Source organism: Dermochelys coriacea, chromosome 10 (genome assembly GCF_009764565.3).
Source record: "Dermochelys coriacea isolate rDerCor1 chromosome 10, rDerCor1.pri.v4, whole genome shotgun sequence".
NCBI lineage: Eukaryota > Metazoa > Chordata > Testudines > Dermochelyidae > Dermochelys > Dermochelys coriacea.
The window spans coordinates 35,939,600-36,000,180 of record NC_050077.1 but is presented as its reverse complement, the minus strand read 5'-3'; the positions used below and the strand labels follow the sequence as shown (position 1 = coordinate 36,000,180).

Here is a 60,581-nt window from a genome sequence, read left to right as displayed (position 1 = left end):
AAAGAGATGAGCTTTCAAGAGCAGAAGTTGGTCACATTAAAGATATTGCTTCAACCACCTTGTCTATCTAATCTTTGGTACTTACACAAGCCCCCATTTCCATAGTATCTGAGCTTCATTCTCTGGTCACCTATCTACTTACATTGCTATGCCAATGACTAGAGACTGTAGTTGCAGGAGCATTTCCATGTCAATTCCCTGTTTTCAGTCACTCGTAACTTTCACCTGTTAGGCTGAAATTCTCCATGCTTGACCTTTGTCTAAAGGTGGATTTTGGGAGGGGAACTCTGAGCAAAAATGGTTTCACCATTTTTGAATAGGAGGGGAGTGAAACAATATATATGCTTTTGCTTTCTAAAGTACAGCAAAAAAAAATCTTCGGGTGTTTCTCTGACAGTTCTGTAGCACAAATGGCTGGGGTTATAAAGGTGAAATATGGCACTTCCAAACTATGATGGCAAAGCTGTGAGTGGGAGCCATTCTCTGTGTGTAGTAGCAGTACAAGTTTTGGTTGCTATTGTGTCCTTTTTAGTCCTCTGAAGCTGTCTGGTTTCCTATAAGGCAGGACCAGGCTGATGGCTGGAATAGTTATGCTAGCTGACTTCTTGCTTGCTGTGTGCCTTACTGTGAGGCTAGCATAAGGGGGTGTTGTTTCAAAGGAGAAATTGAAGGGATGTTGAACCCTAATAGCACTGGCTATATTACTCCTGGGCACTGCATTCTCTCTCCCTGTTTCCCTATAGCAGTTTTACCTAGCTGTAAGGAAGTGCTATGCTTTGATTTTGAGTGGCAATTTGGTTTGTCTTTTATATGTTTCCTATGCCCTTTGATTAACTGGTCAATAACATTTGTACGATCATAATATCTGGGTCTTTTTTTCTGAGACACGTTGTGACTGGTCCCTTCCCCCCCCTCCCCGGTGCCACCTGGAACTGGGGTACCACTGATTCCCCCGACCCACCAGTCTGAGCTCCCTCTCACACTGTGGTGCTGTAACAAGTTGCTAAGCTCTCCAAGCTTGCTCTTTCACCAGCATACACACAGGTAGGGACACACCCAGCTGCAGCACTACACACAGAGTTGCTGAGATCAGCTTTGCATGGGAAGACAGCTAAGGCACCTCCCAGTTCCTAAGGCATGCACCCCGCTTTGGAGGGTAAACCCAAAATTGTACCGTCTTGCCCTGCACAGAGAACTGTACAGTGTAAGCTCATGAAATCCGCCCCCTCCTTCAATGTGGAGAGAGATATGCAACAGCTTTCTGCCCCAAGTTATAATTTCCACACACACTGGGTTTAGACAAAGCAAAAACAAGTTTATTAACCACAAAAGATAGATTTTAAGTGATTATAAGTGATAGCAAACAGATCAAAGCAGATTACCATAGTAAATAAAAAAACTGCAAACTGATCTTAACACAATAGATAGGTAGGATATGAATTAGAAAATTTTCACACTGAGTGATAAACAGGCTCGCAGATTCTTAAGGCACAAGCTGTGTTGGCTTTCCCAGGTTTTCATACATAGGCTAAAAATCCCTCTAACCTGGGACCATCACTTTCCACAGTTCAGTCTTTGTTCCTCAGGTATTTCCAGGTGTGTTGTTGTAAGGAGAGTGAGGTACCATCGTGATGTCATTGTCTCCTTTTTATATCTGCTTCCCACTTGCTGGAAAGCTCTTTTGTTGTGACCTGGATCAAAGAGTTCCCATTGTGTAGTGCTATCTTGGAAAGGTTTCTGTTGTACACAGTCCCTGGGGTAATCCTTGTGCTTGTGTGCATTTCCTCAATAAGCCATTAACTTTGTTTGCCCTTTTTACTGTTGTACCTGAAAGGCTGCTTGTGGATGTTTTCAACCTCACAACATGTTTCAGTAACACATATGTAGCCAAACTTCATAACTTACATACGACGATAGCACATACAATCCAACAAGATATTAATGTCTAGCAGATCAAGACTTCTAGAATGATACCTCACAAGGCACATGTTTTTTACAAAACATATCCTAATTACATGATAGTGGTGAATATTGGGGTGTCAGGGTGTCACACATGTAATGGATCAAATGCTCCATAGAGTGGCTTTAAATTTAGGCACTTAACTTTGAACACCTAAATTTTGTGGCAGCCCAAAGCTTGGGCACTAAAATGTTGGATACTCAAAATATGTGACAGGTTTCAGAGTAGCAGCCGTGTTAGTCTGTATTCGCAAAAAGAAAAGGAGTACTTGTGGCACCTTAGAGACTAACAAATTTATTAAAGCATCCGATGAAGTGAGCTGTAGCTCACGAAAGCTTATGCTCTAATAAATTTGTTAGTCTCTAAGGTTCCACAAGTACTCCTTCAAAATATGTGGACACCCAAAATTGAGAGCTGAATAGAGCTCTGCTTGTGACATTGCAATGTTGTGTTGTCTTGTCTCAGTGCAGCCACTAATGTGACATCCAAATATCACACTGTCATGTCAAGATGTCATCCTGCTGAGAGGTGATACTCCAGCATGATCAAAGTGACTGTGGTCCAGTGAGCATGCTGCAAACAGGAACATTCCAACAGCAACCTAGAAAATCTGAGATGAATAGTAGGTACTACTCAGGATGGGATTGAGTGGGAGGAGCCCATGATACAACCCAGGAGATGAAGTCATGGTGAATTGAGACTCCAAAGGAAGAGGCCCTGGTCTGTCATCATGGAATGTGCAATGGTACCTTGAGCCCCCAGGTCATTTAGCCCTTCATGACACTGCTCCTCTGGAGCAGGGTTTCTCAACATGTGGGATGGGACCCAAAATTGGAACACCAGAATGTTTCAAAGGGTCATATGGCAGCTCCTGTTGCTCCTGTCTCATGCGGCTGGCTGGGATCACTCCCTGCTCCAGGCACTGCAACCTCTGGGGTCCCAGCACCACTCAGGTCTGGCCCAGCCATCATGACGACGGGAGTCCAGGTAGGCCAAATCTGAGTAAGTGGTGCTGCAACCCCATGAGCCAGGTCACAACTCCACTCACACAACTTTGGTCCAGTTAGGGGGGCATGGCCAAATCTGAGTGGTGCTGCAGCCCCAGAGGTTGCAGCACTCAGAGCAGAGAGCCAAGTCCAGCCAGCCCCACAGCACAGGAGCTACTACTGTGGGGTGAGTATTGGGCAGGACCCAAACCCCTGGGGGCAGGATCTGACCAAAAGTGCCCCAGGACCTCCATCCCCAGACTACTTACTGGGTTGCAGCAGGTCATAAACATTTACAACTGGATCCTGAGCCCCAAAAAGTTGAGAACCACTGCTCTGGAAGACTGCAGACTTCTGCATGCCATTGGCCTATACACAGCCTGTGCCGATGGCCCATCATCCCTTCTTTGCCTCCTTTGGCAGAGAGATTTCTACACCAGCCAGCAAGTTCTTTCCCCGGAGAAGAGAGTCAGAACCCAGTCCTGAAAGAGTGTTGAATTTTTTTTTTTTACAGAGGAGAGAGAAGAGAAAATGAGTGATGGTAAATGCATGAGAACGGGCCCTGGGAAACGTTCCCGCCAGGGGCCCTAGAGTTTAGTCATGTAGGAAAGAAGATCAAAGGAATAGAAGTTCCCTGGCAGCTTTCATCATGGCAAAGTTGTTCTTGCTGGACTCAAAGAGCTTTTTCCTCTGCCTAATGCTGTGCCTGGGTGAGACATTGCCTCTTTGGGGATTCTGTGTCTTCTCCCCAGTTACTGAACTGGAGAGAGCACGTGAATCCTTTGATTCCAAAGCGGGAGAGCATTTCAAGGGGTGCTGGAAGCTAAGGCACAGAGCTTGGAGTCGGGGGATATGCATTTTCTTCCTGGTTCTACCATAGATTTCCTGAGGCCAGGTCATATCCTGGCTTCACCTGTGGAGGTGCACAAGGGGGGCACAAGGAGCCCTTCCCTGATGGGCACAGTCTATGTTTGTGTTCCTTTGACACTCCTGGAAAATGCCCATCTGGGATCCTTCTTCCCCAACTGATGGTCCCTCCCAATCTGTCCCAAAGCTCTCAGCTGCCCGGTCCTCTGGGAAATTGCCCCAACATGGCTCCCATCTCCCCACTGCTGGTCCCTCTCCCTCTCTCCCTGATGTGTTCTCTCACCCACCTCTTTTTGCAATGCCACCCATCCCCTCACCAATGTCCTCCACTCCTTGGACAGCAGTTCCTATGTGATCCACCTCACTGCTGTCTCCTTGGGTTGCGAACAGATAGCATGAGGTGGGCAGTGCAAGGAGCTAAGAGCATCACCAATGCCAAATATTCTAAATTCAAGAGACTGTCTTAAAAATGGTGAGATTATTAAAACAATATATATCTTTGGGGTTCTTTTCCTCAGCTGTTGGGTTTCTGCATCCTTTTAATCGCACTCAGGCCACGGTTTCCAGCTTTTCTCCATAATCAGGAGGTCTAGAAATGTTTTTATTGGAAATAAAAGTTGAGATTCTTACATAGTCACCTGGCTACAGGAACTAGGGCTGTAAGTAAAACCCAAACCTCACAAGACTCGTGATAAGATCACGAGAGTTGGCAATGCTGAGCTAATGTCATAGGAATGGGAGGTTTTCCAGCAGCGGGTGGGCAGGCTGGGGCAGGCTTGTCTCCACACAGAAGAATCTTCCTGTATTGCTGCTCAGCTCCTTTGCTCGTGGGCAGACTAGAGCCCCCAGCCAAGCCATCTCCTCAGCCTGTGTAACAGCCAGTTTCAGTGTCATCCACTTGAATGGTGGCCAGCGATCAAAGGGTTAACTCTCCGTTGCTTTTCACTTCCTCTGAGGCTTTTACTTTTTATCATTTCTGACTTTGGCCATTTGGCATATGTCGCCTTTTTCCCATAGTGTTACTGGTGGAGCAAAAACTATTGTGGTTCTTGTCTATCTAACTCAGTGGGGAGTGTGTATTATACAGCTTGTGCCCCCTGCCCTCAGGCTGACCCAGTGAGGATATGAGTTGTTATGGTCCATCATTACAGAGGAGTGGCTCTTTGGCTCAAGCTGATGCAGCTCATGCTTTTAGCTCCAAAGGTTTCTGTTCAGTCCCTGATGTGTCAACCAAGATGGCGCCCATCACATAAGACATGGCTGAAAGTACTTCAATTCTCTGTGGGTTGGCACAGAGGGGGGTTTGTAATACTTCTGCTACTCTGTGATTACCAGCCTTCCTGGCAACACTGGGACAGTGCTGGTTGAAGGCCAGGATGGGGAGCACACAGTTTGATTTATGGTGGGCCCTAACAAAATAGAGGCAAATGTATTTTGATCTGCCAGCAACAAAGTACAGGTTTTTAAATTTATGTCTGGCTGGCTAGTTTGCATACAGAGGGGGGTTTGCTTCTGGTTTCTAGCTACTGGAAAGTGTTGAAGGTGATTTTTTGGCTTAACCTGACAGTGCCCTTTGAAATCTTGATTTCACTTCTCCCAGAGAAGGAGGATATTTCACCAGCTATTTTCCACATCAGACTCGCTGGCCTTTCATCCACAAACAGTGGAGGAAACAAGGGGAGTTTCTCCACTCCTACGCTTTCTGACTTGATCACTGGCTGAGGATTGCATGTCAAAGGCCTATGGCTCCATTAAGGCAGAGGGAGAAAAGAGGTCTATATGAGAGTCACAGGGACGTATTTTGCTCTCATATTGTGTGTTCATTATGATCCAGTCTTCAATGACATGACCACAGGCTAATTTTCTCCCAGGACCCCTGCCTCATTCATGAAATATCCCTGATTTGGCAGTGTCTGCTGTTGACCTAGCTGGGTCTACACCAGGGCTCCCAGCTTGTCTCTGCACATGCCCTGGAGACAACTCTTAATCTCTATTTCATGTCACATCTCTTCTTCCTCTGGAATGGTTACTTAGAACATAAGAACATAAGAATGGCCATACTGGATCAGACCAAAGGTCCATCCAGCCCAGTATTCTGTCTACCGACAGTAGCCAATGCCAGGTGCCCAGAGGGAGTGAACCTAACAGGTAAGGATCAAGTGATCTCTCTCCTGCCATTCACTTAACACATATTCATGCCCCTCAAGGCATTTCACTCCATGGCTTGCTTCTCTCTTCCTCTCTCTCCAGAAAGCCTCACAAATACACCTTTCTATGCCTCTCCAGCTCCTAGAGTGGTTCAGTGGTTGGCAGCCCAGAGAACAATTAAAACGGTGTGGGGACTGAAAAGGAGACGGCCTCCCTCCTCTGTGCTGGAGAGTCACAAACTGCCTTTGGAAGCCACAGTCAGATCAGGAGCCTCATTGACTGACAGGGCAACTAATTGCAGGCCTCAGAGACCCTGCACATGGGTGGGACCAACCTGATGTGAGCTGAGCCTGGAGAGATGGCATATGCCTGGAAGGAGGACAAATAACAGCAAATATCTAGATGGGACAGTAGATGGGGAGGGCTCTGAGTTACCTGGGAAAGAATTCTATGTAGTATCTGCTTGGTGGGTCTTGCTCACGTACTCAGAGTCTAAATGATTGCAATATTTGGGGTTGAGATGGAATTTCCCCCCAGGGCAGATTGGCAGAGACCCTGGGTTTTTTTCACCTGCCTTTGCAGCATGGGGCCTGGGTCACTTGCAGGTTTATACTAGTGTAAATGGGGGATTCTCTGTAACTTGAAGTCTTTAAACCATGATTTGAGGCCTTCATTAACTTACCCGGAGGTTAGGGTCTATTATAGAATTGGGTAGGTAAGGTTTTGTGGCCTGCGATGGGCAGGAGGTCAGACTAGATGATCATGATGGTCCCATCTGACCTTAAGGTCTATAAGTACACAGAATGGACACACAAAGGGGCAGAAAGAAAAGGAGTACTTGTGGCACCTTAGAGATTAACAAATTTATTTGAGCATAAGCTTTCGTGAGCTACAGCTCACTTCATCGGATGCATTTGGTGGAAAATACATTGGGGAGATTTATATATACACACAGAGAACATGAAACAATGGGTTTTATCATACACACTGTAAGGACAGTGATCACTTAAGATGAGCTATAACCAGCAGGAGTGGGGTGGGGGAAGAAGGAAAACCTTTTATGGTGATAATCAAGGTGGGCCATTTCCAGCAGTTAACAAGAACGTCTGAGGAACAGTGGGGCGTGGGGTGGGAGGGAGAAATAACATGGGGAAATAGTTTTACTTTGTGTAATGACCCATCCACTCCCAGTCTCTATTGAAGCCTAAGTTAAAGCAAAGGGGCAGAGTTAAGGTTGTGGATAAATCTCACATTTCCTACTTTTTTGGTGCCCAATTTTGCAAACTACACAACATTCTTGTAAGGTAGTGTTATTTGGTGTGTAATATGCGCTAGCTGCATACATGCACATATATATATAGATACTGCTTTTTAGTTGCATCTCATGTAACTCCGGTGGGGGAAGGGGATTTTGGAGTTGTGGACACATGAGAAAAAAGCACAAGGAAAGAGGATGTTGGGGTGGATTTGGGGGCTTTCCTATTCCCGGGTTAGTTCCACACACACATATGGCCACACAGCTGAATAAAAATGGATCATGTAAGGTACCGACAAACCCGCCTATAGGAAGGCAGTATGACCTAGTGGATAGAGCAGTGTACTGGGACTCAGGAGGCCGGGATTTTAGTCCTGAATCAGCTGCTGAGTGATCTTGAGCAAATCAGGTTGCTGCCATGTGCCTCAGTTTCCCTGTATGTAAAATGGGGCTAATGACGCTGACCTCCTTTGTAAAGTGCCTTGAGGGCTACTGTTGGAAAATATTCTGTAAAATGTAGGGTTTATCAGTGTTTATGCTCCTCCCACCATACATCCAGGCTAAAAAAGAAATACTTCTGATCAGCAGGCTTATTAAGTTTGAATCCAAGCCCCCTCCAATCCTTACAAGGGGCCAAGAAATACAGTGTTAAAAATACTAGTGTCCCTGTGGAATGGAAGGCGTTTTGCCCTCCTTCGGTTAGAAAGCCATAAAACCCGTGAAGCGTTGCTGAACATGGGCTCCCAGCTTTGGGCAAAGCATTCAGGCACCTAGTCTCTACTATGACCCTGTGTTACCTCCAACACTTGGGGCAGGTTCCTCTAGGATGGAACTCTGTGACCTCTGTGGGCTTACGCTGGGGGGGGAATTTGGCCCCATTTGCTCTGCCCTCTATGTGGGCTTTGGGGATTCTCAGTCATTCTGCTTGGCAGCGGTGTGGGAAAATGAAAATGGAGGACCCAGCGCTTCAGCCACCCGTGACCAACCTAGATACCTATCAGGCAGGCTGGCCATAAAAGAGGAGTAATGGCCGGCTATCAGATGCCTTTAGGTTGACCAAATAGCCGTGTAATGTGGCCTGCACTGGAGCAAGCCGGGAATCCTGGGGGTCAGATTACAGCTGGGATAAGTCTTCCAAGCAGTTCAACTCCCATCCAATTATTTAAACACAAAGGTAAACACTTTCACCTTTTGAACTGGAACATTGGCAGCTCTGCAGGAGCTGACCTGCTCCTTCCCCTTGGTTTTGATTGCCTCGGGGCGATGGTATTATTCCCAGTTGTTCGGGTGCTTAGAGCAACGCGCGGGGTAGGACCCCGAGGGCTCTGTTCTGGATCCTGCCTGTGACCTTGGGCTAGTTGCTTCACCTCTGCATGCCTCGGTCCTGAGCTGACAGCGTGAATGTCCCACCCTTGTGCGGAGCTGTGAGATCCTTGGGTGGAAAGGACGGGAGAAGGGCAAAGATTCTGATTCTAAAGCACTTCCCTGTTCATGGGGTTTATTATCCTCTGTGGTTCTACCAGCACCAGCTCATGCTGCTGAGCTGCTTGTATGACTGGTGTCACTTGTGTGCACAGCTCTGGGTGCGAGATTCCAAGGGGGAGCTGCTGAATATGCTTCCTTCTCTGGTAATTGTTCTCTATCTATCCATGATGTACCCAGGTGTAAGAGACAGGAACTGGGTGGTTTCTCTTTAAATTGTTTGAGAGCTCTCTAGTGGCACTCACTGGATGCATCTACATTGCAGCTGGAGGGTAATTTCCAGATCAAGCAGACATACATGCATTAGCTTCGATCGAGCTAGCATGCCAAAAATAGCAGTGTAGCCATGATGGCCTTGGAAAATGGCTCACACTAGCCACCCAAGTGCAATCCTGCCCAACCTCCTAGGTATGTCCTCGGGGAGGCTAACTTGTCCCTCCAGCTGTGCCACTGCAGTGACAGTGCTATTTTTAGCATGCAAGCTCGATGAAAGCTAGCTCATGTATGTCTAGCCACACTGGAAGTTACACCTCTAGTTGCAGTGTGGACAGAGCCGCTGTCTTTATGTTTAAGAACCCATCAGATGCCTAACCAGAGCAGCTGTGTGTATCTGTAGCAAGGCCTTGCATGTTGTGTATATTCAATAAATACCATTTTGGACCCCCTGTGCCTGTGTGAAGCTTCATAATACATTTGTTGTATAAAGAGCAAAAGACATCACAGGATTTGGAGGAATTGTGGTGGGTGGTCTTGGAAGGAGGAGGAGTCTCCAAAACCCACAGGCTGGGGAATGTAGGACGTCACCATGGGATGTTTGTCTCCTTTGGGAAGAAGCTGGTGGGACATGATGGCCTGACATTTACATTTACAACATGTGTTGGCCCACAACAGTGTGATGTCGCCATGATGCATCAAAACATCACAACACAATGGGGTTTTACTGGGGTTTAAGGGTATTGATGTTCTGTAGGGTGGGCTTGCAAGACACAACAAAATCAGGGGGACCCCACAGTAAACAGGATAGATGGTAAAAGTGCCTGGGAATGCAGAGGTGCTGCTGATCAGAACTGAAGAGGATGGACGGGGGTAGCTTGCAAAACTCCTGCCTGTTCTTTTCCTGTGTCTCTAGAGAGTGCAATCAACCCTTGTTTTCTCTGCCAGCCTTCCTCACCATGAATAGTAACTTGCTTCCTACTTGTGGCATAAGGCAGGGGTTCTCAACCTTTTTCTTTCTGAGCCATCCCCCGACTATAAAAACTCCACAGCCTACCTGTGTCACAACTGTTTTTCTGGTTTCAGAGTAGCAGCCGTGTTAGTCTGTATTCGCAAAAAGAAAAGGAGTACCCGTGGCACCTTAGAGACTAACAAATTTATTAGAGCATAAGCTTTCGTGAGCTACAGCTCACTTCATCGTATAAAAGCCAGGGCTGGCATTAGGGACTAGCAAGCAGGGCAATTGCCCAAGGCTGCATGCCACAGGGCCGCCCCGCGAAGCTACATTTCTTAGACTTCAGCCCCAAGTGGTGGGGCTCAGAGCCCTGGGCTTCAGCCCCCTGCAGTGGGGCTTTGGCTTTCTGCCCTGGGCCCCAGCGAGTCTAATAATGGCCCTACTTGGCCGACCCCCTGAAATCTGCTTGTGGCCCCCCAGGGGGCCCTGGATCCCTGGTTGAGAACCACTGGCACAAGGTACTATTCAATATGACTAAGACTGGTACAATCTGACAGTCTGTGGCTGAAACAGAAATGAACAGAAGAAGGGAGAACAGCATGACAGGACCTGGATGTATTGTCCAGGGCAAAGAGAGAGAATGACTGGCAATGGCATGCAATCTCTAGCGTGGAGATTATGCTGCCCTGGCATGCAGGGTTAGAGTGGAAGAGGAGTTGAGCAGAAAACAGACAAAACAGAATGAAACTAACCGAAATTGGGTAATTGTTAAGGCTGGTCAAAAATTTTCTATCCCAATTTTTTTCCCGTGGAAAACTGGGTTTTCAATTCAACCAAAATTTTCCTGGAAAAAGCATCTGTCTCTCTAAAAATAATTTTCAGTTTTTCATCAGAAAACCAAAACTCCAATATTTTTGGCCAAAAATTGAATTTGTTACAATTTTCAGAGATTTTTGTTTTGTCTGAAAATGTTTGGGTTTTCAATGAAAAGTCAAAACTTTCTGTGGAAACCTCCCTCCCTGCACATTTTCCAACCAGCTCTAGTAATTGCATTGTGTCTTCAGTGCCTAAAATCCCTCTGCAGCTTCACTAAGATACAGGATTCATCTTCACTTCGTGTCCTAAACTGTGTTATAGCATTATGGTGCACTGTTAAACAGCCGCCGTGCTCAATCTCAGAGATGATTGCATTTCAGTGGTGGGCGAAATGATTTCTATATATATGTATACAATAGTTTGTGAATTAGTTTACAGAGAATTTGGGATGTTTGGATGAAAGTTATTATACAAATAGCACTCATTTTATAGAGATATATATGACATGACCTTGGGCAAGTCACAGCCCTGCCCTGTACCTCAGTTTCCACATCTGTAAAATAGGGATGAAACTGACCTCCTTGTAAAATGCTTTGAGAGCTACATGATAGGGAATTAGGAATTAGTATTGCTATGTATAATCCACTTGTTGTGATCTATCTTTTTGTTATAATAATAAATGGGTCAGTCTCCAGCATCAGGCGTTTCACTCAATTCATTGTGTGCCACCTTTATACACAGTAGCATGTGACATGGAGGAAACGCTTGGCTGGTAAATGTTAGTCACAGCTCGTGGAGTCAATCCAGGCAATGAGCACTTGCAAGGCACATTATCTGCCAGAAGCAGGTAGTGGGGCAAGCCATTGCTGTGGGTGCAAGTGCATTCTCAAATAGACATGCCCAGATCCCTCGGCATGGGAGGCAACTTAATTTCACAGGCAACATTTGACTTTAAAATGGGGGTCTGTCCTGGCACATCATTGTGAACAGGGCAGTGTGTCTCATATTTGTGGCTCTGCGACTCCAGATTAAGTCTGCTCCATTTCCAAGGCAAACAGAGGTTTTTAACTGCTAGTCCTGTGAACTCGCTCTGGGAGTCAAGCTGGACTCTTTCCTTCTCATACATCAACTCCAGTAATAAAACCTCTGCAGGCCCAATCAGGCCTTCCATGACACACATGGAACTCCACTGCCTTCAGAGTTAGCCCTCTGTGAGACCGGTACTGAGGGCAATGGGGCTCTGCAGCTGCCACTGGAGATAGACTCTGAAGATAATGGTATGGGAAAGTGTCACAATGTGAACTCACTGCTGCTGGTGCCTCTTGCTGGTGGCTCTGGGGAGTAGCTCCAGCCAGGAGCTGCACCCTCCCCTGACAGTGTCTCTCACATCATCCTCTTACCCTGCAGATCCTTCTCTCTCGAGGAACTGCAGCATCCTCTTCATGACTCAGCCCTCCTGCTAGGTCACCATACATGTTCCCCCCTTCCAGGGTATCAAAGTCTTTCAGGACAAATCATCTCAGGCAGTCCACTATCCTTTGTCTGGTCTGTGCCACGTAGGGTTGCCAACTTTCTATTTGCAGAAAACCAAACACCCTTGCCCCGCCCCATGCCCTCTCTGAGGTCCACCCTTGCCCCGCCCCTTCTCTGAGGCCCCGCCCCTGCTCACTCCATCCCCCCTCCCTCCATCGCTTGCTCTCCCCCACCCTCACTCACTCACTCATTTTCACCAGGTTGGGGCAGGGGGTTGGGGTGTAAGAGGGGGTGAGGGCTGGGGATGTGGGCTCTGGGGTGGGTCCAGACAGAGCTGTCCTTAGGCATACACAGAATATGCAGCTGCGTAGGGCACCATGAAATTTGGGCACCAAATTGCCCCAAATCTCATGGTGCCCTATGCAGCTGCATGCTTCGTATGCGGCAGCGCCGGCGGCCAAACCCATCCCCCAGCTGGCCCCCCTGTGCAGTGCACCCACTGCAAGGACAGGGACATTCCTAGGAGGGTGCGGGGGCCGGGACAACTCCCTCCGCCCCTGTCCCGCCTCTTCCTGCGTCCACCCGGCCCCCATTTCCACCCCTTCTCCCAAGCCCCCTCCCCCAGCGACAGACGTGGCCCAGGGGATTAGTGAGGGGGACCTGGCGCTGGCAGCAGGGGTCAGGCCTACCCCCGCACTCACTGGCAGTGGCGGGAAGCAGAGCAACCCAGCCCCAGCCCGCTCCACTTCACTGGCTCCCCACTGTGTTGCTCCGCTTCCCGCTGCCAGTGAGTGGGGGGAGGGGAAGACCCTTTTCCCCTAACCCTCTCCCCCAGGGGACATGGCTGGGGCAGGGTCATTCTGTTTCCTGCTGCTGGCAGCAGGCCCCCTGCTAATCCCCTGGGCTGCTCTGGGCCTGTGGAGCCCCCCAAAGCGGCCCCCAACAGCTCCTGTCTCCACGGCCCCGCAGGCCTTGAGCGCAGCCCAGACCCTCCGGGGGTGAGGGGGGGAGGGGAGGAAGAGCAGGTGCTCGGGCTGTGTAGGGCACCATAATTGGTAGGGACGGGGCTGGTGCCAGAGATGAGGGGTTTGGGATGAAGGAGGGGGGTCTGGGCTGGGGTCAAGAGGTTCAGAGTGCAGGAGGGGGCTCAGAGCTGGGGCAGAGGGTTGGAGTATGGAAGGGGTGTGGGGTTCAGACACCAGGAGGGAGTTTGGGTGCAAGAGGGGGCTCAGGGCAGGTGGTTCGGGTGTGGGAGGGGGTGCAGGCTCTGAGCTGGGGGTGTGGGCTCAGGGGGGCAGAGATGAGGAGTTTGGAGTGTAGGAGGGGGCTCTGGGCTGGGGCCAAGGGGTTCAGAGTGTGGGAGGAGGGCTCCAGGCTGGTGCAGGGGGTTGGAGCATGGGAAGGGGTATGGGCTTGGGGGTGTGAGCCAGGGGTGAGGGGTTTGGGGTGCAGGAGGAGGCTCCGGGCTGGGGCAGGGGGTTGGGGTGCAGGAGGTGGTGAGGGGTGCGGGTGGCGCTTACCTCAGGAGCCTCCCAGGAAGCTGCTGGCATGTCTCTCTATCACTTAGGTGGAGGCATGGCCAGGTGGCTCTGCGCACTGCCTGTGCCTGCAGGTGCTGCCCCGCAGCTCCCATTGGCTGTGGTTCCCAGCCAATGGGAGCTGCAGAGCCAGCGCTGGGGTTTGGGGAGTAGCGCGTGGAGTCCCTGTGGCCACCCCTAAGCCTAGGAGCCAGAGGAAGATGCTGGCAGCTTTCTGGGAGCCGCACAGAGCCGGGCAGGCACCCTGCCTGCCCCACTGCAAGCGGCCAACCGGACTTTTAACGGCCTGGTCGGTGGTGCTGACCAGAGCTGTCAGGGTTCCTTTTTGACTGGGTATTCCAGTCGAAAAGCAGACACCTGGCAACCCTACTGCCACGTCCCCCAGTGGCTGTCAGGGGAACCAAGACCCACTTTCTACTCTGGGTTCCAGCTCAGGGGCCCTCAGGTTAACAGTCAAGGCCCATATTACTATTTCTTGCTGCTATTCCCCGGAGCCTTCTCCTACCTTCCTGGCTTCCCTACTCTCTGGGTTTGCCGGCCTCCCAACTCCCTCCTCCCAGGCAGTAACTATGGCCTTCCCTCTGTAGTCCTTAGCACACCTCTGCCCTCTCAGGGAGTGACGGGAGCCTGCCTCCCTGCAGCCCCTTCTGTTCCCAGCACCCTGGCTTATACAGGCTCCACCTATCCCTGCCCCACTGAGCCTTGTGTCTAAATCCCTGCTTGTCTCCTCCTCCAACTGCAGCCTGGCAGTGAATTGTGCCCAATTGACCTCTCAGGGTCAGTGTCGGGAGGACTCCACATCACACACGCTCTCCCTCAAGTCTGTAACCCTTGGGGGAAGGGATGCCTCCTGCCCTGCATCTGCCGAAGCTGGGCTCGCAGGTCATCCCCCTCCTGTTCCACTTCTCCCACCCAGAGACGCAGATTACCCTGGTCCTCCATGGCATCCCTAAACTTTTCCCTCTGGAACTCCAGGTCCTTTTCAACCATTCGCAGGGCCTACTCTGTGACTGCTAGCTTCCCCAGAGCTACCTCAGTTGCTCCCCAGACTTCTCCAATACCCTTTCCTCACAGAAGCCAGCTGCACCTCTGTGACTGTTCCTATGTCCACCTGGGCCCTCTCTGTCCCAATCATTTTCTCTTGTAACTCCCTTTGTCCAGTCTCACTGGGATCCGTGTTTTCCCCCTCTGAAGGGCGCAATGCCTTTTTGTATGGTCAACCTCATAGCAGCTAAAGCAAACTTTTTGCCTTGCATTGGCAGTAGGCCTCCCAATGACCTTCTCTTGTCCAGCCCCTTCCCATGGGCTAGCCTTCACCTCATATCTCACACCTCATTCTGTGGGTTCTCCTGCTGACCACAGGCAAAACATGCCCCTCCCTTTCCTGTATTCCCCACAAGTTGGACTCTTTTGGGCTTTCTTATTTTCCTGCCTTCTGGGTGAAGCTTTTCCTTCCTGTACAGGTAGGGGCAGTGTTCTTGTAGGTGTCCCCTTCATCTTCAGGCATAGCACTGCTTTAGCCAGGCCTCTGGCCTCCTGGCCCTGGTACCTCCCTTTCTATCTCACTCCCTACAGCCTCTACCAATTTCTTTCCACAGGAGCTTAAATAAACATGGTTGCTGTTCAGCCAGCTCTATTAAATAGTTACGCAGGTAGTTATGCAGTTATGCAGGTAGACCTGGGCCTCCCTGTCTCTGCCTCCCCATCTCTGCTGGGTTTCCAGCATCTGCCTCAGTGGGGCCTGGATCCGTCTCTGCTGTTTGTCACTTCCCTTCTGCAGGGATGGTGACTCTGGAGTCCAGTCTGGGCGGCCGTAAGTGCCCTCTGCAGAAAGGAGAAATTCCACTGGCACAGAGGTCCCCAAACTGTGGGGCATGCACCCTAAGGGGATGCAGTGGGCTGGGCTAGCCCCCATGGGGGGTGGGAATGGAGCACCACCCAGCCCCCAGCTCTGCTCCTGCTCTCAGCCTTGGCTCCTGGCCACAGCTCCATCCATAAGTGCTGGAACTAGGAGTGCTGCCGGATCCCCTGGCTTGAAGTGGTTTCCATCACATACAGGGTTTACAGTTTGGTTCAATGGCTCTCAGCACCCCCACTATAAAAATTGTTCCAGCACCCCTGGCTCAATCCCCAGTTGTGGACCCTGCCTTGGCCCCTTTACCACAGACAGGGGGTAGGGGGCATGACCCTCAAAAGTTTGGGGACCACTGCAATAGCAACTAGCAATGGTAAGTTGTTGATCTGTTGGTCTGTAACAAACCAGTCACTAGGGGAGGGATATTCATTACATATGTACTAAGTAGTATTGCTGTTATAAAACTGCAGCCACAGGAGTGGGAGGGCGGCAAGAATGCATTTCCCATAGCAGCTTGCTCTTGAGACGCTAACAAAAGGACTGAGGAATTCCTTAATTTTTAAGGTCATTTTTAATACTTTTACATTCTTAAAACTGTGAACAATAAATAACATGTAACTAGTCTCCACCCCCCACCCGGTGCGTATGCCAGCTACTCCTCCATCAGCACCTGTCTTCTATAGAAATAAATAACCTACCATATACAGATTGCTCCATCGGGCGTGACTGTCAGTAGCCGACACACAGTCCAACAGTGCCTAAGGAGAGCCCTGGGGCATTCCCGTGGCGGTTGCATTCCAGTAGGGGCTGGGGGTGAGGAGCTGGGTGGCGAGGAGTTATTCATATTCAAGCAATATGTCAGCTACAGGAGAGAAGCTACAAAAGGCAGCATGGTCCAGTGGTCTGAACATGAGCCCTCCTGAGTTCTGATCCCAGCTCTGTCGCTGACTTGATGCTTGGGCAAGGCCTGAGTGGCCCTGCTCCTGCCTCCTTGAAATCGACAGGAGCAGATCCTCTGAAAAAGATTCCCATTTAGGAACCTACAGAAGCTCCAGGACCATCCCTTTTCTCTGACTTCTTCCCTGTAGCCTAGTTCAGCCATGTCCCAGCCAGGGTTCATGTAACTCTGGGAGTGCTGAAGTTGCCCAGAAGTAGAAGGGGGCTAGCATTAGCCTGGGGAGGGGATGACCTCATTGGAACGTGGTAGCCTTGCCGGTAGGGAACTCAGCTGGCATGTGTCAAAGTGCCTCCCACTGCAGTAGCGGGGCAGAAGACTGAGAGGCAAGTTTGTGAAGGACATTACAACATGCAAAAGTTGTGTTGTGGCATGGAAACAAACTAATCTGTGTAGGAGCCCTCACCTGGCTCCTGTGTCAAGTCTGAGGGCTTTGTGCTGCTATCATGACTTGGGCTGTGAGCATGTGCCAGCATAGTGTTAGGTCAAGCTACTTGCAACTGCCCTCTTAATATGGAGGGGCATTACCCACTGCCAGCTTAGCATGGTCTTAGAGGTGCTAGCCTTTAGCATCTGGACGTGCTTCATCTGCTGACCTACATGCTAGGGCGTGCTGCTGGAGATGCTGCCCTTTCTGGCTGGGGGATGCTTCATTTACTGACACCCCATCAGGACAGGTGCCTTCCAATGAGCAAAGTCTGACAACTCTGTAGACAATGAGAGTCCCTGTGGGCTCTAAACATCCTTAGGGCCTGGCATTTGCCTGCATCCTCCGAATAAAGTCCTTGTCCCTCCCCTTGTGTCATGGCCACTAGCCAGGCAGGACTGCATAGAAATGCACATTTTAGATCAAGTCGATGCTCTACATCCATGCACTAAGCAGACAGCCCTTGCCATAGGCTCAGTGTTATGCAACACTCCCAGCTGACAGTCCACCATGGCTCCTCAGATGCTCAGAAACTATATGGGGGCTTTACATCTCATCTAAAGGTCTTCCCTCTTCACCCAGGGGCAGCAAAGCTCTCCACATTCACTTCCCCTTTGCAGAGTACAAGTATTGTCTAAAGCAAGGGTTGCTCTGTTCTGCGGCTGCGGCCCCTTCTTGTGGGGTGGTTCTACTCTTTGATCTGTTTCCCCCATCTTCTGCCCCGCAAGTCAAAAGATCCAGCCACCAGCTAGACTTAGTTATGGTTCTCTGGTCTAGACTGCTGGAACCGCTGCCTCTTTAGTGGATGGGATGATTGTAAAGATGGGAGAGGTAGAGTGGGACCCTATCTTTGGACATCGTTATGTGGGCAGCCAGGACTGAAAGTAACTTAAAGGACTTAACGGTACACCAGAGTTTTGAGCAGGGGGGTGGGGCCTCAACCAGAAGGGGATGGAGCCTCAACCGGAAGAGGCAGGATCTTTAAATCCCCAGGCCCTTTAAATCGAGATTTAATGGGCCCGGGGCTCCAGCTGTGGTACCGGCAGCTGGGAGACCCAGGCCCTTTAAATCACCACTGGAGCCCCATGGTAACGGTAGCTGCAGTGGCAGCTGGGAGCCCCAGGGCTCGGATGGCAATTTAAAGAGCCTGGGGCTCCTGGCCGCTACTGCTACCCCCGGACTCCAGCAGTGGGGCTATGGTGGTGATTTAAAGGGCCTGGGGCTCCGCCCGCTGCGGGGAGCCCTGGGCCCTTTAAATCGCTGGCCTGGGGAAGCTGCCCTCTGCTGATACGGTTGGCTCTTGCCGGTATGCCTTACCAGACTGGACCGACTTACTTTCACCTCTGTGGGCAGCACTGGTTTCAGGGGATGGACACTACTCTTCAGGAGGCCAGGGGACCTCTGAGAAGCTGTTTTTTTTCTGTCAAAAGCATGGGAGACATGGGGGCGGATATCCATGCTCCTGTACTGGAATGGATTTCTGCAATGGGGTGATTTGAAGTCTCTATGCCAAATCCATTCTCCCTTCATTACCACTGATGAATGGGTAGTGGCAGAAGCAGACCGGGAAGCAGGAGACTCCAGCAATGAGCAGCTCTGGAATCCTACCATCCAATGAGGAAGAGACACAGGGAGAAGGTGAAGTTCCAGAGAGGTGGAGGTCTTACCCAGTATTGAAAGTCACAGGGGTTCTGCTGGCTGGTTGGGCAGGCTGCTGTTGCTCAGCTGCCTCAGCACTTCTGGAGAAGCCTCTTCCATGCGAGCAACTGACTGGAGATGAGAGAGCCTCCCAGAGGATCAGCTCGGGGCAGTAGGGACCAGTCGGCCAGCTGGAATCTCTAGGAGGCCTTGAAAGCTGAAGTCTCTTTCAAATCATTATAGCAAAGGAGCCGCCTAACTGATAGCAGCGCCTCAGACTGCTCTGCTGCCCCCGCCCCGCTGTTTACATCAGCGGGGTTTTCGGCCCTCTTATTATCTGGATTCATGACCTTATAGATAGGGGTAATTTTTTAATGAACAAAAAGGAGCTCTGGGGAATGGCTCCTTCTCCAGGAGATAGCATGCCAGGGACTGGATCTGGGGCTTTGCCTCTGAAATGACTTCATATCAAGGTACAGTGCAGGGGAGGGTATTTAAACGTGAGACAAAGGAAAGGGCCAGGCCCTCTAAGAGTGGCCAAGCTCCTGGACAAGACCATGTCCCCACTGCTCACCAGATGTCTGAGTACAATACAGCCCTCTAGCGCTGTGGAGCAAGTTTCAAAGGGGAGAGGATGCCCCAACATTAAAGTCTCTCCTTCAGGATCAGTCTTATAGCTACAGCCACAGCTGCTCTCGGATTTATTATATGGAGCAAGTGGAACCATCCAGCATGCAGTGAGGTTAATCCGGGTGTCTGCTCCCTGTGGCTACACAGCAGCTGTAAGCTCCCTGCCTCAGCTTTCTCAGATGAGATGGTCATTTCAGTTCATTTCAGTCTCAGCTCTTTGTTCTGTAGGGCTCAGCAGGCACTAGGCCTGTCTCAGATCATCTGTCTCGGTCTTTGCTGATTCACCAATGCTGGTTTTTGGGGGTCCCCCAAGTCTCTACAATCAGCCACAAGAAGACACCCCATCTGGGTGGCTGCGGTGGGAAGATGGCTGAGCCTCAGTTACACAGAAGCCCCTGCCCTTCCTCGCCAACTGCCTTGCATTCGAGTGGAAGGAGCTGCAGGCTCAGGATGTAGGCAGCAGGATGTGTAAAGCCATGAGCGCTGTGCATAGCAGCTGGAAGGGGGATGAAGAAGGGATTGGTTTTTATACCTTATGGAACCTGTCATGGGTAGTTAGAGAGCAAAGCGCTATGTGGCCTCGCAGCCAGGCAGCCGCTAAGCCTTTGTCTGGTGGGAACGGGCTCGGGAGGTTGAGAGTGAGAAGAGGTTATCAGCGAATGCACAGAGCTCTGGGCAGGAGCCCAGCGGGATCATGGGTCTGCGTTTAAAGGGCTGTGGATACACCCAGTGTCTGTCTCACTGGGGAGGCCACAGGACAGGGAGTGCTGCATGGCCCGGCAGTTCAGCGGCCTTTCCTCGGTTCCTGGGATCTGAGAGCCTTGGGTGGCACTGGCTCTCCCGTCTGTGCAGAGCAGCACACTGGAGTCTGCTTCGCACTTGGTGGTGCGGCTGTAGTAGGGCTCCATGACGTGACGGAGCTCCAGGGGCATGCTGAGTGGCAGCAGCTCGGCTTTGATCACGGCACCCAGGTGGGCCTCGGAGGATGATGCCCGGAGGTTCTCTGACCGGCTCATCTTGATCAGCAGGTCGATGGTTTTGTTCTCAGCATCCAGAATGCAATTTGGCATCCCATCCCCATCCCTGGCTTCGCTGGCTGCCAAGCATCTGCTTATGGCACCTTGCTCTTTGCACTGGAGCCTCTCATCTTCTAGTTTGGCCTTGCAGGGTTCTTCCTTGGCCTGGTGGCCCTTCTCAGGGCTCTCTGGGGACCTTTTCACTGAGAGGTCCAGAGGGCCTTCATGGGGCTTAGTGGCTTTCTCCAGCGCCTGATGGATGTGATAGAGCTCCCTTCGGATTTTGACCAGCTGTTCCCTCAACTGCTTCTGCCCAGGGCTGTCTTCCTTTGCCAAGTCAGAGAGTTTCTTCTCCACCTCCTGGTACTCCTCCAAGGTTTTTGACAGGTCCCCAATGAGCACAGTTGTGGCCTCTGGGTCTGTTGTGCTGGTGAAAGTCCCGTGTACTTTGTTCTGCTTACACAGGGGGTGATCAGAGGCCATAATCACAGGGGACAGGACATCAGAGCCACTGGCCGTCTCCTGGTCTTCAAGCATGCAGGCATGAAATTCCATGTGCCAGTGGTCCAGGGACTTTGGGAGCTGGGTGGGGGTGGCTCTCAAACCACTGGAGAGAAAAGGAAAGGAGACAAAATCAGAAATAATAATTGGACAGGAGAGCCGATTTAAGTGATTTACTACCTGAAAGGGGGTTTCAAAGAGGATGGCTCTAGACTGTTCTCAATGGTAGCAGATGACAGAACGAGGAGTAATGGTCTCAAGTTGCAATGGGGGAGGTTTAGATTGGATATTAGGAAAAACTTTTTCACTAAGAGGGTGGTGAAACACTGGAATGCGTTACCTAGGGAGGTGGTAGAATCTCCTTCCTTAGAGGTTTTTAAGGTCAGGCTTGACAAAGCCCTGGCTGGGATGATTTAACTGGGACTTGGTCCTGCTTTGAGCAGGGGGTTGGACTAGATGACCTTCTGGGGTCCCTTCCAACCCTGATATTCTATGATTCTATGATTCTATGATGCTAAATCTACCACTGACTTGCTGCTTGGCCTTGGGCACATCACTTAGGCCAGCATTTCCAAAAGCGCCAGCTAATTTTGTGTGCTTCCATCTTCCGGTGCCCAATCTCAGACACCTGGGGCCTGATTTTGAGTGGTGCTGAGCAGCCACAACTCTAGTTGGAGCCAGTGAAAGCTTCACATGACTTCACTTTAGTGGGACATCAACCATTCTATGAACTAAATGTCCATAGCAGCTAATGGGTGGTGTCTAAGGCCTCTCAGATATTGGAAGGGACAGCTCCAGCAGACTAATTTCTGCAGCTGTGCTGCCAGACTTTAGGATGGAACTCTGCTAAGCTGGACACCTTGCCCCGGGGCCAGCCAGAGGCAGCCTCATCCCACGTATACTTGGGTCAGATGGATGTGTGCCAATTAAAATGGCCCATCCTATGATGTAGACCTCTAGTAATTTCATGACCCTGTCACAGATCAGCATATGCCCTCTGCATACAGGTGGACTTGGGAGAAGACTGAGCAGGGAATGGGGAGAAAGACAAGAGGGCTAGAGAATAATCTGTCCACAAGACATGGATAATAACCAATCCACAACACACGGAGAATATCCTATCCATAAGGTGTGCCCTCAAGGGGCAAGATAGGGGACTTCTAACATTAACTGACTGGTATTTCAGAAAACATCAGTGATTGTAGAGGCCTCAGGCATGGGTGCACCCTAGTCTCTCCTGTTCTCTGCCTGTGGTTTAGTCTCCTGAGGGCTGGAATACTTTGCTCTAATTCTGGTTGTTGGGTTTGGTGGTGTTTGGTGGTCTATCATATACAGGGGGATAGACTAGATGATCTGATGTTCCCTTCTGGCCTTAAACTCTATGACTGCTCCCAGGTGCCCTAGGAAACTGAGATTTCTTCCTCCTCACCAGCCTGGGTTGCCTGAATGGGCACAGAAGATGCTTGTCAGGATTGGGCACTGCTGCCTGCAGTGCAAAGGGACAAATGGAAACATGGATCACATTTCCCACTTGCTCCTGCTCATTGTTTTCCTCAGAATACTTACCAAACCTGTCTCGCCCTCATTACCATCTACCTGAGCATTCCCCAATACTTGGTGAGTTATCCTCATAACACCCAGGGAGGCAGGGCAGGACTGTCATCCCCACTGTATAGATGGGAAACGGAGGCACAGAGATACTAAGGCCCAGACACTCAAAGGTATTTAAGCTCCTAACTTCCACCTAAATACCTTTGAGGATCTAGGCCTTAGTGAGTTGGCCAAGGTCAGCTTTGGGTCATCTTCCTCTTGGGGAGCCATTCGTAATTAAAAGGATGCCGCCAGCAGGATGGAGGAAGCAAGGGGTGTGACCTAGCCTATGGAAATCCTTGTCATCCAGGGTTGGAGAGGCTGGTGCTCTAAATCCCCCTGTATTTCTGATAGGCTTAAAACATGACCATGAGTTCACTGTTAGCCTGGCTTTGTTGACTGATCTGTAGTCTGATTCATGTCAGTGACTGGCTGGCATTGGCTGTGGGGCAGAGGTCTTTGTGAGGTGGTGTTTTAGTGAGAAAAATGGGGATTTTGTTTGGTAGGAGAACACATACTATTACAGTAAAATCTGTTTTATCCAGCATGTTGGGGGAAAGAGGGGTGCCAATAAGTGAAAAATGCTGGTTAACTAAGAGGGAGGGAGTTTGGGTGTGGGAGGATGTGCAGGGTGTGGGCTCTGGGAGGGGGTGTGGATGAGGGAGGGAGCTCAGGGCAGCGGGTTCAGATGTGGGAGTAGGTGTGGAGTGCTGGATCTGGGGGACGCTCACCTCGGGCAACCCATCAGGGCTGTGCCTAGGTGGACCCCCGCAGCTCCCATTGGCCGCAGTTCCAAGGCAATGGGAGCTGCGGAGCTAGATCTCAGGGCGGGGCAGGGGCAGCGCGCTGAGCTGCCTGCCGCGCATCCGCCTAGGAGCAGCCAGGACAAGTTGCCGCTTATGGAGAGCTGCCCAAGGTGAGCGGCCCCTGGATCCGGCACCCAGGATCCTCTCCCATGCCCCAACCCACTACCCTGAGCCCCCTCCCACACCTAAACTCCCTCCCACAGCCCGCGCCCCGCACTCCCTCTGTCGCCCCAACCCTCTGCCGGCCCCACGCCAAACAGACTATAAACTGGAATTTCAATGAAGATCAGAAATGCTGGTATATAGAGATTTCCGGTTGGTGAAGTGCCGGATAAAACAGCTTTTACTGTGTTTAGCACTTATCTATTTAGCACCTTCCATGTTGCCAACTCTCATGATTCTATAGTGAGTTTTGCAATAGTTCTGCTACCCTGAAACCATCCAGCTCCTGGAGCCACATGATTAGATGAGGATTTCAGCTTTCACTATAAAAAGAAAGTAAGTTTCTAGTTCTCTGGTAAAAGCTTGAAAATGGGACCCCTAAAGGCTCCAAAACCAGAAGGCAGGTGAAAAAAGCACAAATTGATTCTCTTTTAAAATTGTAGGGTTTTTAAAGCCAATCTCATGATATTGTTGGGCCTGACTTTTGAATGCTTGGGGTCAGTAATGCTGCATTGTACAAATACTAGTCATTAGTTCCATTTTACAGATGGGGAAAGTGAGGCACCCAGAGGGCAAAGTGACTTGTCCAAAGCTACACACCAAGGGCCTGATTTTCTGCAGTGCATCCACAGCACCACTTGCTGGGATGGGAGCCCAGGTTTTCTTAGCACTTAGCTGAGTGGCCAGTCCACTACCCTATGTGGCTGTCTTTGTCATAACAAAATGAGCCCCTGTTTTAATAAATCTGGAGCCAAAGGCTGAAGCCTTCATTTAGTGTTGACTCAGGTACTCAGGCAAAGTCCACAGGAATTTGCCTACATCAGGACTGAATAACAACTAAAGCCTTAGGATTTGGCCCACTGTTAGGTTCTGCAGAAAGAGGAAGAACTACTTGAGTTGCTAATATCCTAATGGCCGCTGAAGACTTCAGGTTCCAACAAGGACAAAGGGATATAAGAGTTGGAGAAAACCCACTGATGCCGCAGAAAGACTCCACTGGCAGGTAAGACTGCCATGTCCTGATGCTGATCTGCCTTTTTCGTGCAGGACTCAGTTTTAAGAGGCAAGTGATTAAAAAAATGATTGGGAAAGGTCAGGGAGGGGATGACAGCAACCCTGCATAAGCCTTCCTTGATCGTTTATGGAAAGTCTGGTGGAATATTAAATAAGGAGACTGATTGTATCCTACCTGGTTTGGTGGCCTAATTTTCCAGGCATCAGCGTTTCATATCCCATGGGCTCGAGTCCTCTCCCAATGAACTTCCTCTTCAAGGAGCTGGCTGAGCAGCCAGTGTTCTCCAAGCAGGCGACTACTGGTAACTCCGCCTTCCTGATGCCGTTGGGGAGAACGGCCCCATCTTTTATCCCCACGGGGTTCCGGTAGATGTCGGAAACTGGCTTTTTGCGGAGGCTGTTGATGCCCAAGGCTGAGTTGCTTTCCTTTTCTTGTGCCAGCCATTTCTCCTCTTCCTCCTCGACCAGCATGGCTTTATGGCTGAGGTCAGGAGATGGCTCCTCCCTGGCACCTTTCGCCCAAGGAAGACTAGCCTTCAGCACCGGCACCTTCAGCAGCTCTGCCTTTGGTGGCTCATTCGTGGTTTTGGCTTGGATAGGAGTGGGCATGGCAGACCCTGCCGGGGCCTGGGCCTCTGCTTTGCCTGCCGCCGTCTTGCTTTCTGCTGAGCCAAAGGTGTGTTCAAAGAGCAGGGGGTAGTAGAATCGTGGGAGGAAGGCCGATCGCTCAGGGGTCTGGAGGGGCTGGAAGTGCACAGCGTGCGGGTGCATCAGCTGGGCAGTGGAGGCCAGGAAGGGCAGCTGGGTCAGCTGTGGGTGTGGCGTGGTGCTATTGGCCATGCTGGGACCGAGATAGGAGAAGAGGCCAGGGTTCAGCGGATAGTTGATACCCAGCAATGAGAGGTTGAGGCCCTGAGGTTCATGGTAGTCGCTGTAGGCTGGAGGGGGATAGCAGGGGATGATGTTGCCTTCAGTACATGGTGAGGAGACTTCAGTGTTGCCCCTTCTTTGTCCATTGGCAATCAGCTTCCACTGCTCCATGAGGACCCCGCCACTCCCCAGGCATTGTTTTGGCCCCTGGCAATGCTTTGGCTTGGCTTCTAACTCTGGAGGAGCCATTTCCTTGCCCTTCGTCACATGGTTCTTCAGGGAGAAAACATCCGTGATGATGAAGTCGGGCTCAGCCTCTTTGCAAGGCTTGTCCCTCTTGTTCTTGAACCTGAAGAGCAGGGAGTCTGGCTCAGCTGGGTCACCAGAGCAACCCATCTCCTTCACTTTCTCCTTCTTCTCTCCTGCATCCATCTCCCTCAGCATCCCAGCAACATCTTCCTCCTCCTCTTCTTGGAACTGGCTGGCATCTGTGGTCATCCCTTCTGAAGACAGGGCTTCAGCCGCTGCCGCCACCTTGTTGCCTTCACCGTCCCCATCTGTGGCCTGCTTGGGATTAGCCATGCCTCTCACCACAGCTGGGGATTCACAGGCCTCGTGCTCGTGTCTCCTCCCGTGGAGCCGGGAAGCCTCCGTGGCCTGCAGGAGACGGAGCTCAGGGTGCAGCAAGTTCCCCTTCTTGTAGGGCCAGTCGGACTCGATGAGCAGAGAAAGCGAGTTCTTGCACAGGCTGTACTTCATGTGGTTATACAGGTGGGACTTCTCCATGCACGTGAAAGGGCATTGGAAGCACTTGTAGTTGTACGGCTTCCCCCATGGCCTTGGGATGTAATGGGGCTTCTTAGGCTTTCGTTCCTTGTGCTTGTAGACCGATGTCAGCTTACAGCTCACTTCGTCCTTCGACATAGCTGCGTGGGTGGACTTGGTGTGGGAAGCACCCAGCAGGGTTGGTTCTGGATGTTAAAGGTCACGGCCCAGAACCGTTGCACATTCTGCAAGAGGACAACACAGCAAAAGTCAGAGGAAGGATAAAAGTGGGGGGAAGGATAGCTCAGTGGTTTGAGCATTGGCCTGCTAAACCCAGGGTTGTGAATTCAATCCTTGAGGGGGGCATTTAGGGATCTGGGGCAAAAATTGGGGATTGGTCCTGCTTTGAGCAAGGGTTGGACTAGATGACCTCCTGAGGTCCCTTCCAACCCTGATATTCTATGGTTCTAATTTACAGCTGTGGTCTGTCCAGATGAGACAATTCTGCTCTGGAGAGCTTGGGGTTATGTACAGCGTGTGTCAAGCTATTTCCATTCCCAGCCTCTGAGCTGCATTGAAGCAGGGACCAGTATGATGGACTCCGGCGTGATTAAGGGACCAAATAAAGCTGCCATATTGCCACGCTAGGCCTGCAAAAGATGCTGGCTCAAACTCATTTCTGGGGCAGCTCCACTGAAGTCAACGGAGGATGGATTTGGCCTAGTTACCTTAATGCTGCTTGCATGGACTCAGAGTAAAATCGACATGAAAACTGTTTTGTTGAGCTGAATATAGATTAGCAACACTTTGCTCCTTGCTATAACACAATACACATTTGTGTGACAACACAATGGGACTTGTCAAGTTTCCGAATGGCACTGTACATATATATACACTGTAGTCGTGAGTGCCTGAAGCCCTTGAAATTTTGGTTCAAAAATGTAAAGTGATCTCTCAAACAGTATCCGCAAATAGCACATGTACCACTTGCATGTACAAAAACATATCTACACACACATCATAACATAAGATCGGCCATACTGGACCATCTAGTGGCCAGTGCCAGATGCTTCAGAGGGAATGAGCAGAACATGACAATTTTGAGTGATCCATCCCCTGTCATCCAGTCCCAACATTTGGCAGTTGGAGGTTTAAGGACACCCAGAGTATGGGGTTGCATCCCTGATCATCTTGGCTAATAGCTACTGATGGATCTATTCTCCATGAATTTATCTACAGTAATTCTTTTTTTAACCCAGTTATACTTTTGGCCTTCACGACATCCCATGCTAATGAGTTCCACAGGTTGACTATGCGTTGTAAGAAGTGTTTCCTTTTGTTTGCTTTAAACCTGCAGTTTTAATCTCATCGGGTGACACCTAGTTCTTGTGTTACATGAAGGGGTCAGTAATACTTCCCTATTCACTTTCTCCACACCACTCATGATTTTATACACCTCTGTCAAGTCAGGGATTAGATGGACAGTTACCTGACTGGCATGCACAATGCAGTTTGACAGGCACAGAGGCAATATTGCAGGGGCAAGTGTACAGGCCACTTCTGAAAATGGTGCCCTTTAAAGTCCAATTTACTGATTTCAATTTCAGACTTTATTGAAACCCCAGTGAAGAGTCACATTCCTCTCTGCATTCCCCTGTCCCTGATTACCGTGGTATCTTTGTGCAAACCCCAGCTAGCTCTCCTGGTGGCTGTACTCTTGAGATCAAGCTTCAACTGACTTACAGACAAACCTATAGTCACCCTGTCTTCCTCCTCAGTGAAGTTCAAGGCCAGTGCATTTGACATCTTATCAGCTCAGAAGCTGGGAGCATATGAGAAATAAAAGCATATAAAAAATACAGTTTAGTGAAAGTCCTATTCCCTCCTATTCCAACGGGGCTCTGCAAACTCCAGTGCTAGTGTGGTCTCACTGTCAGCCTCTGAGCTGTCCGGCCTTCCCTATTGTTGGGGTTTTGTGCAGTATGCTTTTCTTCCATGCATACCAGAAAATAAAATCCTCAGAGCAACTCTGGGAAAAATGCCCAGATCTATCTATCTTAGATACCTACCTGGTCTGACCTCAGCACCTCCCAATCAATTACATAGCTATCCTCACAACACGCCTTGTGACTGCTAGCCCCTTTTACAGACGGGTAACTAAGACACAGAGCAGCTGAGTGATGTGGTCTGCCTTCACTAATAGGGTTGCCAGCTTTGGTTGGATGAATTCCTGGAGATTTCATCACATGACATAATCTTTAATTACAGATTAATCTTTAATTTCTGGAGACTCCAGGACAATCCTGGAGGTTTTGCAGCCCTAAGAGCTGGATTGAAGGCATCACCTCATCAGAGGACACCAGTCATCAGCTGGTGATAGCTTCCACTCCCTACTGACTCGGCCTGGATGCCACATTGGAACCATGGCCTAATTTTGCAAGAGTGACTAGAGATTTTGTTCCTTAATGAGGGCTGACTTTCGGAATGCTGAGCACCCGCCCTCTGATGCCCAAAATGGTGGCCCTCCAAATCAGTAGTCACTTATGGAACCATAGGCCACAGAAGCCATAGTCTCCCTATCATAGAATCACAGAATATCAGGATTGGAAGGGACCTCAGGAGATCATCTAATCCAACCCCCTGCTCAAAGCAGGACCAATCCCCAACTAAATGTTTCATTACCAGCCCCGGAGCCATCCCGTCCCCTCTGGGAGTCAATGCAATATTTTGTCTTCCGTTAACAAAAGAAAACCCTTGCAGTGATTCTGGCGAAAGGGACCATTCTTCTGCAATGTGAAGACAGAAAACAAGGACTCCACATGAAACCAATCCACTTAATTTCTAGGCGTCCAATCCTGTCCTGGGACTCACACAAGAGGCTCCTACTGACATGAATGGGAGCTGTCCATGCAGATCCAAGGGCAGATTTTCCCCCACGGTTGTGCAGAGGGAGGCAGAGCCCACCCAGCAGGAGCAGCTGCCTTCCTACCCGCAGCCACAGCCTGTGGGATCTGACATGTTCTTGGAGTCTGTTTGGCATTAACTCTGGGACACCTGCGTGCATGCTGCCAGCTCTGCAAATGGGAGCAAACAGCCCTGGGAAGGAGGAGGAGGAGTGGATCTTGGAAGCGGCTTCTCCAGGTTGCCACTGACACAGGCAGCCAGAGCCATTAGGAGAAGCAATCTGCTCAGCTCCTGTTGGCTGGAAATTCAGGAGCCCTCCAGGGGGAATGGGAAAAGGTTCTGCAGAAGGAAACCTGCCCCCTCCAAAGTGGCATTGTGACTCCCATGCAAACCTTCTCCCCTGGTCAGGATCTGTCTGCAGGACACCCCCCCCCATCCACCATACCACTCAGGTCAAGCTGTTCCACCTGGGTCCTTCTATTAAGGAGCTTGAGAACAGTACTGGAAGCCTTGGGGACCTGCTTTACAGAGAATACTGAGTGTGTGCCCTCTGAGAATCAGGCCCCTTTAAGGGCCATCAGGGGAACTGTATTTTCCAGGTTTCTTTCCCTTCTTCCTCAATGCCAAGGACATTTAAAGATGACTCCTTATGAATAATCATTTGTATTAACAATTGCTGCTCACTAATGTAACACCTTTCAGGTGAAGTTTCAACACAGGAGGGTGTTCCCCCACCCGGGAAACGGGGGCAGAGGTGATATACTGTATTAATAACAATCATACTCTGCTCCCAGCACCTTCCACAGTAGATCTCCAAGCACTTTACAAAGGAGAGTATCATTGCTCCATTATCAACACAAGGAAACGGAGGCAGAGAGAGCGGCAGTAACTCGTGCAAGGTGACACGGGGAGTCAGTAGCAAAGACAGAAATAGACTCCACTGAGGTGATTCATATCTCCCCCTGTCACTCTACACTGCCAGCCTGTGCCTTCTCTACTGAGTGTTTGGAGATGCAGTGCTGAATCTGCCCACATCTTTTCTAGTGCCCTGCTCGAATCACTAGCCCATGCTAGCACCTCACAGGAAGGTGAGTCACACTGACTTCTCCTGGGACATGACAGTCATTTCTACAGCCACCAGTTGCGATTGCCCAGAGGACTGGTACTCCAGGGGGGAAATGAGCAATGGGAGCAGATGGATCCATAGCAAAGAAAGCTCCTGTTTTCGACAGTCTTAAGGCTCAAGCACAGACATCGCTGTCTGGAAAACCTGGCTCTGTTCCTGGCTCCACCGCTGTCTCTCCTTGGGACTTTGGGCAAGTCCCTTCCCCCTTTTTATGCATCAACTTCTCCACCTGTTAAATGGGGATAATAATACTCTTGATCTAGTTCTCAGAGGAGCAGGAAGAGACTAACTCAGGAGCACTTGTAAAGCATTTGACTGCCTCTGATAGAAAATGCTATGGAAGTGCAGCACTCCACATATCCTTGGTTGGAAGAAGAAGAATAGCCAAAGAATGAAGGAAGAGAAACCTAGACAATATAATAACAGTTCTGGGAGGTGACAATAGTGCTTAACCTCTCAGTGCAAAGATACCCTTCTGCCCATACCCTGTCTTTGTAACTCCAAACATGCCAGACAGCTGAGGATAGTCACACTGTTATAAAGAGCAATGGCTGAGGGGGTCAGAAATTTGGGTGAGGGAAGCACCATTCAGATTTCTCTGAACTATCCAGACCTCTTCAGTCTGGAGTGGAAGCCCTGCAAGGAGGCACAGTGAAGGCATCCTGTTTTGGCTTCCATCTTTGCTTATGCGTTGAATCATAGAAGCACAAGGCTGAACTGTGACTTTAGGCCCAGAAGAGGCAGGCAACCAGTTGCACCACTGCTGGAGCAAGTGAGGTGCTTCAGAAACACCCTTCTGAATGACAGTTGTTCCCTGGCTTCCTCTTGGCTCCACCTGTGTGCAGAGTAATTTACGGCTGACCTACACCATCAGCTCAACTGTGCTGGCGAGCAAGTAGAAGGAGGTGGAGCCAAAGGTCTGCTCATTTTTTGCCCACTTCCACTCCCTCCCCCAGATCACCTTACTCCTATCTGCCCAGACCCAGTAGTATAAAGGAGGGGTCAAGTGACTCTCTAGCCCAGTGGTTCTCAAACTTCATTGCACCGCGATCCCCTTCTGACAACAAAAATTACTACATGACCCCAGGATGGGGAACTGAAGCCTGAGCCTGCCCAAGCGCCACCGCCCCAGGACAGGGGTCAAAGCCACAGCCAAAGGGTTTAATCGCTGGGCAGGGGGCCTATAACCTGAGACCTGCCACCCAGAGCTGAAGCCGAAGCCTGAGCCCTGGGTGGTGGGGCTCAGGCTTCGGCCCTGCATGGTGGGGCTTGGTCTTGGTCTTCGTTCTCGGGCAGTGGGGCTCGGGCTTCAGCTTTGGCCCCACGACCCAGCCAGTTTAACGCCAGCCCTGGAGACCCCATTAAAACTGGTTCACAACCCACTTTGGGGTCCTGACCCATAGTTTGAGAACTGCTGTTCTAACCCATAGACGTTAGAGACAGGAACGACCGCTTAACTCATCTGTCTGTCTCTCTTGGAGATTTATTCCCTGTTAGAACACACTGGGGATTTGTCCAGCCCAATGTTAAACTTCCCAAGTGATGAGGTTCCTACCGCCAACTGATGGACCCTTGCGTAGGCAGAACTGAAGGGGGCTAGAACCAATTCATTGCTGGGTATAGGCAGATGTGGGGGTTAGAGAACTGCAGCAGCAAGCAAAATCACCTTCATAAATGTGGGAACATCACCAACATTGTCACATGCACACGGGAGAGAGAAAACAATCAAAAGACTAAAAACACAAGACAGCTATTTTTAAAAGCATGATGTCTAGGATCTTGACATATGCTTTTTGTACCTTTGGGGTTGGCAATCCTGAGAGTGGCCCTGGAGAGTGGGATGGGGGTGCTCTCTCTGAGGAAGGAAATGCTGCAAGGAACATTGAATTTCCTCCTCTCCCAGTGCTGCTGCCAGGGCTTCGATGGGGGCAAAAAAGCAGCCTGTATGTCTGCAAAAATCAATTTCAACTAACTGGAGGATCACATACTTTGTTGCTTAGGAAGGCCAAGCTGGGCACCCAGTGGGGCAGCCCTCTCCCCCAACACAGCCAGGGCTGGACTCCTCGCCCCTCCACTCTGATCAGAACCTGTTGATCTGGGTAAAGATCATAAAACTGGAAAAGACCAATTTCCCCTACAATTAAGGATTTTCTGGCTTTCTTCTTTTCAGCATAATCAATAGGTTTCTGACCAGAGTGGAAGGCAAAGAGCCCTGCTGCTTGAGGACAAGCCCGGCCAGAGTGGGGATGATAGGTCTTGATTGAGGTGAGGCTGAGCTGGAGGGGGAAGCGAGGTGCCCAGCTGAGGGGCCTAACTAACCTTAAACCTCCCCCCTCCCCTTTTCAGTCACTATCTCAACCCCTACAAGCAGCATGACTCTGCTGCCCTGCCAGACTAATGAGTTCCTCACTGCCTCACCCCTACATGCAAAGTGACACCCTCTCCTGCCTCATCTTCATTCCACCCAGTCCCCCTAAGGCGCTTTGCCTGGCCAGTTCCAGAACCCAGCCAGCAGTTCCTGAGCCCTCTGATCTCTCCCTCTCCATGTGTGTTTCTCTCTCTCTCTCCCCCACCCCCATTTCTCTCTCTTCCCTCCAGCCCACGTGGCAAGGCTGGGTTGGGAGACTGCCCAGGGCTGGAGCTGACCAGTCTTCCCTCTCCCTCACTCCCAGGGGGATTGTGCCAGATCCAGGAGTGAAGGAGTAAATCCCTAAAGTGTAGTTTGCCTCTCCCCTATTTATGACTCATGTCCATGATGCTCAGGTTCAGGCTGGGACCTGTGGCCCCAGCCTCCCCTGGGTGGGGGACAGATTCTATGGGGAGCACATGGCACATGGATGGGGGATGGGTCCAGGTGCTCACTGGCTCCAGCAGCCTCGTGGTGCCCCGCCCATCTCCCCGCACCAATGAACGGGACGAGAACAGCTCCAGCAGGGAGTTTGGGTGCAGGAGGGGGCTCAGGGCAGGGTGTTGGGGTGCAGGGTGTAGGCTCCGGGAGGGAATTAGGGTGCGAAAGGGGATTCCAACCTGGGGCAGGGGGTTGGAGCGAAGGGGGGTTAAAGGAGTGGGCTCCAGCCAGCTGACTCTTATCTCAGGCAGCTCCCAGTCCATAGCGCAGCAGGGCTAAGGCAGGCTCCCTGCCTGCCCTGGCTCTGCACGGCTCCCGGAAGCAGCCAGCATGTCCAGCTCCTAGGCAGAGGGATCAGGGGGCTCTGTACACTTCCCGCACCTGCAGGCACTGCCCCCACAGCTCCCATTGGCCAATGGGAGCTCCGGAGCCAGCACTTGGGACAGGGGCAGCACGCGGAGCCCCCATGACTGCCCTTGCGCCTAGAAGCCAGACATGCTGGTTGCTTCTGGGGGCTGCGCAGAGCCAGGGCAGGCAGGGAGCCTGCCTTAGCCCGTTGTGCTGCTGACCGGACTTTTAGCAGCCCGGTCAGCGGTGCTGACTGGAGCCGCCGGGGTCCCTTTTCAACCAAGTATTCCAGTCAAAAACCAAACACCTGGCAACCCTAGGCCCCGCCTGCCCCACACACACTGGCTCCAGGCTCAGGGACTCTCCTGCGGGGCTGGGCCAAGAACACCGCCCTGCACATCATGGACACAAGTCATAAACGAGAGCAGGGGGGCAAACTGTGCTTTTGGGGTTTCCTGCTTCATTTCTGGGTCCAGCCCGATCCCCAGGAGTGCGGAGAGTGAAGACTGGTCAACTCCAGGCCCAGCCCTGGGCAGTCTCCCAACCCAGCCCTGCCACATGGGCTGGGGGCAGAGGAGAGGGGGAAAGAGAGCAAAAAATGGTGGTGGTGGGGAGAGATATAAACAGACATTGTGGGGGCAGGGGGGAGAGATCAGAGGGCTCAGGAGCTACTGGCCCAGCTCTCAAAGTGTCTGGGCAAAGTGCCTTAGAGAGGGGACAGGGTTGAATGAGGATGAGGCAGGAGAGAGGCGTCACTCAGGATGTAGGGTGAGGCAGTGATGCCTTCATTAGTCTGGCAGAGGAGCAGAGTCACGCTGGTTGTAGGGGCTGAGATAGTGACCTAAAGCAGGAATAGGGTTAGTTACACCCCTCAGCCAGGCACCTCGCACCCCACCCCAGCTCAGCCTCCCCTCAACCAAGACCAGAGCCGGCACTAGGCATAAGCTGACTAGGCAAATGATTAGGGCCCCAAGCAGCTCAAGTGCACCCCCATTTGCTTTTTATTATAAGAACTTGCCTGTTTGTGTATGTGTATGTGTGTGTGGGGGGGTGTTCCAGGGGCCTGGATTTACACATTTTTACACAGACTTACACATTTTTTTTCTAGTAATTTTCTTTGTTAGTAAAAGTATTACTCAGTATTACTCACAGTTTTGAACTGCATTTTAGGCCTGGTCTGTGCTAGAAACCCTGAGAGATATAGCAACATTTGTAGGCAGCTGAAGACATACAGAATCCATTTTGCAGGACAGTTAGTAGCTTTGATTTGGAGGAATAAAAATGTTAAATTATATTGGCAAGAGCCACAGTTTCCAAAGTCAAAATTGCCGATAGATTACAGAGAGAGATAAGGAGAGAGTTGCTTTCTGGATTTTGCATGTGCAAAGCCCCAAGGATTTTCACAATGATATTCAAGCAGTCAGCTAATTTTGGCATCAGATTTGCACGTGCAAATGTCTGGTCCTTGCACATTCAGAATTGTAGGGAAAAATATTCCCAACTAACTGCATTGATTGTTATGGGGCTGTGATTCTAATATGATCTCAGGATTCTTGTGACTTGCTGAGATTTATATTGTCAGCAGAGAATGTTGATTATAATTGAATCTTTATAGGTTGCAGTTAGAAACCGGGACCTTATTCTGCTCTCAGTAACACCCGTGCAGTATTGAGTATCCATATTGATTTAAATGGAGTTCCTCTGGAATCAGAGTAGCAGCCGTGTTAGTCTGTATTCGCAAAAAGAAAAGGAGTACTTGTGTCACCTTAGAGACTAACAAATTTATTTGAGCATAAGCTTTCGGGAGCTACAGCTCACTTCATCGGATGCATTTGGTGGAAAATACAGTGAGGAGATTTATATACACACACAGAGAACATGAAACAATGGGTTTTATCATACACACTGTAAGGAGAGTGATCACTTAAGGTGAGCCATCACCAGCAGCGGGGGGGAGGGGGGAGAGGGAGAGGAGGAAAACCTTTCATGGTGACAAGCAAGGTAGGCCATTTCCAGCAGTTAACAAGAAGATCTGAGGAACAGTGGGGGGTGGGGTGGGGGGGAGAAATAACATGGGGAAATAGTTTTACTTTGTGTAATGACTCATCCATTCCCAGTCTATATTCAAGCCTAAGTTAATTGTATCCAGTTTGCAAATTAATTCCAATTCAGCAGTCTCTCGTTGGAGTCTGTTTTTGAAGTTTTTTTGTTGAAGGATAGCCACTCTCAGGTCTGTAATTGTGTGACCGGAGAGATTGAAGTGTTCTCCAATTGGTTTTTGAATGTTATAATTCTTGACGTCTGATTTGTGTCCATTTATTCTTTTACGTAGAGACTGTCCAGTTTGACCAATGTACATGGTCATTGCTGGCACATGATGGCATATATCACGTTGGTAAATGCGCAGGTGAACGAGCCTCTGATAGTGTGGCTGATGTGATTAGGCCCTATGATGGTGTCCCCTGAATAGATATGTGGACAGAGTTGGCCACGGGCTTTGTTGCAAGGATAGGTTCCTGGGTTAGTGGTTCTGTTGTGTGGTGTGTGGTTGCTGGTGAGTATTTGCTTCAGGTTGGGGGGCTGTCTGTAAGCAAGGACTGGCCTGTCTCCCAAGATCTGTGAGAGTGATGGGTCGTCCTTCAGGATAGGTTGTCATTCCTCTGGAATGACACCCTTGTTCTTGAGATCACAATCAGGTCATGTGGATGAGTATGTGTGTATATGTATATATATGTGGCAAGATTCTGCCCTCAGTTACACCCATGAAGAATGATAGGTTTTCCTATACACACACTTTGTATACATACTCCATATTGCTGGAATTTTCAAGCATAAGGGATTTTGGGCTCCCAGTTGCTAAGATACTTGAGCACTTAATTCCCTCACAGATTCCTTTGAAAAGCCCACCCTTACATGTGCACAGCATGGGCCCAATTCTCCTCTCCCTCACCCCAGTATTGTAACTGCACTGCTCAGTGGCATTATTCCTGATTTACACAGGTGGCAGACTCAAGGCCATGAGTTAACACAGCCAGGTCTATTCATGCTTTTCCCCTCAAAAAGCTTGAGATAGATTTTGTGCTCTTCTAGGGCAAGAAAAGCTGAATCAAGTGCTGGTGGAGCTGAAAGCTGGGAGTCTCAGCACTGCTGGAGTGCGCAGTGTGTTTGCAGGTCAGTTGCACAAACATTTGCTGTTTATATGCCAGAGGCGGCTGCAGAAATATTTGCTGGGAGACTGGAACTGGTTGTTCCATTTCTGTGCACTTGATTCCTCCTCCTTCCATGCTGCCGGAAAAATGCTTTTCTCCCCCCTGCCCCATTAAAAGGGAGAGCAGGACTGTCTGCTGAAGGGCTAGCTGGTTTGATATAGGAGAGAGACAAGGGCTTACATGCAAACACAACACACTGATCCCTGCCACTTCTACCCTCCTCAAAGCAGCAAAGAGAGAGAGTAAAAGGCAGAAACACTGAGAAAAGAGACCAAGGGAGAGGGAAAGAGTGAGAAATAGAGCGTGTGAGCGAGAGAAGGAAAAATACACAGATGGAGAGATGAAGTCAATGGGAGTCAATGAGCTTTGGATAAGGCCCACAGACAAGAGAGACAGGTGTTTGTGCTCCTGGGTTCGGAGCAGTTCTTGCACTAGCAGATCTTCTTGGTCTGCTGAATTTCTCTACCTGCCACAATACATTATTTCCACTGGGCTATCAGACAAGGCGTTATGGGGATGTGCCTGGGGGGCAGGAACACAGCAGGGACTTTGCACCTGTGGCTGGGAATTACAGCATCCCTGCACCCTCCACCAGGAGCAGCCTCGAGAAGGAGGGAGGGGAGAAGAGGGACAAGGGCCAGGTCAGCGAGAGGGACTGCAGCAGGAAGGGAAGGAGAGAGAGTGGAGAACAGAGAGAGGGAAGCAGGGAGAGTGAGAGAGAATGGCATAGGGAGAGCAGGACAGTAAAAGTGGGGAGTGAAAGAGAGAAGATGTCGGAGAGAGAATAACGGTCAGAGGTACCATTAAACAATCCAAAAGACACTTACAATCCACAGTCCAGAGTGTGAGCCCTGTGCTCTCAGACGTGAGTAGTTATGCAAGGATAGTGCTCTGGAGTCCCTATTTTGGTAACGGTTTGCCAGTATGAGGAAGGAGTTCCCAACCTGGCCCTCAGCAAAAGCCCCTCTTTGCTTTCTAAATACAGCAAGTTTTGTTTCCAGTGACCTCCCTGGAGTTTGTGCGATCAGTTTGCCTCATTCCCAGCCTTGCTCTTGTCCTGCGCCTGGACTGGTCCAGCCCTGCTTCCAAACTGGTTTCCTGTCTCCAGCTCTGCCCCCGGCTTTGGTTCCTGACTCTGGCTCTGTCCCCTGGCTCCTGATCCAACCATTAGGCATGATTGCCCATGACCTTTTTGTGACAGTAGTGTATTTAAAGAGGCTGTTGTCTGGAGGACCTCTGCCTTAATCACTGCTGAAGATGGTTGGTGTGTAGTGAATGAGGCAAGGGATTGCATAGAACAGATGGTTGTGTGTGTAGAGCTGGTTGGAAAATGGGAGGCGGGTTTGCCCAGAAACCTTTAACAACAAATTTCATTTTTGTCAAAAATTTCCATGGAAAATTTAATTTTTTGGGGCGAAATTTCAAAAACTGAATTTCCAGCCCAAATCCAAAAACTTTCAGCCAAAAGCTATTCAGAAATGCCATGATAGCGCCTCATGAGAGATGTAATTAGATTTCTTCATACACCCATTCTCCTCTAAGGGCCTTGTTCCCTGGCCAGACTACATCTCCCATGATGCACCATGGCCTCCCCCTCTTCTCAGATCCAAAGTTCAGATCCCAATCCCAAATTTATTACTTGAGCCCTTCCCTTGTGACTCTCTGCTTCTCCCACCTCATTCTAGATTGAAGCTGTGATGCTCAATTTATGATGTCCGAATCATTTGCTTGGGATGTCTCAAACCCAAGCTTAGGCTCTTAGGGGATCTGGAACATCAGGATCTACAAGCCCTGGAGTGGAATAGTCCCAGCGCTCATAGGCACCGACTCTGAGGGTGCTCTGGGGCTGGAGCACCCACGGGGAAAAATTGGTGGGTGCTTTGCATCCACCGGCAGCTCCCCACCCCCCACGCCCCCACCCCAGCTCACCTCCACTCTGCCTCCTCCCCTTAGCATGCTGCTGGGTCCTGCTTCTCCCCCCTCCCTCCCAGCGCTTGCACCATGAAACAGCTGTTTTGCACAGCAAGCCTAGGAGGGAGAGGGGAGGAGGGGAAACGCAGCACACTTGGGGAAGGAGGCAGGGCCGGGGCAGGGATTTGGGGAGGGATCCAATAGGTGTAGGAGGTGCGGAGTTGGGGTGGGGAGGGGTGTGTTGGCGCCTGTTCCAGCACTGCAGTACTCCAATCAGCTACCAGGTGTCACTGATGCTTCATCAGCTATAGTGTCTCTTTAGTGATTAAACCCCCTAAACCTTCCCCCAAGACTCCTAAAAAACAAGGTCTGCAACTGGATTCCAACTAGCTACCGAAAGCTTTGACCAACTGTTTTGTTTCAGGTTCCTCCCACCTGCCCTGGTGAGACCTGTCATTTTCCTTGGAGGCTAGGATGGTAGCAATCGCACCATATGTATTCTACTGAAAGGCACCCAAATATTTATGGGGGATAGGTACCCACTCAAGACTTTTTATTTTCAGGCCTAGCCAAATCATGCAATAAGAGCAGAGAGCAAACCTAGCTCTCACATAGTGATTTTTATCAGTAGATCTGGCAGTACTTTGCGAAGGAGGTCAAATATCATTATTTTCATTTTACAGGTAGGGAAACTCAGGCACAGGAGACTGAAGTGACTTGTCCAAGGTCACCCAGCAATCAGGTCAAGCCAGGAATAGAACTCATGTCTCCTATGCCCAGGGGCAGTGCTCTATCCACTAGAAAACACTGCCTCACAATGATGCATTCCCACAGGATTCTGGGAATGTTCTCAGAGAGTTAAATGAGCTGGATAAAACACCCATAGTTTAGCAGATGCTTTGCATTAGTGCATAAGGCACAGGGGCCTGGGCAGTAGGACTCCTGGGTTCTACTTCTGTCTTGGCCATTGACTTACTATGTGACTTGGGGGAAGTCACTTAACCTCTCTGTTCCTGGGCTTCCACTTCCACAGAATGGCTTAAAGGTGCTCGGTAAATGCAAATCAACACTGCAGCCCTATTCCTGTCCATTTTGTCTTTAAATAATACATACATAATAATCCATAATGTCTTTAAATATTGGACCCTCTGCTTGAAGCATCAGAGAACCTGCTCAGTCATGTAGATCTGATCTGTTTGGCTGTCGGGGCTCTCCTAGTGGGAACAAAGTGGCATTTAAAAACCCCTGCCGGTACTGATTCATTTCCATATGTCCAGCATCTTGCACAGTGCGGCCCTGACACCTGATTCATGTCTCTAATCTTACTGGAATAAAAATAGATTGTTCCATTTTCTGATTGTAGCTCCCAGGGGGGTTGTTCTAAGTATTTTTAATTGTTTAAAGGTGGGAAAGAACACTCCCATATGATATTTCCTAATGGAATATTCTGTTTCCCAGAAAATAACTTACACTAAGCATTGAAATCCTGTCTCCATTTAAATCCAGGGGAATTTTGCCTGTGACTTCAGTGGGGCCAAGATTTCATCCTGTGTCTTTAATGGCCAGGCAGCACCACGAGCGTATTAATACAGCTCGTAATTAGAAGAAACATGACTGGCTGGAAAGAGGGCAACGTTTTTTCCATGGGAGGGAATGTTGCCGATAGTTAGGATGCAGGATTTAAATTCAGGTCTCCTGGATTCCCAGCCTGGTCAGCAATTTATTTTTTAACCTCGAGGGAGTCACAATCTCTCTGTGTCTGAGTTTCCCCATCTGTAAAATGGGAATAATGATCTCAACCTGTCTGAGGAGAGCTTTAGGCAGGTATGGATGCAGTTGCAGACCTTATTAATGTTTTGTAAAGTGCATTGAGATCGTTGGATTGAAAAAGGATCATTATTCTGTTAATTTCTCACTTTTGTACACTCCTACTACACCCCAAATTGTTCCTGCCCAGCACTCTGCTTGCCATCATAGACATACCCCCGTACACACGCCTCACACTACATACCCGTCACCCTCCACAGGATGTGCACAGGCTAAAACACACACACATGTGCGCACCTGCAGACTGCTCGGGCTGAAATCCCAAAGTTGGACAATGGCCATCATGATGCACCAGGTTCTTCTGTTCCCCTCCTCCCTGCTAGACAGACAGAGCGGGCCACATGCCTGCTCTTTTGGACATGGCCCTGAAAAATGATCAAGGGCAAGAAGATAGTGAGAATGGGAGAAGCATTTATGTTCCCCCAACATTATTATTCGTTGACAGGGAGGCAAACACAATCACCTCTCCCTAAGGAGCCTGCAGTTTAAATTACTATCTAAACCAAAGGAACAAAAAAAAAAGTACTTTCCATGCTACAAGCTGCAGGTGGTCCCAGTGATGGACATTCTATGGCCCATCACTCCATCATGGAAAGTGCCACCTGTAACGACCCTGCCCCAGTTCACCTTCCTTTGCCTCTTGCTTTGACTGATACTGAAACAGAAGAACAGAACAAGGCAGAGAGGAGGGGGAGGGATTTTTCAAGCTCATACAAATTCTGATCAATATGAACCATTTTTCCCATGGTGTGTGTTTTCGCTGCGGGGCCTACTTTGGCCAGTCTGCTCCATCTCCCACTGAAATGGAGCCCATCTTCATGCAGCCAGACCCCAGCATGCCTTTGCTTATGGAGCTGGTCAGAAAATAGGAAGTTTTCTCCATGGAAAATTTTTGAAAAACTTGAAATCCATGAACATTTTTGGACAAAAAACAAACAATTTTTGGTTAAAACCCCCAAATGGTTAGTTTTATGGGGGTTCTTTTCGTTTTCTGGCAAAAAATATGTTTTGAGGAAAGCAGACACCTTCCATGAAAATTTGTTTAGTCAAAAACCCATTTTTCTGTCAAAAAAAGTTTGGACAGAAAATTATTGACCAGCCCTATTTGTTTTTACTCAGTATCTTAACTATTTGAACACTCCCCAAACGCCAGTGTGGAGATAAGGCTATCTGATCGTCTTCAAGCTCCATTGCCACCAATTGATGGTTCATGCTACCTAGGGGTACTCACTTTCCTACCTTCCAATGCAATTTACTGGTGAGGCTGCTCCCCCCAACATACAGTGATGGAGCCTGCAGCATCCAGAGTCACTGCTAGGGCACATTTGCTTTTCTCTGTATCATTAAATTAAGTCTTCTATGTTCCATGACCCATGTGCTTGTTCCGATATCAGTTCAACAGCACTGATCTCCCCTAAACATTTTGGCTTCCAACTTCTGCCACCAAAGTGTGAATCGTCTGTAGCTGTCTGTGTTTCAGATTGATTGTAAATTCACAAGGGAGAGCTTCGTGTCTCATTTCGGAAACTACAGCTCCAATCACATTGTCACACAACAAATAATAAATAACCCTGTCCACCTTCTTTTTCACTCCTTCTGGGCCACACAGCAGCATTTCTTAGCCTGCAAGAGAAATGAAACCAGTCTGGAGTTCTCACTGCCACTTAAAACCTGTTCTCTACAGCGGAGGATAAACAGAAGTATTGCTTTGAACCACTCACCTAGCCTTTACCCCATTTTCCTTGCAGCCTTAAAGTTCTTGAGCATAAGATTCTATCTTTCTAGGTGGCACATTTAATGAGCTCACCAGCCACCTCATTACCTCCAGCTGTCTGATCCTGTTACTGCATTTTCTATCTCAGCCCTTAGGGGGGTGGCAGTTCCCATTACACAGTAGTTAGAACTTCTTCCCAGATTAAGCTGACCACCTGAACAAGGTCACAGTAAGGAACGCCTGTGTACTGCTGCTTCCGTTATGGGGAGTTTGTTTTCCCATGTCCAGCCTGCTCTTAAATGGTAATGGAGTTGTGTGAGACTGAAGGCTTCCAGCTGCCTGATTCAATGGTTCTGTAGTAAACAAGCTTCCAGATGTGGGAAGACTGCAATAGTGTCAAAGTGAAGGTGTGCAGCTGTGTGTCCATGACTCGCTGGCTAATGTATGCACACTCAGTATGTCAGCAGCAGGGATGAGGAATGAAGAGGCTGAAAGGAGACAGTGCCCAATGCTGGCGTCAAAAGGGACATCTGGAGATAATAAATTAGAGAATATGGTGAGAATGGGCTAGGAAACACAATCCGTCTGAGCAGTAAGATGCTTGGTCTCTCTGTTCCATCTGCTGAAATCTGGCACCACATCTGAAGTATTCTGGAGCTCCCTCAGGTCATCCTTGATTCATTACTTTATCTCTTCTGCTCCTTTTGGGATTTTATTGCTGGTTGACTCCCTGGCAGCCACGCTAGACTTGAAATGTTGTGAATGGAACTTCTCTTGAGATTCTTCCAGTTGTTACATCCCCCTCCAGGTTCCTTCTCTGCTTGTTGCTTTGTGCCTTCTCAACACATCCTGCCCACATTGGTACTGGTCTAATAACCTAGGTAGGAGCCTGTTATGTATATCACGAATTGTAACCAGTTTCACAGGGAAACAGTATCTGATACTAGATACTAGAGGGTTCTTTAAGCAGAGGGAGAACAAGATCAATGACTGGAAGCTGAAGTCAGCAAAATTCAAGTGGAAAATAGGACACCATTTTTTTACTTCAAGGGTAATTAGCCATTGGAAGAGATTACTGGGGATGTGGTAAACTCTCCTTCAGATCAAGACTGGATTTCTTCCTAAAACATACACTCTAGTTCATTCAGAAGTTATTGGGTTGGATGCAGGAATCACTGAGTGAGATTCTAGGACCTGTGTTATGCACGAGGTCAGACTGGATGATCATGATGGTCCCTTCACAGCAATGCCAGTCTCTACCATGGACAAGGTGTAGGATGGTGGAGAATGAAGTTATGGAACCTGCTCCTCAGAGCAAGGGACTGAGATAGCCTGGAACTTTCTGGAACGTCTAACCAGGGATTGAAGATTTCAAAGAAGGAAGAGCATGTTCAGGCTCATGCTCTTGTTTAGCATCCGATCTACATTTTGTCCCCACATTTCAATAGCAACTAACAATGTGGACTAGTGGCAAAAACAGAGGACTGGCTGGCTCAGGGGTTGGAAATGAGTGATAGAGCCTTTCACTTCAGTTCTGATGTGACCCAGTTCTTCAGTGACTGAAAGTCACTACCAAATAACAACCATCCAAGAGCCTGAGTGAAATGCCGCAGTGGTCTCAAATTGGTTTCTACACCACAGAATTCACAATCCCAGCTGGCACTAGAGGCTCCCCTTAGCAGTAGTTTCAGCAGAGAAGCTGAGAGTTGGACAGAGCATGGAGACTGAACTATCCCAGCCTCCTACTCGCTGTTTCTCCAGGCCAATGTAGAAGCATACTGGTGGAGTGATGTGTGTGGAAAGGTTGTCCTGCTGCTGCCCATGCTGGAGCTGTTCTATGGACAGAGGACTCAGTCTCCAGGAATGTTTCACCAGCAAGAAATTTCATTCTAATTATAATAAATCAAGTTAATTTAATGGCTCATGTGGATGAATGTCCATGTTTTATTTAGAGTGGCCCAAACCACAAACCCAGCTAGAAATATCCCCAGCAGCCAGAGGTGTTTAGAATCCAAATCTGGACCTAGATTCCAACTTCAGGTATGACTCTTTATAATGAGCCCAAATCCTCATGCAAACACCCCTGAAGCTTGGCGTGACCCAAAGCTGAGTTGGAGCTCTGTGGTTTGGGCTGTCTCTAGCACAGAGAATTTTTACAAAGAGCATCTCTACATCTTTGTAGAAATTCTAGAGCTGGGGTGGGGGCGAGACATCTGCCATCCTGGGAGAACTCCTAGATGAACATTTTCTCTCTCTATTCCCCATTCCCTTAGTTAGCACTTTGAGCCATCTCCCAGGCCCACCTCCTTCACTAGCCAAGCCAGGACTATTTGGTGGTCAGCTAGAGCAGTCAGTTGCTCCATGTCAGGACATGATCATAGAATCATAGAATCATAGAATCATAGAATATCAGGGTTGGAAGGGACCCCAGAAGGTCATCTAGTCCAACCCCCTGCTCAAAGCAGGACCAAGTCCCAGTTAAATCATCCCAGCTAGGGCTTTGTCAAGCCTGACCTTAAAAACCTCTAAGGAAGGAGATTCTACCACCTCCCTAGGTAACGCATTCCAGTGTTTCACCACCCTCTTAGTGAAAAAGTTTTTCCTAATATCCAATCTAAACCTCCCCCATTGCAACTTGAGACCATTACTCCTCGTTCTGTCATCTGCTACCATTGAGAACAGTCTAGAGCCATCCTCTTTGAAACCCCCTTTCAGGTAGTTGAAAGCAGCTATCAAATCCCCCCTCATTCTTCTCTTCTGCAGACTAAACAATCCCAGCTCCCTCAGCCTCTCCTCATAAGTCATGTGCTCTAGACCCCTAATCATTTTCGTTGCCCTTCGTTGTACTCTTTCCAATTTATCCACATCCTTCCTGTAGTGTGGGGCCCAAAACTGGACACAGTACTCCAGATGAGGCCTCACCAGTGTCGAATAGAGGGGAACGATCACGTCCCTCGATCTGCTCGCTATGCCCCTACTTATACATCCCAAAATGCCATTGGCCTTCTTGGCAACAAGGGCACACTGCTGACTCATATCCAGCTTCTCGTCCACTGTCACCCCTAGGTCCTTTTCCGCAGAACTGCTGCCGAGCCATTCGGTCCCTAGTCTGTAGCGGTGCATTGGATTCTTCCATCCTAAGTGCAGGACCCTGCATTTATCCTTATTGAACCTCATTAGATTTCTTTTGGCCCAATCCTCCAATTTGTCTAGGTCCTTCTGTATCCTATCCCTCCCCTCCAGCGTATCTACCACTCCTCCCAGTTTAGTATCATCCGCAAATTTGCTGAGAGTGCAATCCACACCATCGTCCAGATCATTTATGAAGATATTGAACAAAACGGGCCCCAGGACCGACCCCTGGGGCACTCCACTTGACACCGGCTGCCAACTAGACATGGAGCCATTGATCACTACCCGTTGAGCCCGACAATCTAGCCAGCTTTCTACCCACCTTATAGTGCATTCATCCAGCCCATACTTCCTTAACTTGCTGACAAGAATGCTGTGGGAGACCGTGTCAAAAGCTTTGCTAAAGTCAAGAAACAATACATCCACTGCTTTCCCTTCATCCACAGAACCAGTAATCTCATCATAAAAGGCGATTAGATTAGTCAGGCATGACCTTCCCTTGGTGAATCCATGCTGACTGTTCCTGATCACTTTCCTCTCCTCTAAGTGCTTCAGGATTGATTCTTTGAGGACCTGCTCCATGATTTTTCCAGGGACTGAGGTGAGGCTGACCGGCCTGTAGTTCCCAGGATCCTCCTTCTTCCCTTTTTTAAAGATGGGCACTACATTAGCCTTTTTCCAGTCATCCGGGACTTCCCCCGTTCGCCACGAGTTTTCAAAGATAATGGCCAAGGGCTCTGCAATCACAGCCGCCAATTCCTTCAGCACTCTCGGATGCAATTCGTCCGGCCCCATGGACTTGTGCACGTCCAGCTTTTCTAAATAGTCCCTAACCACCTCTATCTCTACAGAGGGCTGGCCATCTCTTCCCCATTTTGTGTTGCCCAGCACAGCAGTCTGGGAGCTGACCTTGTTAGTGAAAACAGAGGCAAAAAAAGCATTGAGTACATTAGCTTTTTCCACATCCTCTGTCACTAGCTTGCCTCCCTCATTCAGTAAGGGGCCCACACTTTCCTTGGCTTTCTTCTTGTTGCCAACATACCTGAAGAAACCCTTCTTGTTACTCTTGACATCTCTTGCTAGCTGCAGCTCCAGGTGCGATTTGGCCCTCCTGATATCTTTCCTACATGCCCGAGCAATATTTTTATACTCTTCCCTGGTCATATGTCCAAGCTTCCACTTCTTGTAAGCTTCTTTTTTATGTTTAAGATCCGCTAGGATTTCACCATTAAGCCAAGCTGGTCGCCTGCCATATTTACTATTCTTTCGACTCATCGGGATGGAAATCTCAGAAATGAAGATATTTGTAGCGAATCCCCAAACACCTCCACCAGCACTGGTTCAGTTTTGGTGGCTTTCTTAGTACAGACATGTTATTAGGCTAGAAGAGCAAAAAATTATGAAGCATATTTACCAAGGAATTCTGCTACGCAGACAGCAATCACATGGTCACCATAAGCTTTGGTAGTGCGCTAAGATTGCCAATGACGGACATAAACTGAATCTCCAGTCAGACCACCTTTAAGGACCTAGCTACATGTTGACCCACCTGGTGCTTGATCTACAAAGGGTCTACTTCCCTTTGAGATTTGTCATGATGATGCTGATGCTAATGATAGAGCAATCACTAGGGAGTGACTAGGGGCTTGCATTCTAGAGCTAGGGGGATTCCCCCACCCTTTCTTCTAAAGGATGTCCCTTATCTACTGCCAAATATCTCCCCTGCCACATCAAGTCAATGCAGGACACCCTTTGTCCTGTATTTCAGCAATGATCATGCAAAGGGTCATACATAGCAGTATTGTACAAATGTATGTTTTTGTATTATGACTCTACCATGGTGGGATGTTGCCCCTTACTAGTCAACTCTGCCCTGAATTTGTCCTTTCTTCCCTTGAAGCATAGGTGGACACCTTACAAGGGTCTGAGTGTGCAGCCTCTACACTGGGTCTGATTGATTATTAACAAAATTCAAACTGAAATATGTCAAGACTTTTCCTCATCCTGTCTCACTCCCACCACAGACAAAGTATCACAGTGCAAAGGCTCAATGGTCTGCAGACCACAGACGTACGATTAGATACATTTCCCCTACCCTCCAAAGGAGTGGGCAACTGGGAGTAGACCTTGAATCCAGATCTGGTAGGGAAATGGATTTTGTTCCTGCTAAAAATTTAGGTAATTTTTTTGTTGTTTTCGTCAAAATTTTGCCTCAGAGTTTTTTGAGTTTTTGACAAATAAATGAGAGACCCAAACCTGAAAATGGTTTGGCCAAAACCAGAAAATATTGGCCTTTAAAACAAAATCTTTTCACTCTTCGGACAAAAATTTTTTCACTGCAAAATTTTTGGTTTTCTATTTTTGGGGTGAAACTTCCAAACTTATGGTTGAAAATACATATTTCCATCTGAAATTTCCATTTTGATGAAAAATGCCTTTTCTCATAAAAAAAATTATATGAACGAAAAATGTCAATGGCTGTATTTAAGTCCTTCCTTTCCAAAATACAGGCCTCTACAACTTGAGCTAAAGAAGGTGTCCCTTAACCTCTCTGTGATCCCAACCACAAGAGAACAATATCCCTCCCTCATGCCTTGAAAGCCAGCGCATTACAACAAGCTGTTGGCAAAGGGCTAGCACTTTCAGGCAAAGCTGGTACATGGTTCCCTATCACTTTTGAGTACTCAGGTTTCAGGTGATCTTCCTGGGGCTTGCTACCTGCATTATCTGGCATGGTGGTGGGAATCTCACAGGGAACATTCTGAGGACAGGAAGTGAAATCGGAAGAACAGAACATTCCTTTCGTGTGCCTGGGGTGGAAGTGGGCATTACCAATTGGCACCTGGGCAGGGATCTGTCTTCCTGGGACTTTCTTGGCCTACACATGTGTCTTGATCATCATGACCATGCCAGCTAGATGGCTGCTCCTTGACTGTTCATTTGCTATGAATGTTTTAGAGCAAGAAGATAACAAAATACTGATTCCAGCCAATATACACTGGTATTCTCCTAGGTTGAAATTCACCCGCGTGTTAAGAGCTGCTGCAAACCTGTGCAGCACTTAGATACCCGAGAATAGAGCTGAAATGGAACTTCAGCACTGCATGGTATCTGTGTTGGCTCTCTGCATGGGGTCATTTCTACCCATATAGTGTGAGAGGTGCCGCGTATTAACTCGTATTGTTAGTTATAATTTCTATTCACTCCAGATTAGTTTACCTTGATGTAATTGTTTGGTAGTGAATTTACTGCTGGGGGAAGGCACCAGTCAGATGGCTCTAGAGGCAGATCGTCTGTACACAGAATGGCTACAGCCTGGTCAGTAGCTGGTCAGGTTACCGCAACAATGTCCCACAAATGTGTTCCCCTCCTGCCCTGGAGGCACCCCCTCTAGGGGTGAGATGGTGCTTCATTCTCCTCCCCCTTTCAGCCCTTGGCCTCTCTGCCAAGGCAGTCAGTGCCAACTGTAGTGATGATTTCTATGATGAGGATACCTGTCCACAAGGAACTGGACTGAGTCCCACGGATGCATGAATTCAGTCTGGTTCATGAAAACCAAAGGAGAACAATGGAGATTTGCTGTGTGCTGTGGATTCCAAGGAAAAAACTGTGACTATTTCACTAGGTACTTGTGAGCATTGTTAAATATTTGCCCCCCTTTTGAAGTAGGGTTGTCAGCCCCTTACATTTATAGCTGGCCACAACAAAAGGTGCAAGAGGAAGGAAGGACAGTTCAGTGATTAGGGTACTAGGCTTGGTCTCAGCAGACTGAGTTCAAGTCCCTGCTTTGTCACCAGCATGCTGCATGTCCTTCAGCAAGTTCCTGAATCTCTCTGTGCCTCTGTTCCCTGGCTGTGAAATGGGAATAATGACACTTCTCTGCCTCACAGTGGCATTGTGAGGATTTGCTTGTTAAAGACTGTGAGGTGCTCAGATGCTGTGGCCATGGGGGTCAGATTAGTACCTAAGAGAGATGACTTGTCTATTTACAAAACAAAATTACACCCCCATAAAAATAGCAGTGCTGCTGTTCAAATTCCTAGTGGCTCCGTTCCAGATTCACACTGATGTATATTAGATCAGAAGCTGACCCAGATCAAAAGCATTTCTGGTGGGAGTTGAGCACCTCATTCCCTTCATCTCTTTAGTAAGAGCGTGTCTACACTGGCAATATTAAAGCGCTGCCATGGCAGCATATTAATGTGGCTTATGTAGTCACAGCACCAGTGCTGGGAGAGAGCTCCCACCTCCACGTGGGGCATAGCTACCAGCACTGGGAGTGCAGCTCCCAGTGCTGGTGCACTGTCTATCCTGGCACATTACAGTGCTGAAACTTGCAGCACTCAGGAGTGTGTTTTTTCACACCCCTGAGCGAGAAAGTTGCAGTGCTGTAAAGTGCCAGTGTAGACAAGCCCATAATTCCAGTGGAATGACATCTGTTCCTTGCTTTGGGCTCTCACACTGAATTCTTCTGATTGGTTAGTGCACTGCTTGCTCTGGCTACACTTGGGCAAAATGTATAGAATGCTGATCAAAAGATCGCCCCTTACCTACCCCCAGCAGGACCTCTTGCTTGGCTGAGCCCACCACGGAGTGGGCAAAGGGACAGCTCCTGGATCATCCCTTCCACCCCAGCAGACCTTGTGGTTGGGGTAGGAGAGGAGAAATCAGCAGAGCCAATTCCCTGCACAGTCAGTTCTGGACCATATGTCCGATGAGGATACAGCAGAATAGAAAAGCCCCTCACAGCTATACCATTGTCACCCTGGAAAGGGGATGGAGCCTTTCAGGTACCTCCTGTCAGCCAATAGAGTGGTGCCACAGTCCTCAGGGGTGAGGGGATTGTAGAACTTTTTATCACATGACCAGCCCTTAATTTTTCAGCAAGGCCCAATATTGTCAGCAAACTGAAAGCCCCCAGCCATGTGAAATGCCCAGAAATAGAGATTTCAGTTAATTGCTTATTCCAGTAGCAGCTGTGTTCTTCATTTCAGTTCAGTAATAGCCTTGCATTTGCCCTTGTTGCCTACTCTTGTAACATTAGCGCAAATCTCACACTATTTGGTGTTTTCCTTAAAGCCCCATCTCCTGGAGTTATAGAATCATAGAAATGTAGAGCTGGAAGGGACTGTGAGAGATCATCTGGTCCAGCCCCCTGTACTGAAACAGGACCAAGTAAACCTAGACCATCCCTGACAGGTGTTTGTCTAACCTGTTCTTAAAAGCCTCCATTGATTTCACAATTTCCCTTGAAAGCCTATTCCAGAGCTTAACTCCCCTTATGGCTAGAAAGTTATTCCCAATATCTAACCTAAATTGCCCTTGCTGCAAATTACACCCATTTCTTCTTGTCCTGCCTTCAGTGGACATAGAGAACAATTGATCACAGTCCTCTTTATAACAGTCTTTAGCAGATATTAAGTTAGGTTCCTCCCCGGTCTTCTTTTCTCAAGACTAAATGTGCAGTTTTTTTAACCTTTCCTCATAGGTCAGGTTTTCTAAATCTTTTATCATTTTTGTTGCTCTCCTGTGGACTCTCTCCAATTTGTCCCCATCTTTGATAAAGTGTGGTGCCCAGAGCCGGACACAAGTCTCCAGCTGAGGCCTCACAAGCCGTGAGTAGATCAGGACAATTATCTCCCATGTCTTATTTACAATATTTCTGTATATAATACACCTGAGAATGATGTTCACCTTTTTTGCAACCGCATCACATTGTCAATTCATATTCAATTTGTGCTCCACTCTACCCTCCAGTTCCTTTTCAGCAGAACTACTTGTGACATTTCACTCAATATTCTTTAATGAAAATATGCTTATGATATGGATATGACATAACTGAGATATTCTTTATGCAAGATAGCTCATGTAAGTTATCATTGGAAAGGTTATGATTTACTGAATGTGATTATCCAATCCGTCTACCTGTATCATTTCTATATCTGAAGTTAGGAATATTGACTATGTATCCGAATTTCAAATGTGTTACTTTGGGTGTCACCACCAACTAGCCCTTCAGGTACAACAATGGAAAAGCCAGACAGGGCTAATGGCTCATTAGCAAAGACAATGGACTGTGAAAGAGCTTAGTCTTCCTGTGGTCGCTCCAGACAGCCTATGAGTAATGGCTGCCACAGCCCTGTGGAGACATGGGTCTGAGTCACCTGGTACTGGATCTACTTCTTGGAATGCCAGTGTTCTTCCACTGGGAGACAAAGGGTTCCTGCCATACACAAGAGCTATATAAGGCAGAGGCGTGATATCATCAGGGTTCTCCTCTGCATCCCCACCGAAAGAGACACTGAAAAACACCTGAAAGCTAGAACTGAACTGCGGGGAGAAGGGTTGAACAGCGTCCAGTCTGTGAGTGGAAATACTGAAGTCTCAAGCTGCAGGTCAGTGCAGCTGCCTTTCAAGACTTTCTATAATCTGCCTGCAACAATATCTGGGGTGAGAAATTACTGTTTGTAACCAATTTCTTTAGTGAAACAAGCTCAGTTTGAGTGTTTTGTTTTATTTGCTTAGTAATCTGCTTTGTTCTGTTTGCTACCCCTTTAACCACTTAAAATCTGCTTTTTATAGTTAATAAACTTATTTCTTGTTTATAATATAACCCAGTTTGTGCAATTCATAACTGTGGGGGAGGAGGGGTGTGCATACCTTCCTCCACATTGAGGAAGGAGGCGGATTTCATAATATACCTTTGGGTCTGCACCCCAGGGAGTTGGACACCTGAGTGCTGGGGCAAGTCCCTTAACCTGAGTCCCCAGAGCTGATTTCAGTGTCTGTGTCATTTTGCTGTTGGGTGTGGCCCTGCCTGTTTGTGTGCTGGAGGAGGCTTAATAGCCTGGCTGAACAAGACAGGTAAAAAGGGTGCCCTGGCTGGCAGAACAGGCGAGCTCAGTGGTATCTCAGCACATAAGGTGGCAACTTAAGGGGTCCAACCCATCACAGCTGTAACTACAAGGCAGCACAAAAATGGAGAGTCTTGGTAATATGTCTTGGCCATGGGACACATGTGCTGAGCCCACTATGCATGGGAAAACAAACAAACAAGAATTAGTAGAAATGGTGTGAAGATTCGGTGACTCTTGGAGAAGCTAGATGATCCAGTGAGGAGGAATTGGGGGAAATTCTAGGCCTCTTTTCAAGGAGCTATGGGGAACAGCTGGAGAAAAGAGGACATAGCATGTGGCTCTATAGATGCCAACTGAGAGTAAAGTGTAAAGCAGGGTGGGACCTGATTTAAAGTTTCTGATGTTGGGATCCCAGAACAGTTTCCATCACACAGATGTGACTTCCCAGCTGGAGGCTCTCCTCTGATCACTTTAACATACAAACTCATTTTAAAATCCAGTTTCCTTAAGGGGTGAGTTTTTGAGGTGAGCAGAACAGGGCTGCTTCCTCTCCAGATGCAAAGATCACATTCTGCCTTGCTAAGCAACCGTTCTGCCCCCTCCATCCCATGTTTTCCTCTCTTAATCAGAACTATTGGCATTTTCTTATGGCAAATAACCCTCGCTATGTCCCACAATTAATGCTTAAAAGCTTGAATCGTGCAGCCCCTGGTTATGAAAACAGCAGGGACACAACATTTGCTAATAGCCAAAGTAGACACTGGAGAAGACAATGTGTTCTGTATGCAAATGGAGTATTATTCCAACAGCATCTGGAGATGCTCAAATGCTGTGAGTGAATGAGTGCTGGACCCTGGTTCATGAGGACGAAGACTTTCCGGTGATATCTAGAGGAGGCTGAGTAAGTGAAGAAATCTCATTGAATGGCCACCATGGTGTAGGGGATCCATCTGGCAGACATTGACTGTGACACATTTATCATGGAGGAATAACCTCTGGGGTGAACAATGTTTTTAGTGACTATAAATGTCTGACTGGTTAAAGCACTGATTTGGCCACTTGAAACACAGTGCACAGCCCATCACACTACTACCTAGCTAGTTATTCTCATTTTGTAGCTATGTCTTGGATTTTTCCCTCCCAAGTGAAATATTTTGCGTTTTTGACAATGGGACTTAGGCTCCTAACTGTCTGAGGCACCTTTGAAAATTTTGCCCTAACCCCTAGTGTCAGAACAAGAATCAGCACTGAGGCCCTGGCACTTGGCACAGGCCTAGATCAGTCTCTGATGTGGCACAGCAGCTCAGGAATGAGGTGTCTTTCAAAGTAGGAGTTGCTCCAATGTCCATTTTATAATTTACATATTTAAATTGCTTAATGTAATGGTGGTGCGTTATGTTATTTAGCAAACATATTAGCTGAATTAACCATTAAATTAATAGAATTGACCTTCCAGGTACTTTGGAAATCTTGTACATTGGAGTGATGAGCTGCATTTACTGTGACTTAACTTACATCATCTGACCAGCAAAATGGCAACTCCAGTGAGATAGACAGTGGCCTCACAGAAAGTGATGCAGGTATTCAAAGAGGGTTTTAAACTTTTGAAAATCAGTGTTCTTACCCAGGAGTCTTTGTCTCTAGGATATGCTCTCAGTCAAGATCCATCAGAGACCAAGTTTTGCCCCATTTAGAGGGACAGCAAAAGCACATCTCTTTATTCAGGCTGCCTCCTCACTACGGGTGTTGACATTTGTGTCCCCTGGCTGGTTATCCACTGGGACAGGTCTCCATTAACAAAGTGCTACTAGAAACAGGATATTATTGCTGCATTTTGGAAACACCGGGCTAAATTCATCCCTGTTCAAAAGTTCTGATTGGCTGCAGAGAGTCAGCAAGGATCGAAATGTGCAAGGACATGGCTACGGGAATTGATACATAAAAGATGATGACAGGAAGGCCCACCATCCTGTAGTGCCCGAGGGCTCTTCTTCACCAGCCAGGAATCATGCTTGTTGGAGACACACACCTGCACCTAATGGACAGTACCTGCTCAGTGTGCCAAAAGGAGAGAAAAACAAACAAAAAGCCCAGGTCCCTCCGGGTGCATCTTAAGGAAAATGGCACCCTGCCCTCAAATGTGAGATCTCAGCCCTGTGCCAGGTTAACCACTGCCTCCTACCTCTTTGCACGAGAGCTGAGCAAAGTTTTTCAGCTGAAGCTTTTTTCTGCCAAAAAATGCAGATATAGAAATGTTTCGTGAATTTGTGCCACTTTTGCCAAATTGTTTCAGTCAAAAAAATCCCCTAAAAAAAATCTAAATATTTGTTCTCTTTGGTTCAAAATGACTCGTCACTTAAAAATGTCCTATACTTTTATTAAAGAACCAATCAAACAAATTTTAAAATGGTCAAAATTGAAACATTGCATTTGGCCTATTTAATTTTTAACTTTTTGATTCACAGAAAATTTCAAAATAATTAGTTTTCAGGTTGACTGGAAAGAAATTTTTAAAATGTTTGGAATGGCCAGTGAGCCAAAAACTCTGTAATTCACATAGCTCTGATTTGCAGATCCAAAGATCCTTCCATACCTAGACCTCAGAGTGCTGCAGACATTAGTGAATCTAGGGGACAATTAATTAATTAGTGACTTCAAATCCTCAGTGGAGATAATAGTCCTTCCCCACTCACGGGATATCTGTTATTATCCTTTTTCTGCAGATTGGGAATCAAAGAGAGAGTCAATGACTTACCCAAGGTCACACAGTGAGACGGGGCAGAGCTAGAAATAAAACCTCTTGACCTCTTTCCCCATCCCCCCCTTCATACCATGAGCAAGATACACTGGTGTCCACATAGAATCCATTGCACCATAAGAATAGTTTTGAGTCTCAAGAAGGTAGACTCAGAAAATTCCAAATGGTGACCATCTCCTGGGAAATCCAACTGGATGAGATACAGGGCTCCCCAATTTCTTACCAGAGGAGAGTGCAAAAAGGAAAGAGAACTTCCCAGGCATCAGATAAATAGAACTTTGTTAGCCCAGGCGAGTCAGTTGCTTTAGCCATCTACCACCTTTAGAAAATATTGTTTATTTTCACAAAACATTATTCTACTTATTAATTATAGGAAGCTATAATAATAATATTTAGCATTTGGATTATAGACTAAAGGGATACTGTCAGGAGAAAAACCTTGCCTTTTTAATAGACACATTTCCTTATCTGTGCTGTTGGTGAGACTGAAGATTATTTAAAAATAAATTGAATTTTCCACATCTTGTAGCTAGATCTTCAGCGGCTGTAAATCCATTGACTTCTCTGGAGCTACACCAAATGACACCAGCTGAGAATCTGACCCCTATGCTCCCCCTCACCATTTGTGCAATTTGTTTCTTTGTTTGCATTCCACTCCGCTTGGCCAATGAGAGCCCTCTGGTCAGTTTCACTTTTGTTGCTAGCTGGTTTCCTTTTCTGGTTCCCAGGCACTTGCTCAAGGCTGCAATGTTTGGGTTGCAGCCAGTGAAGGGGAATGTTTAAATCCAAGCAAACAACGGTTTGCATTGAAAGTGGTTTTTAACTAACAATGAAAGCATTTCTTCTATTGTAGGTTTTGTATTGCTTAAAAAAAAACCCCAAAATTAAATTTGGACACTTAAACTACAGAACTACGGTCCTTTGACACAGAAATAATGATATATCACTCTGCTGTCATTAGCAGTTCATTGGGACATTTTATACTTTAAAGGGACACAATCCATTTAAAATCTACTCAGTTCAAAAAAACGAATGCAAAGCAATCCCAGGTCCTGCCCTAGCCCCGATTTCAGTGGTTTTACAATCACATTTTCCTATTTTTAAAAATACAAACACATTTTCCTGTTCCTGTTTAAAACCTATACAGACAGCAGGGGAAACCAATGAACAGAAGAAAAGGTTGAAATTGACTAGGCACAACCAGCACAAACAGAAAGAATAATGTTTGTTCCTCTTATCTCTCATGAGGACTGGAATCATAGGGGTTAGCTGTAAGGTGACCAGATGTCCCGATTTTATAGGGACAGTCCTGCTATTTGGGTCTTTGTCTTTATATAGACACCTATTACCCCTCACCCCATGTCCAGATTTTTCACACTTGCTGTCTGGTCACCCTAGGTAGCTGTGACAATAGTGGGTGAAATATTTTCAGACAGAAGTGTTAGATTTTTATAAGTAAATGTTGGTAAAGATCGATTTCACTGCACAGACACACAAGCCCATGAAAAATATTTCCATTGATAATAATTAAAATTTACAGATACAAAGGAAGAAACTGCTGTGTGAGAAATTCTTAGAATTTGATTGAAAGATATTTATTTTGTATATTTTGGCATGTGATGTTGACAATTTGTGCTTTAACAGTTATAAAGTTTTAAGTTTTTGAATATCAATATCTGCTGTCATTGAATAATTAGTATTTGACCCCCAAATCATTTCCTCTAAAATTGTGTGAAAACGGAAATAGATAAACATAGGAAAAATGCTTAAAACCCATAATTTTGCCCAACTGTGGAAATTTAAATATATAATATGAAAAAAATGCTTAAAAATAAAAATTATCCGTTGAAATTATTTTTAAAAAGTGAATTCTGCCAAGCCTAAGTATAGTTAGGGGAGGCGAAGCTACGAGACATGACAATATTTGAAGAGTAGCTGTCTGTTGTGTGTATTTGACCGCAGAGAACTGGCACAGCTCAAAGCAGTTTCTTCCCAGACAGCTTCCCTGCAAACAGTAATTTGTCCCGTGCAGGAAAATTTTTCCCAGTTGCCCAGCTGCCTGCAGTTCTGGCACCCAGAATCCCAGCTGGTAGAACTATCTTTAGCTTGTTTTTTTACTCAGATCAAGGCAATTTCTTTAGTTGACCCAGGCTATATTTTGCTTATTGTAGTTTGAGTTTCTTCTCTTGGCACAGAAAGAGGCAAGTGTCACTCAGCTTATGAACAATCAGTATAGTTAATAACAATATTATTATTGATTGAGCACCATCACCATGCAGGGCACAGAGATTGGAGGAAAGAACTTTAGCCAGAAGCTGAGTCTGAATTGCCGAACAGGCAAGTAACATGAGGAGGCATTGCTTAGGCATTAAAGCCTGTGAGGTCTGTACTGGTCAAGTAATGACCGGGTACAATAATAAAGGCCTGAGGCAAAGCCAACAGGCCTTTACACTGTAGAATGTTATTAGCTGATGCATAAAGATGGATAGGAAATTCATTAACCCATTAGACGTCACGTGAATGGACAACCACAGGACTGGCATGGAAATGATTCTGCAATTGCATTTGTATAGGTTTTGGAGAATTTGTGCATGTCCTGTCAGTTCTTGGCCCTCACATGCAAACCATCTGTGGTACTGAAGGGGTTAATGCCATGGTGAGCTATTTTTAATTAACACCAAGGGGCACGAGGACTTCCTTTGGTTTCCCACTTGGAATGTTGCCTTTGAACCACCCTGTGCAGAATATTCAGCACTGAAGATTCTACAGTTCTTTGCCATGTTGTTTAAAATACCAGATTGCTCCCAAAGATAATTTTTAATCAGTCAGGGAAATGAAATTCCAGCAGTCACAGGAAATGGTTAGAAATGTGTATGAGAAGAGGACAGCTGTATCGCCCCACCTGTGACTGGTTAAGTTAAGCCCTTAGAGCTCCTTTAACAGAATCTTGAACCTGGAAACGTTAAAATCTGAAATATGCCTCTGGACAAACTATCCTGTTAAAAAACTGCAGGCAATGGGTGCAAGGGCAGCAGAATACTTTTTATCTGGGGTGAGAGCACCCCCAAAGCAAGCCATTTGAATGATGATGGCTAAGCAGAAACAGTAGATTTGCTGGGGTGCAAAAGACCCATTAGTCACAACCCCGGCACCACCCCTTCTCTGGATTTTTGATCTTTGCAATATACTTGTTTGGAATCTGCCAACCTAGCTTTCCTATTTTCGTTCTCGTCTCTGCCAAGTGTTTGGATGACCAGTAATATAAGCAATATTTTTAGACAGATTAGATTATTCACTCAGGTGAGCAAGTTTCTTCAAAGATTCAACATTACATTTTATTTTCTTGCTATCACATTCAATTGTAAGGAAGGATTCAAGAAAAAAATTATAACTATAATAGGTTTGATTAAATCTTGTTTCTAATCTTCCCCTTTCCCTTCCAGCTTTTTTGATTCTTTTCTTTCTTACAGCTTACATAGGTTTATGGAGTCATCTGATCTTGTATTAACCTTGTATTAATCTTGTCTCTTTGACCATTTAAGATGAAACTATTTAAAGCAGAGTTTAGAAATGTGGCAATTAAAGTCTGCAGGAAACAGAGCATTAAAACAGTACACAGTGTATGGGTATATATCTATTTTGATATAGATGCATAGATAAATAGAGATAAAAATAAATGAAAACCAGATCCCATTTTTAGTGAAACACACACTGAGGGGAAGAAACTCAAATTTGAAACAAACTTTTCTTTGAAGACTCGCATGAGCAAATTAGCAACTAAAGCAATTGGACAGATCATTATGGGATGAATCCAAGCAGAAAGACCACATCTGACCTCCTCAGTGCCAAACGTTCATAATAACAAGGAGTTAAAATACTTGAGAAGATACTGGAAGATTGGATCAAAGAAAGAGTGTTTATTTTTTAAATGCATTAAACAGTTTAAGCTGTTGCAGTTTTTGTTTGCAAGATTTTTATCCAAATATTTAACACAGATACAATTAATGACACAAGGTGGGGTAGGTAATATCTTTTATTAGACCAATTTCAGTTGGTGAAAGAGACGCTTTCAAGCTACACACAGCTCCTCTTCAGCTCTGTGTAGCTAGAAAGCGTGTCTCTCTCACCAACAGAAGTTGGTCCAATGAAAAATATTAACTATTAACATATTAATATTAAATATTAACCTTGTCCCTCTCATATTCTGGGACCAACACGGCTACAACAAAACTACAAATATATATACAATTCATATATATAATTATACAGATATGTGTTCCTATCTATTATCACATGTACTCACTTATCTATGTAGAATACATACAATTATAGCACATACATAGCTCTAGCTTGTCAGTCTACCTTTCTACCACCATACATACCCATCGAATTCGCTATTGATCTAACTCTTAATCCCCAACACCATGCTCTCTAAATGCACAAATTAACTAACACTAAAATAGCTCTAACTACTCTCTCTGTGTTTCAGACTTGTCCGCCTCTTGGCTGACTTCATGTCCTTTTGAAATGTTCAACATCAACTAACGTCCCCTTCTTTCTCTTTGCTAATCAGAGAGAGAGAGAAAAAATCTAGGAAAAAAAAATCCCCAAACTCTACTTTTTTTCCTTTTACTAGAATTGAATATTTTTCTGAAAACTTTTCTCTCCTTTCCCTGAGGTTCTGCCTCCCCCTGGCCCTGTGTAGAAAGCCAGAGAGAGAAGAATTATCAAATATTCTCTTCTTCCGTCCCATGCTCATCCCCCTCCCTTCGCCCAGAAATAATAAAAATTTTATGACTTACGGAATCACCCCCCGACTGCCCCACTCACTAGTCTGTCCGGGGGGGCCCTCACCTCCTCTGATCACCAGGAGAAGGCAGGAGGAGGGCCAGCAGGTAAAAGCTGCAGGTAGATTGGATGGGCTTTGGGTGTATTTCCCCCACTGATGAGAGAGGGATCCCCAAGCTTGCACCTGCCAGTGTCCTGGTGAGTTGTGCTGGTACCCTGCCTAGCTGGGCGTTGTGGTTATGAAAGCAATTCCTTCATAGCATTTATATATATGTTTGTAGAAATACATCAAACTCAGGAACAGAAGCACAATCCAACAAGCCTTCACCGCCCGCCCCCCTTGGTTGCTCTCATTTGTACCGATTTGCCCTTGAGGCTTTTTTTCTGATTTGCAATGTCCCTGGCAGTGTTTAGACTGGGGAGGGGGAGAAGGGGGGGAGAGCAGGAGATAGCGGGGGGGGGGGGGGACGACTAGGCAAACAGAAGTCTAGCTTGCCAAAAGCAGTTCAGACCCAGAAAGCGCCTTAATGTGCACAGACGGAGCAGGCTGGGAGCAAAACCAGCTGGGCTGGAGTGGAGCGTGCTTAGTGTGAGGCATGGGGAAGGCTGGTTTGGAGTTGTGTGTGCGTGTGTGTCTCGGGGGTGGCTTATTACACTAGTTAGTTTCCCCTGGGGGGAGTTTACTAGGGGGAGGGATCAGGTTAGATGTAAAAATTCCTTTTCAAACATTAACTGTTTCCTATTGACAGGGCCCCACTGATGCTAGATGCCGAGCTAATATTCTCTGCCATTGATCCTACTCCTACTCCCACTGGCAGGGAGATCCTCTCTGGATTTCCACACTCAGCAAGCCCCCATACCCTGCGGATCCTACGCCAGTGCAGAGAGGCCCTCGATAGCCACTGTCTGAGCCGTGCAAGGTAAGTACCTGGGAATAGCAGCGGGGTGTGCTCACAGGGGAAATTCACAGCAGGCACCATTGGTTTCATAAGTGACTTGTCCAAGATCACACAGCCTAGCACAGGGGGCCCTGGTCCACAACTCAGGCTCCTAAGTACTTATGATAATACAAATAAATAATGATATTAATATTGTGCTGCTATTGTTTGAGGTCAAAGGTCTTTAGGTGTGTAATTCCCGTCAATTTCATTTTCAGCTACACTTGGCCTCGGCAATGTGTATTGCACTGTGCCGTAGTCCAATTCACTACCCTGGAGGGACTTCATTATAGATAGCT

General features: G+C 47.8%; 1 protein-coding gene across 1 annotated transcript; it reads right to left on the bottom strand.

Moving 5' to 3' along the window:
* Positions 1–18,194: 18,194 nt before the first annotated feature.
* PRR35 (proline rich 35) lies at positions 18,195–59,656 on the bottom strand. The gene is made up of 3 exons (XM_043494061.1): positions 59,359–59,656; positions 24,463–26,167; positions 18,195–20,821 (listed from the first exon to the last, which is right to left on the bottom strand). Exons 2-3 carry the CDS (start codon positions 26,079–26,081, stop codon positions 19,891–19,893), a joined length of 2,550 nt encoding a protein of 849 aa, XP_043349996.1. The 5' UTR covers positions 26,082–26,167; positions 59,359–59,656; the 3' UTR covers positions 18,195–19,890.
* Positions 59,657–60,581: the final 925 nt, after the last annotated feature.

Bases quoted from the DNA above. Each gene is read 5' to 3' on its own strand.
- PRR35 (XM_043494061.1), bottom strand. From the start codon at position 26,081: ATGTCGAAGGACGAAGTGAGCTGTAAGCTGACATCGGTCTACAAGCAC. The intron at 20,822-24,462 runs GTAGGATACAAT...TTTTCTCTCCAG, and splicing joins AAATTAGGCCACCAAACCAG to TGGTTTGAGAGCCACCCCCA.